The 63,966-nt window shown below is 45.3% G+C and overlaps 1 protein-coding gene across 2 annotated transcripts; it reads right to left on the bottom strand.

Moving 5' to 3' along the window:
• Positions 1-43,311: 43,311 nt before the first annotated feature.
• SLBP (stem-loop histone mRNA binding protein) lies at positions 43,312-58,361 on the bottom strand. Of its 2 annotated transcripts, none has more exons than XM_083150042.1 (9): positions 58,114-58,361; positions 54,136-54,267; positions 52,246-52,377; positions 51,468-51,614; positions 50,833-50,895; positions 49,807-49,941; positions 47,760-47,906; positions 47,386-47,437; positions 43,312-47,170 (listed from the first exon to the last, which is right to left on the bottom strand). In XM_083150042.1, the coding sequence occupies exons 1-9, from the start codon at positions 58,149-58,151 to the stop codon at positions 47,069-47,071; spliced, it is 948 nt and encodes a 315-aa protein (XP_083006168.1). In that variant the 5' UTR covers positions 58,152-58,361; the 3' UTR covers positions 43,312-47,068. The 2 variants fall into 2 exon arrangements, with proteins under 2 accessions (XP_083006168.1, XP_083006195.1); XM_083150069.1 differs by having other exon boundaries at positions 51,468-51,575; positions 58,114-58,348.
• Between the last annotated feature and the right edge of the window lie 5,605 nt (positions 58,362-63,966).

Consider the following 63,966-nt stretch of genomic DNA (forward strand, 5'->3'; position numbering starts at 1 on the left):
TATACTTACTAAAGTGCTGGGAAATGGTGCTGATGATTCAATGTAAATGTATCTGTCTCTCATTCCTTTTTTCCCAAAAAGTGTAACAGTGTAATGTGGGCTAGGTGACATGAGGGAGATTGCTAGACTAATGAGGGAGAGAGGGAGATTGCTGTTATGTCAGGGAGTCTCCTGCAGAATGCAGGAGGGGAGGTAACTATGATGTAACAGTATAATGTGGGCTAGGTGACATGAGGGAGATTTCTAGACTAATGAGGGAGAGAGGGAGATTGCTGCTATGTCAGGGAGTCTCCTGCAGAATGCAGGAGGGGAGGTAACTATGATGTAACAGTGTAATGTGGGCTAGGTGACATGAGGGAGATTGATAGACTAATGAGGGAGAGAGGGAGATTGCTGCTATTTAAGGGAGTCTCCTGCAGAATGCAGGAGGGCAGGTAACTATGATGTAACAGTGTAATGTGGGCTAGGTGACATGAGGGAGATTGATAGACTAATGAGGGAGAGAGGGAGATTGCTGCTATTTCAGGGAGTCTCCTGCAGAATGCAGGAGGGGAGGTAACTATGATGTAACAGTGTAATGTGGGCTAGGTGACATGAGGGAGATTGCTAGACTAATGAGGGAGAGAGGGAGATTGCTGCTATGTCAGGAAGTCTCCTGCAGAATGCAGGAGGGGAGGTAACTATGATGTAACAGTGTAATGTGGGCTAGGTGACATGAGGGAGATTGCTAGACTGTGCAGTGTTTGTATGTGTGCAGTATGTGTGCATTGTGCAGTATGTGTGCAGTATGTGTGTGTGAGGAGAGCAGCAAAATAGTAGGGGGCATTGGCCCTAATTCTAGTTAGCAATCTCACCCATGCGTTCGCACGGGGAGTTCGATGGTGAAGCTCTGCTCATGCGCATATTTGCTTACGAACGGGAGTACCTGCCTTCCGGGGGCGGGCGGATGATGTAACCAGACGCCCACCCTGTTCTGAGATCAAAGTCAGCAGAGACTGTCTTAGATTTGCGAGCACCACAGGAATCATTCGATGGTCAGCAACCATCGAATGATTTCAGGCCCGTATGCAAGCCCGCGAAGGGATGTTTATGAAAAACATCCATTTGCAGTGCGGTGGGGACATTCGGCGTGCAGCGCGGAAGGGGGAGTGGGCATTCGCACACCTGGTGGGTGGGGTTACATGGCTCGAAATACTGCTGCTTTGAGAGCCAACCAGAATCAGGGCCATTGTGCGATGGGTGATGAGGCAGTGAGCTGTGATGTCAGCAATGAAATAGTAATAGAGGGGCAACTGCGAGCTGTGGGAGCAGTAAGATGTGAAAATACACCAAAAACCCTGAAAACTGGTTTTATTGCAGTTTTCCCTTTAGTGCATCTCAGCCAGAGGGAGGTAACAGTAAGGGACATATAAGGGGTAACAGCAAATAATGTTGTGCCTAGGGGCAGCCTGACCTCTAAATCCGCCTCTGAGCACAACCAAATACAGATTATATTTGAAGTGCAAAATAGGAGTAGTCTATGCAAATGTGTCCTGTGCCAGTGATTTCCCTACATGTAGAGATCTGTATGAGGACTGCAGATATCAGCACCTGTAAGCCTCTGGCCTCTGTGCTTTGCATGAGTTTGGCCGTTTAAAGAGACAAAGCACCAGAGAAAACATCCACTTCCTCCTGTGCTACGGCCCATACACACTGGGCGACTTGGAGCTGAAAGCAGATCAGTTTAGTCCTTTGGGCTGCTTTCAACTCAAAAGCCGCCCAGTGTGTACGGGGCAGCGATAAGCGATGATGTGCGCTCCCACATCATCGCTGGCCTCGCCGCTCATCTGCAGGTATTAGGTAAATCATCGAAGCATGGGGAGCATAGCACAGGGGTGCTCAGTCTTGCCATGATGTATGACCTGTGACTTGTCTTCCACAACCTCACCTTTTGGAGTTTGACTGTTCCTCACTCAGTTATAAGCATCCTACACAGCTGTTTCTGTTTCAGTTAATGACTGTGGGCCTGATTCAGACCTGTTCACTAGGATGCGTATGTTCGCAGCCTGGTGAATAGGCAAGTGACACCCAGCCACTATGGAGCCAATGCCCCCTTGAGTGTGAAACTGGCTGAAGGCTATGCGTATTCGCACATGTGCATGGGCAGACCCCCCACCGTCTGCCGGGTCTGAATCACCCTAGACCTGAGCTGTTTGTTAGGCTGCAAGTACACGCAGTCTAGCGAACACGTCTGAATCAGGCCCGTAGCGGGTTGCTAAGTTATACAACGGGCAGTGCGCCACCTAGTTAATAGGAGAAATAGTTTTCCAATTCAAACAACACTCAGGACCCCCCCCCCCCCCCCCCCCCCCCCCCCCCGTGCTGCAGCCAGGTCAGGCTAAAATTAAACAAGCAGAGCTCATGATAGAAATAATGGAACGCTAATCACGGGGACATGAATGGCCAGGAATGCGGCCATGGGAGATTATTACTGCACATTGCTTACCTAGACTGACCCTTCCCTCAGCGCCAGAGCTGCTCGCAGCAGGGTAAAGCTATTCCATCTGCAAAACGTTTCTGCCGCATGGTGTCCTCTATCTGCCTCCTCTCACAGATCTATTCACGGAGCAGACTTGTTTCCTGACATCTGGGTCCCGTCTGTATAGGGCCGCTTGTCTCTAATTGTGGCCACGTACAGTATCATCTGTAATGAGCGGGAAGGGACATTTCAGATTTACTAAAACTCCTGCTAGAGATGAGTGGGTTTGGTGTCTAGAGAACTGACCCCCCCCCCCCCACGAACTTACCTGATCCGAGGTGGCTCGTGAGCTGCTTGATCCTTGGCGCCATTTTATGGATCTGAATCGAGGCCAAAGGTCATCATCCCTCTGTTGGATTCTCGTGAGATCCGGACTCTATATAAGTCCCGGTGATCGGCGCCATCGTCATTCCCGCGGTTGAATTCAGACAGCAAAGACGTGTCTCTGCTGCTATGGGGGCACTATAGTATAATTATTAATAATATATAATAATTCTGCCATATAAGTCCAGCAGTGCTGCCCAGTGCTGCAGTATAAGTCCAGTGGTGGTGTCCTGTGCTGCCGTATAAGTCCAGCGGTGCTTCCCTGTGCTGCAGTATAAGTCCAGCGGTGCTTCCCAGTGCTGCTGTAAAGTCCAGCGGTACTTCCCTGTGCTGCCGTATAAATCCAGCGGTGCTGCCCTGTGCTGTCGTTTAAGTCTTCCGTATAATGGTGGGTTTATTAAAATGGGCATGTCCTGTTTAAACAACATAAGGGTGGGAACGAGGGCCCAAGGACAATTCCATCTTGCACCTCTTTTCTTTATGTGCATTATGTGGAGCATTGGCAGCTTGTTTTGTAGGGTCCAAACAAATCAACAACGCTAAAACGCTAGACCTAATCTCACAACTGCCCGTATCATACTCCAGGATGTCTTCATCAGCTCAGCCTACTGTGAGCATCCATTTTTTTTCTTCAGCTCCTCACCTCAGCTCCTCCTCTTCGTATTTGCCAGCTCCTACAAAGACGCAGTGTCATTATCTCCTGCGTAGCGCCTGCAAGCTCCACCACCAACATCTTTTTTTTTTTTTTTAAAGTCCTTGTACAGTCCCTGATTTTGCTGCTGGGCATGTTTACAGGCAGTACCTCATACTGCGGTATAATAATTCTAAGCCTAACCAAAACCAAACCTAACTGCAGCCTCACCCTAACAACAACCTAAACTTAACCAAAACCTAACTACAGCCTAACCCTAACCGAAACCTAACCCTAACCACAGCCTACATACACCTAACCAAAGCCTAAACCTAACCACAACTTAACTCTAACCAAAACCAAACCCTAACTGCACCCTAATCCCTAACCACAGCCTAGCTCAAATTAGAACCGAACCCTATATACAGCCTAACCCTAACCACGGCCTGCGTATACCTAACCCTACTGTATCTACAGCCTAACCACAGCCTACGTACACCTATCCGAAGCCTAACCCTAACCACAGCCTGTGTATACCTATCCGAAGCCTAACCCTAACCACAGCCTACGTACACCTATCCGAAGCCTAACCCTAACCACAGCCTACATACACCTAACCAAAGCCTAATCCTAACCACAATTTAACTCTAACCAAAACCTGACCCTTACTGCAGTCTAATCCCTAACCACAGCCTAGCTCGAATTAGAAATGAACCCTATATACAGCCTAACTCTAACCACGGCCTGCGTATACCGAATCCTACTATATCTACAGCCTAACCCTAACCACAGCCTACGTACCCCTATCCGAAACCTAACCCTAACCACAGCCTACATACACCTAACCAAAGCCTAATCCTAACTACAATTTAACTCTAACCAAAACCAGACCCTAACTGCAGCCTAGCTGTAATTAGAACAAACCCTGCTCTAATTGAAACCTACCCCTATCACAGCCTAACCCTAAGCACAGCCTACGTAAACCTAACTGAAGCCTAACCCTAACCACAGACTAACCCTAACCATAGCCTTACCCTAAAATGGTCTGTTGATATTCATAATGCAGACATTATGGAAAATGTAACTTACGTGTACTCGATAGCTAACTACTTCACAGGATGGCATTGTCTACTAATGAGCTACTTTCCACAGAATTACTGGTCCCTTGCGCATACACAGACGGATGGCCGCCCATATACATTTGTACCACCGGGACAAAAACCTGCAAGGCAAATCATAACCAGGACAACCGGTTAACACTGTCGCTGTCCTGGTATGGAAATCTTCTTACACGCCGGTGGAGAATGAAAGCTGGTAAGCAGCAGTAATCGCATTCAAGGATACATATCGCCCATAATACATGTATACAGCTACTGTATAGCACAATTACTACTAAGGACTAATAAGAGAAAGCAAGCACACCCCAGAATAGTGCACCTGATGACCCAGACAGACCCTTATATGTTCCCTTACGCTAAAAATTCCCTTAACCCTTTGAGTGCCAAGCAAATTGGTCAAAATGGGTGTGAAAATTTCCAAGCATTTTTATTCATCATAATGACCTGTAATGTTACCTTATATACTGTAGGAAATATAATCTATAATCACAACATTTTTTATTTGAATTTATATAACAAATGTGAGCGATGCTGGCATTTTTAGCGGATATATTGAACATCTCTCACAGAGATAATATGCAGGGAATGGAGCAGATCTACTTGCTAGGCAGATTGGGGCAGTTGGGCCAGAGCCCTTTAAAGTGGACAGCGAGGAGGTATGGGGTTGTAACCACTGGTTGGTCAGAATGGCGCCAGGTGAGTTTACCCCTTTGGCGTGCCAATGTTGGTGAAGGCTCTAGTCTTGCTTTTTGCATTGAGCTTATGCTTCAGGAACCTCCATGATGCTGTTGCCCAGACTTCTTAGTTACTCAAGGTATTCACTTGATCCCTTGATATAGTCTTGGCTTTAGGTGTACATTGATGCTTAAGGATTCATTTGGCGATTAGCTGTAGGCGTCTCCATGGAGGCATTGGCTGTAGGCGTCTCCATGGAGACGTTTTCAGCCAGTCAGGGGAAGCTGCTCAGCCCTGACTGGCTGAAAGTGTCTCCATGGAGACACTTACAACCAATCAGGGCTAGTGGCTTCCCAAGCACTAAGGACAGCGAGATTCTCCACTGTCAGTGTCAAGGGGACCCGGCTCCCCCCCACTGTCAATGCTATTATTAGGAAGGATAAGCAATCAAGCCATGGAAAAGTAAGAAAAACACTAATTGTGGGTTCATGTCGACACAGACACAAAAAAGTGAAAACTCATGTTGAGTTATTCATGTATTGACCTTTTCAACTACAACGTTTTGCTAGTACATGTAGACCTTTTTTGAATGTCGACTTTTGGGATGAACCTATTGATTGTTTACCTAGACATTGTAGACTTTTCAATCCAAAAATATTAGGCTCCCAACTAAATTAACCCTAGAATGTCTGTGTGTGTGTGTGTATGTGGTAGGGAATATAGATTGTAAGCTCCACTGGGGCAGGAATTTGTGTGCGCTATATAATAAACTGTTATAATAACAAATTAGTGATACTTCTGCACACGATTGGTTGGCAGATCTTACTGAAAGTTCTTTGCCCCCATATTAGAAGGGTTCCTAGTCTTGCCAGGAAAGTGGGGAACATTTGCATATGGCATTGAGAAGGAATATAGAGAGATAGCTGTTATTGTGGTAATCTGAATCCCTCCTGAGATCCGCATCTAAACCCTGGGATGAAGGGAGGAAATTCAACTAAAAAATTCATTGACCTTTCCACTAATAATCGTCCGTTCCATCAACCTCCTCGGTGAAAAAATAAATAGTCCGCAAAGACTTTTTCATTGATTGCACTTTGATGTTGTGGTTAGAACTCAGGCAAATATTTTGAAAACTCATAGAAGAAAATAAATGGCTGAAGAGAGATCCGTGTAAGGAGACGGGGACCTCTCCGTAATACAGAGGTCCTATATTGTTTTGTTACTTAGAGGGTTGTACGTAGCGTAGCATGAAACGTCCATTCTCATTCTGTCTGCTCAGACTAAAGAAAACATTGGCTCCCAGCTTTGAATATAGAGAACCTTTAATGTTTAATTATTTATCTTGAACACTCTATAAGCAATGTGTGTATCAGATCTGCACATACTGGGCACACCGGTTATTTCTACGGTAGGCATTCTCATCCGGGTCATCCTGCAGTGAAAGTCCTACCCCTCATATTTATATCAAGAAAAACAAAAAGATGAAGAACAGCGCCTCTTCACTACAATGGAATACACACAACCAATGGTAAAAAATAATGTTTATATTAAAATAAATAGCACATAAATACAATTGTAAATCAAATATAATAAAATTTTAAATTGATTGAGATGCTCACTCCTGGAAGAACTGAATATGTATAACACTGGCTCAGTAATTAAACAAGGGGTGCATGCACATTACCAACGGACTGGATGGTGGGTCACTGTCCATGAATGGGGGGAGGAGGGAATGGTTACACGGGTCCTCTCTGGTGGTGCGGTCTTCAGATGTTAAACCCGCTGGAGGTAACTGTAAACTGGTCTGGAAATTGAATCCCAAGTAGCCCAAGGGTCCTCTCTGGTGATGCGGCGCTCCTCAGGCCGCTGGAGTAAACACCATGGTACCGCAGGTTGATGGTGCAATGTCCTTGCTTATGATGGTAGGTGGTGTCCAATTTCATGTGGGGATATCTGGATGGCAATGAAGGATCAGAGGTTTTCTGTGGGTTTGGTGGTAAATCTCCACAAAAGGTGGCTAGCGTAACCAATAGGTTTAATATGCAGCATGCCAAACCTAGCTTCCAAGTGCGCAATCACCCATACATTGGGCAATATAGCCGATTTGTCATTACAAAATGGCAAATCATCCTGACATTGCTCCAGTGTGTACCCAGCTGAACCACTCACAACCTATCCCTTTCCCGAGTACCTAAAGCTCCGTACACACGAAGTGATTGGTCGGTGAGCACTATATTCGCTGAGCGATATTTATTGCTCAGCAACCAAATTGCTGAGTGTCCCGTTTTCATCAGCGACTGGCGATGGTCACTGATGAAAACGAGACACTCTGCCGGGGAAAGCCGCTGGGGGAAGCCACTGGTTGCCAGGAAGCCACCGGGTGAGAGCCGCTGGTTGCAGGAGCATGCTCCTGTGACTAGCGATCACTTCAGGGGGACCGTCACCCCATACATAATTCATGCTGAAATTGCCCCATGCGTATGGGGCTTTACCCTTCCCTCTCGCAACCTAATCCTCCCCTAGTGCCCACTGCCTAACTCTTCCTTCTAACTGTCTAACTCTCCCCCTAGTGTCTAACATTAACCTACCCTCCTGCAGCCTAACTCCTACCCTTCCCTCTAGCAATCTAACCCTCCACCTAGTGTCTGACCCTAACCTACCCTCCAGCAACCTATCTCTAACCCTACCCTCCTGCAATCTAACCCTGTCCCTAGTGTCTGACCCTAACCTACCTACCCCCCCCCCCCCCACAGCATAACTGTAACCCTTGCCTACCCTCCCACAGCCTAACTGATGTCCGTTGTGCGCGCCAACACTTCACATGCACACATGCACATACACTAATTAATGACTGTGTCCAGCGCATAAAACAAGCGTTATGTTATGACCGTTCTTCAATCCATGGTTCTGATTCCAACGGTTACATCATCGCTATCTTCTCCCAGAGTCACCAGCCTGGCTGCTGCCTGCCATGTGAATGGGGCTACCCATTGTATACCCTCCGCAGCAGTCGCCAGACCCTAGTTTACCACCATCAAACACTAGATGGCATGAACTGCAAAGACCTAGCGCACTTAGACTGCAAGCTGTATATGTAACCTGGAATTGTCCAGAGCCAGAAGTGACATAAATAGCCCATTATTCCTGATGGCTTGTTTTCCTCAGAAACAGAAAGAAGAATCTGTAGCTGACGGTGATGTCCCCACAATCAGTAACATGGACGTTGCAGCCACGTTATGACAAACGTGTCTTTGTGAGCCAGAGAGTGTATAAACAAGATGACAGAGCTGAAGTGCGAAGATAAAAAGTTCAGGCTGAACAATGGTCTCTTCTTATTGCCGAGAGACTTGGACTGTTCTTCAAAGGGAAAGCCATTAGTGAACAGCTCTTATGTCAGCGTATACTACAGAAATGTCTAGGAATTATATCCGTGAGACTAATCACTGCACTGATACCTGTGAGATTCACATGCATTCCTAGAGTGTTTATATATATATATATATATATATATATATATATATATGCAAGGGGAGGTTCAGAGGGCGCTCCTAAATAGAACAACAATTTTATAAAAAGTAATATTTAAGAAAAAATTTATATTTCATAAAAATTGCCCTAAGGCACAACACGATATGGATTAGTAGATTCAATAGAACATCACAGTAGAAATTATTTTTTGATTTCAGGTGTCAATGATCAACAGGTGAACGCATGAGGCCCAACGCGTTTCGTCATTTTCATGACTTCATCAGGGGGCAATATAAACAGCAAATCAGTTACACCTTGGTATTTGAAGGTGCGGCCGATTCTTTTGACCATATGCAAATATATCCAAATATGAAGATTCCCAGATCATGAAGTTAAAAGGAAGTCCACTAATAGTTAGTCCTCTCTGTATGGGCTTAATGAGCTCAAAGATGTTGAATAATAATCAACGACCAGACAAACTCCTTATAGGGAGCGATGTGCACATTCTAGATCCTAATCCAAGAGTCTTGGATTAGGATCTGACCAAGACAGTAGCAATTCTGGAGCCGCGTTTCTCTGTGTACATGAGCACAGCTGAATGACGATACACGACCCATGACACACCTGAGTTTTAGCCGCAACTCCCTGATCACTTCCTGTTAACACCTCCAAAAGGCCACTTCCTGATAATATCTTTTCCATGAAATCTTAATTGCGAGTGGTATCACACCTGCACCCTGGTGCATGCGCATTGCAAATGCCGCACCGGCGCAGTCTGCAGATTATCGCTGCATTGCAAGATAATCGGTCATTGTGTAAAAACAAAAATTAGGCCCTTATTCTAGAACACGGTTATGGATTTCTGCCCATGGTTATTCAATGTTTGTGCACTAGTCTTTAGTCTAACGGTATTACAGTGATTTGAATTTGTCTCAGGCAGAATTGAGACAGCAACGTAAATAATTTTTTAAAATTCTGTTTATTTTATTTAATACACAATTAGGGGTGAAATGTAATAGGATGAGAGATTCAGAGAGATTTCGTAAGAAATATCCAGTTTTTAATGCTGCAATCATTTACACTGCTAAATCAAACTGGTTTTGAAGTGTAAATGATTGCCGCTTTAAAAAAAAAAACAGATATTTCTTACCAAATCTCTCACTTTCTGAATCTCTCATACTATTACATATAACCTTTAGTATCTTTTGATGAAATTCATGATTTACAATAAAATTGGGAACGTCCATGGGCAACTGGTTTGTCCCAAGAGAGTTTTGGGGCAAACCTGGTGCTTTATAGCTGTTATATTGACAACCCATTTATTATTTGTGAAGGGGATTCAGATACTGCATGTGATTTTGTTTTATTTTGGAACACTAAGGAATTTAACTTCAAATTAATCTACACAAAATAAAATTCAAAATAAATTCCTGGGTATGATCCTTACAATAATTATAGATGTTACTTCAGTGCTGATTGGTTGCCATGGGCCACTTCGCCTCTGGCTCACTTCTCCTCCCTTATCACTGCTTCATACATCTACCCCTCAATTCCACATACAGTTAAATGGGTGATATCCATGTGGCAATCTAGTCTGCCCTAAACACTTGTACATACTCACTAGGGTTACATTTGTCAGGAGCCAATGACCTGACCAACTATGTTTTTGGATTTTAGGATGAAAACAGTGTACCTGAAGGAAAGCCATGGAAGCACGGGAGACTGTTCAGGCTCCACACAGTTGGGCCGTGGCGGGTATTGAACCCATGACCTCATCGCTGTGAGGCAGTAACCATTATGCCATCCATACTACCTCAGTTGATGTGTAAGTCATATTGGTACCAGAGGTAGAAGAATATTTCTAAATAGAAGTATACCTGGATATGACTTAATGGAAACAGAATCTCCTATCATGTAATGCAGATATAAGGATCATAGTTACAGCTTAAACTGACTTTGTATGTTGACTGAGCTACAGCATGATAAAAGTTGACCTTAGGATTCATTATCCCAGCTTCATATGCATATATTCTTGGCACACATATTTTTCTACATATCCATCTGTTGTGAGATTTTCCTCCTTCTATCAACTAGGATGACTCTCCCAATTTAGTGTTTATTTTGAATGACAATGAGTGAAAGAACTGCATATTTGAGTAAATAATACAAGCAGCATGGATGGTGTAATGGTTAGCATTACTGCCTCAAAGAACTGAGGTCATGGGTTCGATTCCCACCATGGCCCTAGCTGTGCGGAGTTTGTATATTCGGTACTCTTTACCTAGAAGGGCGCCCGTCGTGGTGATCGCGGGTACATTTATGTCTGGCCGCGACGCGACCGACGCGATGCCCGCGATTTCCCATTGAAACCCATGTTAAACATGGAAATCGCGTCGGTCGCGGCCGGCCATAAATGTACCCGCGATGCGATGCACCCGATTTCCCATAGGAATCAATGTTAAATGGCCCGACCGACGCGATTTTACTGTTAAATGCCTCAATGGACCCGATGTGGCCATAGGAATCAATGTTAAATGGGCTACAGAGCCCAAATAGGCACAATTAACCCTTAAATGTCCCCCCAAATTTTTAACGCCACCCCACGATCCACGCCAACCCGAAGCGTGGCGAGCGCAGCGAGCCCGCGAGGGGTGGCGGTACGCGTCCTCCGACCTTTTCATCCCCTACTATCCACGTCGGCGTGGAGTTGAGAATAGAATAGTGTGGCGAACGCAGCGAGCCACCGAGCCCGAAGCGTGGCGAGCGCAGCGAGCCCCGCGAGGGGACGCGGATACCTTCACAGGTAAACGCGTCCCCTCGCGGGCTTCACAGGTGTCCGTGACCTTCTCTGACCACACTCCATTCCACCCTCTCTGCTCATCCTCTAACCCAGGGGTTCCCAATCTTTTTTTAATCACGGCACCCTAGAGTATAAGAATTTTTTTTCGCGGCACCCCTAGGCCAAATTTATTTTAATTAGATTGGATTTATATGCGATTCTTAGGGTCAGTTATGTGAAAAAGGGCAGGAATTGCTTCTATTTGTACACATTTTATGATTGGCAGCCACCAGCACTGGTTTTGCTTATAAATAATTAACCATTAATAATTTGAGTTGGTCCTGGACTACCAACCCAGGGCACCCCTGCATGTGTCCCGAGGCACCCCAGGGAGCCACGGCGCACAGTTTGGGAACCACTGCTCTAACCAATGCCTCTCCTCAACCCCAGTAACTCCCTCTCACCTCCAAGATTTCATAAGGGGCATCCCCATCCTCTGTATCTCATGTTTTCTCCTGATCAGACACCTTTATCAAGCCTTCCCAGTTTTATCCATACCCTTAAAACATACCTCTATATTAAAATGTAACAGCCCTCCTAGTAAATAACTTTTCCGACCCTTCACAACTTATCTTCCCCAGTTTACCCTGTAACTGTTCTTCCCTTCCCTTACCCTCCCTAAGTGACCTCTGATATGCAGGGCCCTTCTCCCTCTTGTTCTTCCTTTCTATGGGGTAGATGTATGAAGCAGTGATGTGGAAGGAGAAGTGATACAGTGCCTGGTACTTTATCACCGGCCAATCAGCTCCTCACTGTTAAGTTACAGGCTCGTTTTAAAAGGGACAGTCAGGAGCTGATTGGCTGTTGATAGAGTACCAGGCACTTTATCACTTCTCCCTTATCACTGCTACATACATATATCCCACAGTCACATATGATCCAGCTCTGTGTCACCTTTCAGTAACTCTGTTAACCAATATGTTTGGTACAAGGTTAAGAACTTAGTGGGACTCCAGTGGGACTCCAAAATGAGGGTGAGCATAAAGAAGCCCCTCTCTGCACAGACAACCTATTCTATTCTATGGGGGTTGTGGCATTTAACAGTTGGGAATCCAATATTGGTGTAATGACTGTTTGAATCCCAACTGTCGGGAGGCCAACCGGCACCCAACTTTATGTCGAGGCCTGGACCTGCAGCCCCATTATTAATCCTGCCCTACATTCGACTGAATATTGTATTATTATTATTATTTATAATAATAATAATAACATGTGATGAGAATTTTTAATAAGAAGAAATCCTTTAGCATCTCAGTTTAACAAAATATACATTGGCTATACTTAGCTGCCCCAGCGATACTGCCCCCCTTTAGCAGGCCACACTCATCTTCCTCTGTCAGCGAGCACAATAGATAGTAAAACACAGGGCCAGAGAGGTGTAAATGAAGACAACAAATACCACAACTACAAAATACATAACATAAAGGGCCTATTTGTGCCATATGTTTAAGCTTCTTATCTCCGTTCTGTCAGCAGCAGGATAATATAACAGCACTGTGTCCTGTGCTGGAGCAGATATTTCAGAGTGGTGTGTGTCAGCGGAGGTTATGCAATGTCTATGGCTGTCAGCTATGGAGAAGTTCCCATAGTGTTGGTTTGGGGAGGGTAGTAAATACAGAACATTAGAGTCCCACGTATGGTATAGTCGCATTTTACTAGGAAGAAGGAAGGTGAACTATTACATTGGTTGAGTTTTCTTTTAACAGAATGTTAGTTTTTTATTATAGTTATTATATAGCGCACACATATTCCGCAGCGCTGTACAGAGAATATTTGAACATTCACATCAGTCCCTGCCCCAGTGGAGCTTACAATCTATATTCCCTACCACATGTACATGTACATGCACACACAGACGTTCTAGGGTTAATTTGTTGGGAGCCAATTAACCTACCAGTATATTTTTGGATTGTGGGAGGAAACTGGAGTACCCGGAGGAAACCCACACAAGCACAGGTAGAATATACAAATTCCGCACAGTTAGGGCCATGGTGGGTATCAAAGCCATGACCTCAGTGCTGTAAACCAGTAATGCTAACCATTACACCATCCGTGATGCCCGTATGTGCATGAACCTGCATGTGCAGGTCTTCTCTGGGTGCCCTTGGAGGCTTGCATAGTCTCTGAGGTGCTCGCAGCAGGGTGGGCATACAGGAGGTGGGCAGGGGGCTTTTACACCAGCTGGATGCACCCAGGAAAACGCTGGTGTCCCCATGCGTACGGGGGCAGTTACCTGGCTTCCATGGGTGGTCAGCTGCTCACCCTGTTCACGGAGCAGGGCACCACTAATCTAAGTCACCAGCGAATTCAAGGCTGCGAATGGATGTATATGCAAACCATTCATTTGCAGCACTGCCGGGGGGGCTACAAGGCTCACAAAGCAGCGAAATCACGGTGCAATCAGAATGAGGCCAAAGTTCACATTTCCCCTGAAACAATGAGGTTGAGTAGAGCGGCCAGTACTACGAACAACGGAGGTCTCACCAGGCAAGCTGGGGGTTCAAGAAGGGGAAGGGGACCCTACCTATTTTGGCAGTCCCGGGCCACACAATTTCTGATGGCAGCCCTGGTTAATTTTTCAGAGGCCATATATATCAAAGTCTATTCTTGAGTTATCCCAAGAGAACATCCATTTCTGAAACTACCTGCAATCACTGAGGATCCTGTGGGGCAGATGTATTAAACCTGGGGAAGAGATAAGCTGGAGATAAAGTGGGAGGAGATAACACACCAGCCAATCAACTACCAACTGTCATATTTCAAACAGCTGATTGTCTGGTGCGTTATCTCCTTCCACTTTATCTCCAGCTTATCTCTTCCCCAGGCTTAATACATCTGCCTCATTATTTCCTTTAATACCCATGTTAAAATACAGAATCTGCAAAAGTTACTGGGAATCAGTAGGAACCCTCCCCAGCACTCACATATGTAGAGTCAGCAGACTGAACGCAGAAGTAAACTGATTGCATTAATCATGTTACCTCCCACACCAGTGGTTCCCAAACTGTGTGCCGTGTGACCCTGGGGTGCCTCGGGACAATTGCAGGGGTGCCTCAGGTTGGTGGTCCAGGACCAATTCATATTTGTCCAGGACCAATGCAATACTCAAAACCAGTGGTGGTGGCTGACCACAATAACATAAGTTGGCAAACAGAAAAAATCTGGTCCCTCCACAAAAAATGAACCTAAGGATAACATATAAACACAATTTTCTTAATTTAATATTTTTTTCTAAATTTCTCAACAAGCAACTTTTGGCCTAGGGGTGTCGTGAAAAATATTCTGATACTCTAGGGTGCCTTGACTCAAAAAACTTTGGGAACTACTGTCCTACACATTGCAGGTACAGTGTCCTATAGGAACGTCAGTCCCTGCATGTGCAAATTGACAGAAGCTGATTGGCTGGTACATTTCTCTTTACACATTATCCGGTACTTGTTTCCTAGCACGGCGCCACCGATTTTAATTGTATGCAATCGGGTCGCAAAAATCGGGTCAATCGCATCGCATGCAACCAAATCGCATGCGATGCGATCGACCCGACCAACTCGATTTTTTACATTGGAACCAATGTTAAACGGTCCCTGAGACCCGATTTTACATTGGCCCCAATGTTAAATGCCCCCCATTGTTAACGCCACGCCAAGATCAACGTGAACCCGAAGCGTGGCGAGTGCAACAAGCCTGCGAGGGGCGGCGGTACGCGTCCTCCGACCTTTTCATACCCCCACTATCCACATCGGCGTGGAGTTGATTTTATATAGTGTAGCGAGCGTAGCGAGCCACCGAGCCCGAAGCGTGACGAGCGCAGTGAGCTCCGCGAGGGGACGCAGATAGTACGTGTAGTACAGGTAGTACGTGTCCCCTCGCGGGGCTCGCTGCCCTCACCATGCTTCAGGCTCGGTGGCTCGCTGCGCTCGCCACACTATATAGAATCAACTCCACGCCGACGTGGATAGTGGGGGTATGAAAAAGTCGGAGGACGCGTACTGCCGCCCCTCGCGGGCTCGCCACGCTTCAGGTTGCCGTTCATCGTGGGGTGGCGTTAACAATGAGGGGGCATTTCAGATACAAATTACCCATCAGGGTGGGTATACAATCAAAAATCGGGTATGGGGGGCCATTTAACATTGGTTCCTATGTAAAATCGGGTCCATCACATTGGTCGCATCGCATGCCATTATAATGGCATGCGATGGACCCGATTTTACATAGGAATTTAACATTACATACAATGCTTACACTGTAAAATTGGGTCGGTCCCGTCGGTCGCATCGCATGCCATTATAATGGCATGCAATGGACCCGATTTTACATTTGCCGGGAAACCTAAAAAAAAAAGCCCGAAATCAGGTCGATCGGTCCCATCGCATACCTTAAGTTAAGGTATGCGATGGGACCCGATGGGCGCCGTGCTAGGAAACAAGTACCCATTATCTTCCTCCAAGGCTTGATACATCCAGAGCCTGTGCAAGTGTTTTCGACACTCTAGCCAAACATCAGCTTACTGATTTTAGGGGGGAAATATGATTTAGCGCCAAATGTATCAGTTGCCACAATTGGGCAGATGTATTAAGCCTGGTAAAGTGATGAAGTGGAAGGTGATAACAAACCAGCCAATCAGCTCCTAGCACTTTTTTTTCAAACGCAGATTGGCTGGTGTGTTATCACCTCCCACTTTAGCACCGCTTTATTACCAGTCTTTAATAAATCTGCCCCAATGTCTCATGTGTGTGTTACTTAAGTGTAATAGTAGTGGCACTTGCAGCACTGTGACGTTGCACAATTTACGCTACAGATTTACACTACTGCGTTTCGCCGGAAGACAGATTGCTCAGTGTTGCTCCCATGAACCAGATGTATTAGGAAGCTACGTTTTTTCTTCTTTGAGAAGATATCGTATTTATTAGCGGGAGCTACAAATAGCTGTATTATGGAATGCTCTGTTTCTCTGGTGAGACATTACGAACACAAGCCCCAGCAGAAGCCCTTAGAATCCGCTCAGCTCACAGAGATAAGATCAGCTGTCACCACGTATATTTTTAAGCAGAGTTGCAGTGACAACTATACATGTGTCAAGTTCATAGCAGGTTTCCCTAAGTCTTATCTAATCTGCCAGTGAATACTATAAACCTTCAATCTCAAGCATGACGAGGAGAAACACAAATCCATATTGGAGCAATATAATTTGGGGTCGTAAAACTGTCCTAGAGAAAAATACCATTGTAATTGCTGTTCACATCGGTCAGCATTATGGAACTTTAATTACATTATTCCATAATGTCCCGGGCACCGATGGGGGCGGGGCCTGCGTGAGGACTCGCACAACACAGACCGCAAGCCACAGACCATAAGATAGTCTGGCCAATCAAAGTCACAGCAATAAGGCAGAGATATCATGTAAAGGCTGCCATACATCTACAGATCGATTGTCCGATCTGGCTGGTTGGAACAAAATCCTGGTAATGGATGAGAGTAAATGACAGTTGACCATTTGCTTTGAAATGCTGGAAAACTGCCAAAAACTGTCACTCATCCATTACCAGGTTTTTGTTCCAACCAGCCCAATCTAACAATCGATCTGTAGATGTATGGCCACCTTTAGGCCCCCTGACCAAGCATTGCCAAGAGGCCTGTTGCTCCACCACCATGACTGGCTTGGGCCCTCACCGGGTCTCCCAGACAAGCCCGATAAGCTAGGACCAATCCCTGCTCTCGGTATCCCGGCAGTTACACAACAAATGTTGGAGCATGGCTATGCCCCCAGACACTTGTCCATGCACCCATTAGTACTGGGACCAATGTAGTTTATTGATGGCCCTACCCCTGATAACCCCAACTCTCCCGATACAAATAAACAATGGCCGATCTGCTGATTTCTGATGAAGCAGGATATCTTTGCACTGCAGGAACTAGTATAATGTCCTGTTGTAATCTAGCTACCACACCTACCATTCTCTACGACCAAAGGCTGTTGTTGTGGGCTGTGTCCTGTGGATTTACATCCCATGGCACCGGTTCCTGTGATGAATCTGTCAGAGCCAACATGCTGCAAACTGGCACCAGTTTCAGGTGTAATTAACAAGAAGGTATCTCAGGAGCTCAGTGAGTGGCAAGATGTCCCAAAATTCGGTGAAAGCAAATGGATTTTCCTGTTTGCACAGCTTGAAACCCATTCTCAGCCATGCACAAGGGCGAGGATAAACTCTGGCGGGCAGGTGTTTACCTGATTGCTGGGCTCTTTAGATTTACAGCCCAGCAATAAGTTCTGAATCAGGCCCACTGTTTTTATGTCTGCAATCATCACCATTAGTGTCTGACTTTACCAGACCAGGATTGTCATCAACCTTTAATGGTTTAAACCCATCGATGGTTAAGGACCAATGTTACAATTTTTTTATTATAGATGGTGGAGAAACATATGGTTTCCTGCCAGCAATGGTAGCTTAATACACAATGCCATACGCCCACCCTTATTAATCATTTTCAGGGCTGGTGTTGCACAGAATTGCTAGGCTGTCAGTCAGCTGTGGGATGTCCCGCCTCTTTTATAGTCTGAGCTGTCAATCACAGCTTAGCCCCACCCCATGAAGCAGAGTCACTTGCCACTGAGCCCGCAAAGGCCTTGGTAGCGTAGTCAGTCAGAAGTAGCGCAGTGATCCCGCGGCCGCTTAAGTGTCCCTGTTCATGGTGGCAGCCTAAGCTACGTTATCAGCGTAGGCTGCCGCCGTGAAACTACACAAGTAAATACCGTACTGTTCCGGGAACTGCATCTCTGTCCCCGGCGTCCCTGACAAGCCTACTCGGTGCCTCTCTCACACCGCCGGCGCCAGCATGATCCCCTCTCTTTGGCGGAGAGGGGATCATGCTGGCACCGCTCCATCTGTTTGACACGCAGGAGTGTCTCAGAGGCTCCAGCAATGAGACGCTCCTGCCTCTGAGTAGCCATTACGGCAGGGTACAGCAACCCTCCCTACAGGGTTAGGGGTTCTGTAGCGCCTTTTCAAACCCCCACTATCCACGGCAGCCTGAAGCGTGGCGAGCACACCCTGCCGTAATAGCTACATTGCTGGAGCGTCTGCGTGTCAAACAGATGGCGCCTCTCCGCCGGCGCCAGCATGATCCCCTCTCTGTGTAGTTTCACGGCAGCAGCCTACGCTGATAACGTTGCTTAGGCTGCCATCGTGAAACTACACAAGTACCTTTAAACCTGTAGTAATAACTCTAATAACTATATTATTGATATTGAAAGATACTGCAGGTGAAACCCAGAAACTAGATTGCCCAATATAACGTCAACACAGGAAGCCGTACAATGAAATTCATCTGTTAACCGTATAAGGAAGCAAAGTAATATTCAGGGTCTAGTCACAGGTCAGGGGTTGGCAGAAACTGAAAGTAGAGGATGAGGTGGAAGATACTGAGGCCTATTCCAGAGATGCCTTCCCTCTGGATCCAGCAGGAAAGTCCTGTTTGAAGTTCTTATCTCCTGCTGCCATGCATCATAAAGCAGATCTCCCAGATTATTTCTTGCAGCCAAGGTACTATCAAGGAATTTGCAATAGTGGTTTGCGGCAGTCACTATGACTGCTATCTGGGCACAGCAGACCCTAATGTCGGCTTTCAGCAACTTTCTCTTAGTCCGCTTCTGGCAGAAAACACAGACTGTCTAACAGCAGTCTTCTTATCTCAGGGTCTGTTAATGGCATACCTTCCAACTTTTTCAGTTTTCAAATCGGGACCTGCCGCGCTGAAGGCACAGTCATTCCTAAAAAGGAGGCGGAGCTAAGTGGTGGGTGGGCATGGCCTGTAGAGGGGGCATGGCCACAACCTCAGTTTTTGTGTTTTGTCCTTTTCTAGTGCGTGCCTAACAACTGGGAGGCCCCCAGCTCCCTCCCTCCCTGCACTGGAGATGGCATATGTCTAGTGTCTGTGTGCAAGGGTGTAACTACCATAGGTGCAATGGTTTCAGCTGCTATGGGGCCCAGTGCTGAAGGGGGCCCGCCTTTGCTGTCTAACTAATATGTTTTACATACATTTATCACCATCAGTTGCTAAATAGGGGGCCATTACAAAACTTTTGCTATAGGGCCTACGAATATCTAGGTACGCCTCTGTCCGTGTGTAACCAAAACACTGCCATCTGTTGGCAGCAAGTAAATCTACATCTCTTTCTCACACATGCACAAACACAGAGGCACTCACAAGGTAGCAAACTAGCTTTCGAAGCATTTGCTTCCAGCGGGCTTACTAGTCATAATATATGTGGACAAACAGAAGCGAGTTCTGTCCCTCACTACATAACTGAACCTAAAGATGACATTTTAGTTAATTTCTGAAGTCGTAAAAACAATTACGGTACTGTAGGGCACCGTGGTTCAAAAAAGTCTGAAACGCTGACTTAGACCAATGAGCAGTGGAAGAATTTTCTGTGTCATTATATATATACATGGACATGTCACGAATAGTTTCCTACAATAAGTTATTTAAAGTATGTATACATGTGCCTTGGGTTACAACGCCCACCACTAAGAAAAATACTGTATCAATTATAACTTATTGCTCTTGTACTACATCTTGAAGTTAGAAGCATGATCTCCTTTATTTATATACTAAATACTATAGCTGAATATAATGTATGGGGGGGGGATTCAATTGTTGTTCACCCCAGCTGCCACTAGATGGCGCCCATTGGAGCAATTCAATTGTTGCTCCTTGCATATTTCAGCTCACTGCCTCCTGAGCGGCAAACTGAAATGCGGGAAACCTCTGTGGTTTGAACACAGGGCATGTTTACCCAACAGGGGTAACAATTGAATAGCTCCCAGTGGGCATTCGTTACATTATGGGTGCCCACAGAAAATGTAATATGTTTAATACGGGTTGGTTATAAAATGGTCAAACTCCCGACTGATCCCAGTAAGTAATTCAACCCTAAACCACTCCTCCTGCATAACCCAAAAGCAGTGCCACAATTGCCCCACTGCCTGGCACTGAGGCCTATATGAAAGTTCTTTGTCCGAGTAGTAACTATAAGCACCAAGTACATTTGCCTTTCCTGTGGTAAATGTACTAAGATGGGTGTTCTATTGAGGACGGTCTGTTACCCCTAGCAACCAATCTGATTTTACTTCTTATTTATTTATTTAGCCCTTATTAGGCGATAATAGATACAATCTGATTGTTTGGTTGCTATGCACAACATCCGATCTTCAAAAGAACTTAGTAAATTTACCCCACTTAGTGCATACTTTAAAAAAAAAAACACCTGTTACACTATTTACATGTCCAGCTTGACAAACGCCCGTGACCTGTAACATATTTCTGCTAGAGCCAGAGGCACCAACATTTTCCTGGAAAATTCTGACATATTTTTGGTGACAAGTCTGTGTGTTTTTACCCGCTCTGCGCATTTCACAGCTTCACAGAGATACAGAGACTCCCGCGCAGTCCTGTCCCCTGTAGGCCAGGACCGCGTGGCTGTAGGCAGATATATTTATGGCTGCTGTGTTGTCATACAGAAGCATCTCCTGTGTACTACTCTATCACACATGCATAATTTTTCTTTTTTTTGCATAAATGTCACTTTGAGAAGGAATTTGTCTTTGTGAGTGAACCAGAAAAAGGCCCAGAAGCACTAAGCTTCGAAAGTGATAAAATGGAGAGTGATAAACAACCAACCAATCACCTCCTACCTGACATTTTTCAAACACAGTCTGTGACATGGCAGGTAGGAGCTGATTGGCTGGTTGTTTATTACTCTCCATTTTATCACTTTCTAAGCTTAGTGCACTGGATCAGAATGAGGCCCGTTGTCACTCAGAGTCAGTTACCTGGATTTACATACAGTTTATTGGCTGGATATAGCATCACTGGTGAACATTGACCGGTGTGGTTTCAGTACACAGTTGATGTCATTGTATATATATTTAGTAAACACTCTGGTATAGCGATGTCATATAATCATTACGGGGAAGACACTTTGTACCCATTTTACAGCATTTGGATTTACAGTACTTACAGTAAACAGAGTCATGTTTAATAGTTCTAATTAAAATTCCTGAGAATATATATATATATATATATATATATATATATAATGTCACAGTGGTGTCCGGCACTCCTCGCATTCACAGCGGTTGTGCCCGGGTGCCATCCAAGGTGGGGAACCCACCGTATGTAATATGGAAAAGTGAGGCGTCACTCCGGGAGTTTAGTGAAAAAAACTCTTTTAATGTGAGGCGGTCACCGCCGTTTCGGGAGTTACCCCATTGTCAGGACCAAAATCTCAAACAACAAAATTGTTTGAGATTTTGGTCCTAACGACGGGGTAACTCCTGAAACGGCGTTGACCGCCTCACATTAAAAGAGTTTTTTTCACTAAAGTCCCAGAGTGACGCCTCACTTTTCCATATTACATATATATATATATATATATATATATATATATATATATATATATATATATATATAGTGTCTGTGTGGCTCCAAAACACTGCCATCTGTTGGCAGCAAGTAAAACTACATCTCTTTCTCTCTCTTACACATGCACAAGGTAGCGGACTAGCTTTTGAAGCATTGGCTTCCAGAGGGCTTACTAGTATATATATATATATACATATACAGATACATGCGGTTAGCACTCCGATGGTAGCCAAATCTAGCTGCCAACTAGAAACACAAACGTGCAACATATTCCGGTGCCTTCCAAAACATGGGCAGCGTGCAAACACTGCTCAGTAATATATCGGGGTGGGTGTGCGGCGGCACTCAGAAATAACGAGGCAGACAGGCGGCATATGAATCCGACGTTTCAAAACCCTTGGTTTTTTTTATCAAGGTGCAGCAAAGAACAAAGTACAGGTGACATAAAGCTTGCCTAAATAGGGTCTGGCTCCGTTCGTGTCCACACCGGCGTCAGCCGGGGAGGCGCCGCAGGATGACATCATCTCCCGTCAGCACGCTTGCCGGGGGCACGGTGGGAGGTCGGACCTGGTGAACCAATGGAAAAGCAATGCTGTAATAACGAAGTGTAACACGCAAATCATCAAAACATATGTGCATAAAGACAACTAAAAAACAATATATAAAGCGTTAGATAGCATTGCTATGGGTGTAGTAGTGGGTGCCAAATAATATAAATGGTGTGAGTAAAAAATTGGAATAAAGTAGAGAATAAAGATGCTGGAGCGATGGCTGAATAGAAAAATATGGTTCTTAAATGGTAATAGGAAGCCATGCAGTGGATCAAAGAATATATAAGGGATGTCCAGTTAGTCTCAGCTATCTGATATTGGGCTCTTATGTTGGGAATACACCCTGGGGGTATACAATTATGTTAGAAGGATATAGCCAGTATCATCAAATACATGATGTTAATTAAAGAAAACAACTCAGTCCCAGGTTTTCATTCAGCCCTTTAGGGGCTAGGGTGTCAAGTGTAAAAATCCAGCGACTTTCTTTCTGGAGTAACATCAACGATCGGTTGCCGCCTCTAACTAGGGGCGGCACATGATCGATGAGTTTGTATCGCAATGAAGTAAGGGGATGTTTGGCCTCGAGGAAGTGTCGTGCTACTGGCTGTTCACTCTTGCCGGTGGTAATGGCAATTTTAATGGCCGATCTATGGGCGGCTGCCCTTTCCTTGAAGGTGCGATCTGTTTTGCCGACATACTGTCGGCCACACGGGCAGCTGATCAAATAGACGACATATTGGGTCATGCATCCTAAGCGATACCTAATTTTGAATTTTTTGCCTGTGTATGGGTGGTAAAATACATCTCCAGGGATCATGTGGCTGCAGGTGGCACATCCACAACATCGGTAGCAGCCAGGTTTGGGTGTGCCCAAGAAGGTGGCAGGGGGTTTGGTAGGGTATTGTATATTGTTATGCACTAGGAGGTTTTTTAAGCTTTTACCTCTCTTGTAGGCGCTTATTAGTGTTTTGGATTGCAGAGAGGTGAGGGACTGGTCAGTTTGGATAATCGGCCAGTGTTTTTTCGATATCTGGTCGATTTCTCTACTGTGGGTATGGAACGTTTTCACCCAGATAAGTTTGTCTACCTCTGTGCGTTTGGGTTTCTCTGCCAGGGTGACCTCTCGTGGAGTGGCAGCAATCTTATTTCTGGTGCAGAGCAGTTGCTCCCTAGGGTAGCCTCGCTGTATGAATTTGTCTACCATTTTGTCTAGGGCTGGTGGTACCTCCTGATCTTCACTAGTTATTCTGCGAGCTCGCAGCATTTGTGAATGAGGTAATGCTTTTATGAGCGGTAAAGGATGATGACTGGTGGCGAGTAGAACTGTATTTCTGTCAGTGGGCTTTACAAATAGCGAGGTTTTAATGCTGTCGCCCTTAATGACTATTTTGACATCGAGGTAGTTGACCTCAGTTGGATGCAAACAATGTGTAAATTTAACTGGTGAGTCCGAGAGGTTATGCTGTTCAACAAGTTGTGTGAACATCTGCTCACTCCCAGACCATATCACCAGCAAGTCATCTATATATCTGATGTACAGTACTAGATGACTGCTGACTGTGGGGTTACGTGTGAACAGTTGTTGCTCAATGTGCAGCATGAACGTGTTGGCGAACGATGGGGCCACTGAGGACCCCATCGCACACCCACGTTGCTGCAGGTAAAATTTACTGTTAAATATGAAGTAATTTCTTTTGAGCGTGAGCTCAAGCAGCTGTAGAAAAAAACGAATGGAGGGCCCATTATATAGTGGATTGTCTGTCAATAGAATCCGGACTGCTTCTAGTCCAAGGGCTGCCAGTTTGGAGAGTAGGGCCTTAGTGTCTTTCAAGTAGGAATCTTCGTTTTGGACACATGGCTGCAAAAAATGGTCAAGGTATATGGATACCGGCTGGTACAGTGACCCACGTGCAGAAATTATAGGTCTGCCGGGTGGGTGGACCAGGGTTTTATGGATTTTGGGGGTGAGATATAGCACAGGTACAATGGGGAATTCAGTTGTAAGTGCTTCCTTTGTAGCTGTGTTGATTATCTTTTCTGTGAGCGCTGTTTGCAAGATGTTGTCTAGTTCTTTCTTGTATTGCAAGGAAGGGTCATTTGTTAATCTGGTATAGGTGGCTGTGTCAGCCAATTGCCTTTCTGCTTCTTTGACATAATCAGATGTATTTAACACTACAACAGCCCCTCCTTTATCTGCTTGTCTGATACAGATGGTGGGATCTTTACTCAGGCTGTGTACTGCCTGCCATTCTTGTTTGGTAAAGTTGGCATGGGTGGAGTGAGCATTGGGTAACGCTGCTATATCTTGTTCCATCATCCTGCAGTATGTTTTAATGGAGGGATTGTAGGAGATAGGCTCAAATTTAGATTTTTTACGTAGACGTGCTGGAAAAGGTGAGTGTGTCGATGGTACTTGGTGATCTTCATTGGGTTTATTCTGGAAGAACTCCCGCAGTTTTAGTGACCGCTGTAAAGTAAATTGTTCTACCTTGGTGACAAAAGGGTCCATTTAGTTATTGGGGACGAAGCTGAGTCCTTTTTGCAGAACTGATTGTTCAACAGGAGATAGAGGTCTGTCCGATAAATTAAAGATCAATTCTTCGGGTGGCGAGCTGGCTGAAAGCGTACTTTTGTGCCGCGATCTCTGTTTTTGGCCGCCCCGCCTCGTGTGGATCCTGGATCTCTTGGGGGTAGAGATTGGGGTGGCCCTCCTAAAGGGATCGAACCAGGGTTTTGGCTGGTCATTTCATGATCTGAGGCAGATGACCGTTCATCACGAGAGGAGTCGCTGTCATTGAATCTTCTGTAACGTGGTGTAAATCTGCGTCTGGGCATAGGTCGTGGGTTAGGAGCTCCACCAGTGAGCCATGGGTAGATGGCATGCTTGGCATAATCTTCATTAACTTTTTCTTTTTTATGTTTTTTATGTGATAAGCTCTTTTTTATACTTATCAATTTGAGTGTTCAGCTTTTCAAGCCAATTAGTACATATATATACATGTAGCCATTTTTAATAGCCGAGCAAAACTGATCTGTATTGATGCATCCAGGGAAAGAACTCTAGGGCCAAAAGTAAATTTTTAACCTGGATTTTTAAACAAACAATACAATGGTAAATTAACACATTTTCAGAAGAACTTAATCTTTAAAATGGTCCCTCATTTATGGATTTTGGTGATGAAGGGAGAAAAAAAGGATTGTAATGTTCGCAGGGGTCACTTAGTAGGTTTTATTTATTTTTCCTTACATTTTAGACATACCTCAGGAAGAGCCCTTCCCCTCTGATTATAGAAAAGGAGTCTGGGTCACTGGATGACCTGTCTTCAAAGACAGGGACGGACATATCAGGGCCGGTGTATAGAGGCCAATGCTGCAATGCCCACTGCTGGCTCCACCTGAGGTCCAGAAGGTAACCAGCCTTTCTTCCCACTGCCTTTGTATGCCCTAACTCTTAATCCACAGCCGCGGCTATTTAAGCATGGATGTGGCGCGGGCATCCGGTTCTCCGGCTTGTAGTAAGATCTGTGTGTGCTCATCCTGCTACAGCTGCACAGAGCTCCGGGGCTCTGCTGCTGGGCGGGACATGTTGTCATCAGCGGCCAGACTCCAACTGGGGCCGTGCATCGAGTGCGCGCATCCTGCAACGAGGCTGACCTGCAGGAGGTCTAAGTAGCTTAGCGGGCTTTGTTTTAGTAATGTAGCAGTGCTGTTAGTGTTATTAGCACGTGGAATCCATGTTTTTTGTACACTGCTCCTATCTAGGGCAGCGGGAAGGTCACAAACAATACAATTTGCAATTGTAAATTAATGATTCATTAGAAGCGGAAAACTTAAATCTTTAAAATGGTACCGCATTCATCGATTTTGGTTACGTATGAAGGGAGAAAAAGGGATCGTCACCAAAAATCACCTTCTAGAAATAATATATATGATTACTATGGTTCTATTGTTTCCTCATGTTATGCAATGCATGGGGACACGCATAATTCCAGCGGGAATGTATGTGACACCCCAACACAGTAATTAATTCCATTTGTAAACAAACAATACAATGTGCAATTGCAAATTAATAATTAATCAGAAGGGGAGAACATAATCTTGCAAATGGTACCTCATTTATTGATTTTGGTTAAGTATGAAGGGAGAAAAGGGATCATCACAAAAAATCTACTTTTACAAATAATATATTATATATGATCTCTCTCTATCTATTTATTACAATGATAAAAATCTGTTTTTATTCAAGTTGTCAATACATAGAGTTTTGCTTCAATATGCAAAAACATTTTTTCCATAAAATCAAGTAGATCCAATCAATGATCCAACACCAGAAAGTAGTTGTACAGAATCGACCCTACGCGTTTTGTCCATTAGGACTTGCTCAGGGGTGATCTGAATCTAATCTGGTTTAAAAAAGGTGAGCTGTAGCTCTCAGAAAATTCATTTAAAAACACGTTGTGTTATAAAAGGCTGATAACGTCAGGCTCTGAATCGGACACCTTGTCAAACAGAAGTATTAAGCTCCATAGTAACTAGAAGTCAAAACCAATATTGAGCAGAAGAAATGGCTACCCATTGGTGAATATCACTAAAAACAACCGTTTTGAACAAGATAAATCCCAATGGTACGTTTGGTAATCCTGGAAAGATTAGTAACCCCAGTTGAAAGCAGCAGCATCTATCTTTCTTTCTTTGTCTCTCTTTCTCTCTCTCTATATATATATATATATATGTGTATATATATATATATATATATATATTTATATTGGTCAGTGAAGACGGCAGTCAGTTACTATAAATCATGAAGATAAGTCTTTATGTGGTGCACAGTCCATAAAATATTGATATACACACTCACCCTCCTTAGTAGTAGTCAAAATCCAACATAGTTTTATTGAGGGCATGAAGAGTTTACGTGTGTGTGTAAACTCTTCATGCCTTAAATAAAACTATGTTGGACATTTGACTTGGAGTTCTGGTTCTTCTATTACTCTTTCTAAAGTGTGTATCTATTAATATTTGCAGATATCAGGGAAATATTACCACAGCCTGTTATAATTTTATGCAGGCCGCATCTCCGCCAACACAACCATCGCTGCCTGGAATCTGAGCTTGCATTAGCGCCCAGTGGTGCAAGTAGAATTTTTTTCTTGGTGGTACTGATAGCTTCCACCAAAAATGGGCGTGGCCATGTGTCATGAGGGGGCATGGTCACACAAAGCTAGGGGAGTGACTTATACCCACTTTAAACCAAAATCCTTGGTTAGACCTGATCTTTGTACACAGGAGTTTCCAGGGTTGAACCCAGCTTTATACCCCATTTACACAGCACTATGTCCCAGGTCGGACCCAGGTCTGCGCCATTTATACTGAACCTGGGTCAGCCCTGCTTTTCCCTTTGGATGACATTAAAAAATGTCCATTTTAGGACTGATAAACTTCCAGTCAACCTTCCGTCATTGATTAAAAAAATAAAATAAAAAAGACATGAAAAGTTAGCATTGAAAAATGTCGGTTTGTTTATTTTGTTAAATATTTTTTCAAAAAGTTTTATTCAGTGCTCAAGGACACATAGCGGTATAAAAGTACAGCATCAACCATGTGAGCTCCCCTGTGGAACCTGGGTTGGGACCATTTACACCACCCACGACCCAGGTCCAACCAGTGTTTAACTTTGGTCAGGACCTGGGTAGGAAACCAGTGTTACTGGACCAGGGTGGCCCCTTTTACACCAACACTGACCTGTGTCCAACCTGGGTTTCTCACTTGGTGTAAAAGGGGTATTAATGACAATAGTAGCATGGCATTGGGAGACAGGGAATGAGAAACAGGGAATGACTGGGGGTGGGTTGGCTCTTGCTTGGGGAGAGCCGGGCAGCTTGTACTTACAATTGTGGAGCCTGCTCTTCATGCTGTCGGCACCGTGTGACAGGCTAAATCAGCAGTAGCCAGTAGCTGCATACAGCACCAATCATAACACTGGTGGGCGGGCTGCGGATGCATTATATTTAGACTTACAATAAAAATAGAATTGACAGTGGGTCAGGGAATAAGTGGTACTGCGTACCTGTAACCTATTTCTTACAGGTACTCCGTACCACGCCGTACCCCCTTACTTGCAACACTGTTAGCGCCATCCCATCGCTGCCATATCCGGACCATCTTTTGACAACTGCTGTTTGCATTTCGTTTGAATATGTACTTTGTAACTGTGTTTGTACTTAATTATATTTTAAATTAAAAATGTATCTTATTATTTATTGACATTGCAGACATGTTGTTCTCTCTTGTGTAAGTAACACTACATTATTTTATTATATTATGACAGCGTACAAGTCATATCATGTGTATTGCTAATGGTAATCTCTTACATATTTGTCGTCTGTTATTTGTCTGTTTATCCGGTATGCAGTGTGGCTTGATTGAGTCAACATTATGTTCCCATCCACTAAAACCTCAATCCTGACCTAGTGGGGGTCCCGGGGCCCAAAAAGGTACAGCAGCAATAGCAACTCCAACGACTTCTGAATAAGGGGCCCATGCACCTGATTCAGTGTTGGACATTTTGCAAAGCAGCTGCGTCTGTGCAAAAATCTGCAGGAGGAGTCTGAAGGAAAAGGACGCCTCCTGCAAACATTGAATCACCGTCGTGACCATCGGTGACTTTGAGGAACTACAAAATGATCTCATAGAAGGAGACCTGTGCATGTGGAGATCTCTAAACATCTGAGATGTACGGAGACCATCGGGGTTACGTCATCTCTGAATCAGACCCTGTCTTGTGAAAGCACTAAAAAGGCTAAATAAAAATGCTGTATCTGTTTACAGTATGAATCACCTTTATAATATACGGTACTAGCTGCATATCTGGATATCTTTTCAGATATTCCACTGTTACAGAATAACAATAACATCCATCGTCTCACAACTTTAAATGAATAATTGCGATGCAGCTTGCTCATTGCACACATTGGAGGTCATTCTGATCGCTTCACTCCCCCGCATGTTCGCAGCGATGTTTTGTATCTGCGAATGCGCATAAACATTTATGCGCATGTGCAGGCTCTTTGGGCGAACGGACGCAACAAACTGATTATTCGCCAGCCGATTCACACGGAGCAGTGTGGGCTGAGGGAGAGGGGCGGCGGGTATGAGTCACGGCCATGGGAATGCCCATCATTTCATGGGCATCCCCATGGAAACACTGGGCATCCCCATGGAAACACTGGGCATCCCCATGGTAATTTGGACATGACGCGGGGGGAGGGCGGCCCTGTCTTCAGCAAAAAGGCGGAAAATATAAGTCAGTCTCCACTGACTTATATTTGAGTGGCCTGTAGAAATCAGGCGTAAAATCGTGCGGCGTTTAGTTGGCTCACAAAGCTGTGAAATTGGCATCTTAGCGAGTCAACCAGAATGACCCCCATTGTGTGTTGGTGTGCAGCGCCGTGATCTCTGAATACCAGACGCAGCAGGTTTATGTCAGGGGCAGCAGCGTACAGAAAGCGTGGTGACCTGGCAGTGTTAGTATGGCATGCTAAAGATGTGTTATATAATTATAATGCACTGCTATATTGTATACACAACAGAGAATCAGGACTTGTTTAAACCTTGTGTGGGCCTCACCAATAATACAGAAATACAGATAGAGCGGCGCTCATCTAGCCTGGTTCCATCGCAAACGTTCACTCTCCACAAGCGCGCCTATTCTCAGAGATCGATGCCCAGGCTGGAAGTTGCGGCGGAGAAAGAGCCACAATCAGCATGGCTCCATCTGCAAACAGAAGGCAGGTGGCATGTGTGGGGTACATTGGGGGCAGTGGGGCAAGGGAGCATAGCCAAATGAAGGGGTGTTGCAGAGCATAGTGTACTCCCCCACCACACCACCTGGAGTTTCTTCTTAGTTATGATTGCTTAATCCAGCCTTGCCAGGTGGGTGTTCTATGAGCAGCCAGGGGGCATCTTGTAGGGATGGTCATCATTGCCATTGCCATTGATGGTTGCCATCGATGGCAATTCTGCAACTGGCCATCAATAGTGCTTAACTATGCAATGGACGACCATTGATATTTTTACATATCGATGGTCATCCATTGTATTTGATTGATTGGCCTGTGGGCCAATCAAAACACAGGGGGCGGGGCTTCGCGGGTGTCAGGGGGGCGGAGCTATGCTACATGTCCCGACACTGAAAAAAAAAAGCAAAACATTGTTTTGCTATTCCATCGATGGAGGTAAACCATCGGGTTCTCCCCCATCGATGACAAAAGTATTCGACATCGGCCATGAACCATCGATAATTTTGAATAATCGATGGTCGATGGCCATCCATAGCATCTTGCAGTGGCAGGTTGCTGGCTAGAGCAATCCATCACAGCCACTGTCATTGCAATGGGGGAAGGGGTGCTAAGTGTGCGCACACAAACGCAGTAGAGGGTGAGAAACTGGGGACCAGTGCATTACATGTCAGTACCCCGACAGGTATTTGGTTAATGTGATTGGGAAGGAAAATGCCCTCGGCCACCACCCCACCTTCTGCCGGAGCTGCTCTCTGTTGCTGGATGTTCCCCAAGCAGCAATCTGCAAGAGCTGGGAAAGTGGGGAGCCAGGCATGTGAGTCAAGTACCGAACCCATCCATCTGTGCGATGCACATGATGCCAGCCTGGGAAACTACATTGTGGGCAAGGTTGGGGCAATGTTAGCCCATAGCAATCAATCAGCTTCTACCTTTTATGGAATGTACTTAATAATAATACTAGGCTTTAAGGCTACCTAGAAGATTCTACCTAGAAGTTCATTGGTTGCTAAGGGCAACTCTTTTCACTGCTTGGTACATCTCCACTAGAATCTGATTGGTTGCTATGGGCACTAGAACTAACATTTTAGTACATTTACCCCCATGAATCTGGTAATCTAGTTGTATGGGCTGAGAACTACACACTCCTCGCATCTTATTGCATGGGAATCCCCTGGAACAATACTGAGAAGCTCTGTGTGAGTATGTTTATGGGCCGATTTACAGAATGGCACATAGGACTCTGCTGCTATTGTCTGCCTGGAATCCCGGCATGCTTGCTGGAACACGCAACAACCCTGTTAGAAACTCTCATCAATCCACAGTGTTGTATCTGGCCTAATAGTTCTGCAAATCTTCTCTTTAATCATACAGGCGCTTGTTACATTGTAATCCCTCTCCCCTCACCTACACCATTGATGTATGTGCGTTTTTATTACATTTGTTTCTGCCAGATTATGGAAACACCTTAACAGGCTTACCACAGGGGCCCAGCAGCCCAATATAGGGTGTCATTTTAATTCCACCCATCACAGGCATTAAATCTAATCACAAAGAAAAACACTGACTTGACACACTGCAACTCTACCGGAGAGTCCCCCCCATGTGGTTGTAACATGCAGGTCTACGTGTGCTGTACGTGTCACTGGGCCCGCAGGCGATAAGGACCATCTGCTCTGGAGAAAGGTGATAAGCCGGCCGAGCCTAGCAAATCTCCCCGAACACTGCAGGCTCTCTCACGGACAGGCGTCTCTGTGCATCACTAAATGACTGTGTAAATTCAACATTCTGGCATGTGGAAGCTACCAGCAGGAGATATCTGATAGGTGTGGCTTCATACAGACATCTACTAAAGGGGCATACACACGTAACGATCTGTGCTAAGCTATTTTGCTAAGCAATTTTGGTGGTGTCAAGATCTCCCATGGGGAGCACATACACATGCAGAGATTTGTGATAAGTGATTTTGCTAAGCAATTTTGCTTAAGCAAAAAAAAGTCCGGGTAATGGTTCAGAATAAGAGATTGTGATAAGTATCTCTCATTCTGTACACACAGAGAGATTTGCAGTCATTTGCTAAGCAATCTGACTAGATTGTGACTGCATGCACTGACTTAGTTAGCAAGAGATATTAAATCTCTCGGAGCATACACACAGAGAGATCTGTGCTTACTTTCTAAGCAATCTAGTCAGATTGCTTAGAAAATAGCACAAATTTGCTCCCTGTGTACACCCCTTTACGTCTAAAGTGTTTCATACTGTATGTCACTGAGCGCAGGCCCACATGGGGAGATTTTGCTGAGCGATCTGAGCAAGTTAGATCACTCAGCACGGTCAGAGAACACAGGCCTGACCGGCGATCTAACTAGATTTATCCAGCATGTCTGGAGCTGATGTCACAAACCCTCCCCTAAGCCGGCCTTTTCCATGACACTCGCAGCTTTTTCCGGGACATGCCTGGCGTGCAAGCATATTTCCAGGCACGCCTGCATTTTTCTTAACACTCCTATGAAAGGAGTTCATTGCAGCCAGGCATCCTGCAAGCGGATTGCGGCCAATACGCATGAGCAGTTCATCGATAATCAGCCGTCATACAAATTCACAGCCATGCGATCAGGTGGGATTCGGTCCTTAGTGCTTATACGTGTTAATTATAATTGTTGCTCACTGAATGCTACCATATTTCAGTATGATCAGTATGGAGAGGAGTGAGGGTAGGCTGCGGGAGCTGAGGGCTTACTCACCTCCGGAACCGCTCCATGACAGACAGAAGTCACCACTGCCAAACACAGAAGCCACTGCTCAGACGCAGACCCATTGGAGATCCGCGAGCAGGTAAATGAGGGCTGCACCAACGGGACACACTCTTTTGGGTACTTATGTAGTATCTGGGCGTCCGATTTAGAAATCGGATCGCATCGCATGCGACCAAATTGTATGCGATGCGATGGTCAAGATTTTTCCATAGGATTCAATGTTAAAATGGTCCGAGTCCATTTTAACATAGAATTCAATGGGAAAAGGGGGTCCTTTTCCTTTCCCCACTATCCAAGTGGGCATGGAGCTGGATATAAACCTGTGGCGAGCGTAGCGAGCCACCGAGCCCCGCGAGGGGACACAGAATACTTTTTAAGAAATATGCGTTCGCTCGCCACGCTTCGGGCTCGCTGCGCTCACCACACTATATAAAATCAACTCTATGCCCACTTGGATAGTGGGGAAATGAACAGGACCTTCTTAACATTGAATCCTATGCAAAATCGCATCGCATCTGATGGTATGCCTTAAGGTAAGGCATACAATCACAAAATCGGACGCCCAGATACTACATAACTCTTTTGTTGGGTTACAGTCATTAGGTCAAACCTATTTAGGTCAACATGCATTGGGTTGACCACTGAAAGTCGACATGGCTAAGGTCGACAGGGTTGGAAGTTTGACACAAGCATTAGGTCGACAAAGCAAAGGTCCCGTGAAAGGTCAACATGCCGACATAGACACCCAAAAAAACACCATGTCAACCTTTTTGCATGCGCCAATCTTTTCACCATGTTGACCTAATGCATGTCAACAGTTTTGTGTCGACCAATAGTAATTGACCTTTTGGCTGTCAACCCAGAGACTGCCGACCTAACCATGTCTCTGTTGATGCAAAACTATTGCACTGTTACCGCTGTTATCCAGAATAAACCTCCAAACCTGCTTAGGGATAAGCCGCCTGGCCTAAACTCCATCTCCCATTCCGCAGGTGGGGGGGGGGGGGGGGGGCAGTATCCACCATTATCAGTGATAATGTCTGACAAATCAATGACTCATGCAGCGTTTCGGGTTTAAGCCCCGATCTTAAAATGCTCCTTTGAAATTGCTGAAGTTCCAATGCCTTCCATAGGGATGGCCATCGACCATCGATGATTTTAAATCCTCGATGGTCTATGGCCGATGTCAAATACTTTTAACATTGAAGGGAGAGAACCAGATGGTCCATCCACGGCACAGCAGAAATGATGATTTTTTTTTCCCCAAGGTGCCAGGGACACAGCATAGTTCCGCCCCCAACAACCCTAAATGGCCTCGCCCCCACGATCTGATTGGCCCACGGGCCAGTCAGTCAAAGAAATCAGATGACCATCAATATCTAAAACCAATGGTCATCCATCACATAATTTGTTACTATCGATGGCAACCATCGATGGTCAATGCCAGATGGCCATCACTAGTCTTTCCAGCTAAGATTATGGAATCCAAGCACTGCTCACTCCGCCCCATCTACCAAGAGGTCCAGTTCAGCGGAGGGTCAGCAGCCAGTCCGCGGGAAGGACCGACCCTTCGCTGTACGACATGAGGAACGTGCAGGCTGTATAAATAAATGATGTCTACAATTACAGTCCTGACACAAGAGAATCTCTGCTACAAGACAGAACCCCGGCCAATATTTGCTCTTGCAACAGCAGGACATTAAAGGATCTGGTTTCACGTCTGGGGAGAGGATCCTAATCTCGCCTTAGAAACGGGAATGCATTTGCCGAGGACGACCTTTCACATATGCAAAAATGATTTGTTCTCACACAGCTCCAGAGACATTAATATTAAAATCATTTTATTAAGTGCTATTGATTTCATGCCATTCAAAGTCAAATAAGAATGTGGGCTTAAATAAGCATGCAAATATTCCAGAGACGGCATTCCTGTGCAGATAACACATAGGGGGAGATGGACCAAAGCTTGGAGAGAGATACTAAGTACTAACCAATCAGCTTCTGTCAAGCTGCAGGCTGTGTTAAAAAAAAATGACAGTTAATTCCCTTTATCTCTCCAAGGTTTGAAACCTCTCCCCCCCCCCCAATAGTGTCTAATCAACAGTCAATAAGTCAACACCGCAAGATAAACATGGAAAAGGTGCCCATTGAGAAATGGTCAACATGAAAAAGGTCGATGCATGGTCAAGTCCACATGAGTTACTGAAGGTTTTTTGGTGTCCATGTTGACATCTGTGACATGAATACCCAATTACAGTAACATCACCTTCATCAATCTCCAAGACTTGTACTTATCCCCAGGATACAAACATATGACCGGCGGTCAGAATCCAAAGGCTGGCATCCCGAAGGAGGGAATCCCAACAGGTTTAGCTAAGTATACACGCACCCCTCTCCACTAGTGCCAAACCCTAACCCCTACCCCCCAGCATAACCCTAATCCCCCCTCCCCTGCCTTCTAATTGCCTAAACCTACCCCCCCCCCCCCTCCCTCCTTACCACAGCCTAATCCTAACCTTCCCCTCCCTGCAGCCTAACCATAAGTCCCCCAACTAGTGACTAAACCTAAACTCCTCACTGCCGGCTGGACCCTAACCCACCCTGCATAATTACTGGTTGGGATGCCGGCTGTTGGTATTCCGCCACCAGCATCCTGCCCTGTTCGATGAAACCTCCCTGTGCAGGAAGCGGACAGGCAGCCGACATCTACTCTCGCACCTCGCAGGTGCTTCATGGACCCATTAGCATGGTAATACCCAATGTTTCCATATTTCCCATAGGCGCAGCCCGTTGCCATCCCACGCCCGCACTGCTAGTTACGTACGGGACGGCGAACAAGCAGCTCGTTGTGCCCCCTCACACCAAGCATCTGCACATGCGCATAAATGTGCATGCGCAGATGCTAAACATCAGTCCCCTGTGCGAACGCCCGGGGGACCGATCCAATCAGAATAACCCCCATAGAGCACCTGCTAACATTCCCACTATCTAAATGCATGTCACGCCCAGACTGCAGCATTTGCAGCCCGGATTTGTGATGGGGCACTTTAATACAAGATTCCTCCCTAACCTCTCAGAGCAGCGTCCAGGAGGCAGTGCCGTAACAATCAGTGTGCGACCGTTATCGAGTCTAGATCAGGTATGGGGAACCTTCGGTCCTCTAGCTGTTGTTGAACTACACATCCCAGCATGCCCTGCAACAGATTTAGCATGGGCAAACCGCAAAACTGTAGCAGGGCATGCTGGGATGTGTAGTTTAACAACAGCTGGAGGGCCGAAGGTTCCCCATTCCTGGTCTAGAGTCATGTGGGAATCATCCTGGTAGCCCCATCTATGCCAAGTTGGAGAAGGGTGCGAGGCAGGGTGTCGTTCCATTCACGCAGAATTGAATTCTCCCTAATGTAGGGCACACACACCAGAACGATTTGGCCTCAATTCCCCCAATTTCAATACAATCTTAACATTTTGTATATAAATTGGGCATGTTTTAGATCCGATTTCGATCCGATGCAAGTCCCTGCTGGTCGTTTGGTAGATCCTACCTGCTGCAGTCAGGATTTGAAAACGATCCCTTCAATTGGGTACAGATCGTGATTGGATCGTATGCAGATCGTGTGTCCATTGTATGATCGTCTCACGATCGGTCTGGTGTATACCCTACATAAATCTCTACACATACAGGAATGCCAACACTGAGATGAATGGTTAGAAAAAGGGATTAACCTTAAGCAGGCGCTGCCAGGGGTGCGGTGTCAATCCCACCAAGAAACCAAGAGAAGAAACAGAAAAAGTGGCGCTTAGATGATGAAATAAAAACAAGAATATTTATTAACAACACAATAACTATATAGCACAGATTTAAATTACAAGATGTAAATAAAACAGAAAAATAATTAAAAACAAAATGTATCAAATGGACCCAGACCAAGGTCTGCAGTGAAAATCGAGGGCAAAGTCCCATTGCTGGTGTGCTGCTGTGTTGGATGTGTATAGTTTACGATGATGACAAGTGAGGTATGGAATGCCTGCAACAGATATATTGATATTTACCCGGTGCCGCTAGAGGATTTCAATCCTTTTTGGATAGCATTGCAGCAAGTGTCCTCAAAAAGATACGGCAGAGTACATTTATAATCCAGAGTAAAGAAGCAGGTGATGTTAGTTTTTCTCATGAGCATCCCTGGCGTTGTGTGGACACCAGGATAAACAGTGCCGGCTATTTCTACTTGTTGTGGCCGCTGCTTGTTCCGTCAACTAGGTTGTGGTCTTGAGTGTTTTTTCAGATTCACGCATTTTAATGGGTTCTACTGTACCTGCATTTCAGATACACTAATAATATAACAATGTAATGTCTGTCTGTTCCTGGTTGCCACGAAAATGACTGAACCGATGGTCATGAAAATGTAATCATTCTGTAGTAGAAACGGGTAGAAATAACCGGTTACACCTCAGTCCGTCAGGCTAAAGCTGAGCAATGGGAACCGAACCACTGGAAACTAGTCTCGGACTGGGCACTAATGTACCAGGTTAATTAAATATGGATTTATTAGACCAAATATGTAGAAAAGATAATGAATAAAAGCAGCAGTCCTCTATAAGTACAAGTGTATGTGCAAATGAACGGTCTTATATCTGAATCCCAAAAAATTGGAATCGGGATATAGACAGAGAAAAATGCACTTACTTAATAGGTGGAGGAACTGCGCTAACTATAGGTAACTGAACACCCTGGATGAACACCCACACACAGTGTGATTGAATGGAAACTATAATAAATTGTAAATATTTGAAATGCATTATCAATTGAAATAGTTTCCCTTCGATCACTGTGTGTGGGTGTCCATCCAGGGTGTTTTCAATTACCTATAATTAGCGCAGTACCTCCAACTTTTGGGTTAAAGCTGAGCAACAGCAAAAAAAATTAAATCTAGATAAGCATGTGACTTGTGGGGGGGACCCGCATTCAGCTGAAGCAGAGTAAATAGGTGGTGCCACAGTTGTGTATAGATGGGGCAAGAGTTTTTGCAGGTGGCACGAGATCTTTCACACCACGTGGCACAAATGGTCAGATACAAGTAATTTTGGTGTCATGATTTGCGCCGTTGTGTATCTTGGCATTATAGTATTTCTCACTATTATTAGTAGAATTATTTATTACAATTAGTCCTTTTTATGTATGCCGCAATGTGAAACTACAAATTTTGTAGTTGCGCGAACTGCATTAAATACCCACGAGTGAAGCCGCTGGTAGAAGCTGGTTTCAAATAGATGTATTTGCAACTTATGCCTTAGTTTTGCATCAGATTTTCCCTAGAGAAGTACTTCTGAGAAAGAAGGAGTTGCTCAGTTCAGTTTTGCATCACCTACTTGTTCAGATAAGCTGGGGTCACTAGTGTATACAGACGGTTTCACAAGCATTCTTGTGCTATTTCATAATATTGCACTAGGTGGCACCCTTACTGTTATTATGGTTGATAGATAGATCTTACCATACTATCCTTTAAAACCAGGACACTTATGAATCATACAGGTTCAGTGGCTAACAGGCATGCTGGTAATTTTAGTTCCAGAACAACTTAGTTCTAAGCCTAACCCCTAATTTACCTTATTATTTTGTGTCTTAAAGGACATAAGAAGGCGCATCACTGATAGTCAGTGACAGCAGATGTGCCCCTATTCCAGTCACTGAATGAACTATGAGAACACATCACACATACAGATCTCGGGTACAATCTGACAGTATAACCATAACTTCTGGTTTATAAGGTACTGGAGTTAGAACATCTTTTGAAGGACACAAAAGGTGGAATGTTCTACTCTCAGACATGTAGGGGAAACTCCTGAGTAAATCCAACATGTGAAGATCTCTTACTGCCCCCTGCAGTTGGTATTTATCTATGTCAGGAGTCATGTCACAAAAATGGTTTATAACTTTATAGAGATGGTGCTTTCCATGGCTATAACTTATGGGTGCCGCTCAGGCAGTTGGGATTCTGACGGTCATTAATCAGACATTAAAATCGTGACTCACAGGGGATATTCTCCCTTGTGGAAGTCTACTACCCCTATAGAGGGAGAATAGAACTTGTGGCAAGCACGGGAACCGCAGCGAGCCACAGAGCCCGCAGTGTGGGGACCGCAGCGAGCCACAGAGCCCGCAGTGTGGGGACCGCAGCGAGCCACAGAGCCCGCAAGGAGCTTTATAGCACTTGCCCCTTCAGAGTCCCGGCCATTGGAATTCCGATGTCGGACTAATGACCGTTGGAATCCAGACTGTCTGAGCAACATACCGAAACCCATAGCTTACAGGCTTGCTCAGTAACTGGAGGCTGCGTCCTCAGTGGGCCTGATTCTGGTTGTCTCTAAGCAGTAAGACGCCACCCCCTCTCCCTGAATTCCTTCGGCACCATTAAACCCAGGGCCCTTAGCACTCTCTGGGAGATAGACAGGAGCCTAGGTTTCCTAAGGAATGATCCAGCTACGACAGAGCGCGACGCCAAAGCACAAGAGTGGGCACACATCTACTCCAAGCTGGTGGATAGCCACAAGTATGCCGAACAAAGGCGTAGGGCGGCCTTCTCCAGAACAAGACGGTTGATCTAAATGGTGCAGTACCATCATGGCTGCCGGCAGTGGACTATCTTATCACTTCTGTGGTTGTAGCTGTAATATTGGTAGTTAGTTCTGCTTTTGCCATATGTTGAGTACTGCACAGACATATTAGGCAAGTGTCCGATTTGGTACGCCTACACACTCACCCAGCAGTTGTGTAACATGACAGTATATATTCCACAACTGTGATATCACTTCCTGCAGCCAGTACAGGGCAGTTGGCATGTTGCCTGTACTCTCAGCCAGACAAGGCTATAATCATCAGTAAGATACGGTATACTGGCAGTGACTGTGCTGCAGAGCTAATGAGAGATCTGCAAGAAATCCGCACATATCGGGTGTACACGCCAGCCAGTTTGCTCACACTATATTTTTAGCAGCTTAAACAAATGATAAATAATTCTAGTGTGGACCGAGCCTTATGGGCTCCCATTCACTATTGTGATTTAAGCACTTTTCTTCCGATAGATCGGGTCAAGAAATCGAATGAAAAGTGTCAAATTGCATGTGTTTCAGCTCAGAGTCTGTGGCGATGGGCAGTTCTGTGTACTTCGGAACGGAGATCACAACGCCTGCACTATAGCTGTATCATACCTGCAGACCTTGCCAAGACTGAATGAGATATATTGTATTGCAAAAAAAAAACACCACGATATAGATCATGTGATCCAGCTGTCAGGACCTGCTGGGTCACTTGCCGAGGTCTTGCATGCAATGCTAGCATGTGGAACCCCGACCTAGTGTATTGGGGCCTTTACAGTAGGAATACAGCTCCTTACCAGCATTCTACCACCTAATGAGCTTAGCTATAGGATGTCATGGTAGATCAGGGTAATTCTGGCATTTGTAGAAGATAATCACATTTGTCATCATAAGTGCTATGACAACGACTCAAACCAACCAGGATTACTATAGCACATTTTGCTTTAGTAACATCTGCAACTATTTGCTAGTGTTAACCTTTTCCCTGATCTATAGCTGGGTATGGTATAACTCAGACAATCAGTATTCTTAGTCGTTTCACCGACATCGAAATCCTGGCAGGAGCCCAACAGTTTTTCCTATTGTACTAACCGCACACCTAAGATGCGCTAGGGACAACCCGCCGAGCAACATTCAGCAGGGCTATCCCTTGTAGTATATAGCGGCAGAGGCAATGTATTAACAGCTGCCTTGGCATTAAATCACCACAACGGCAGCTCAGGCCTAGCATTGTTGTATCCTCCCTAGCTGCTAGCTCTTGGATTCGCTGGAGATCTCTCGGTAACAGCGAGATCTCGCGCATGCCATTACAGCCAGCTGGGGGTAAAGTAGGTTTGCACATGCACAAAAATCCTTAGCAACTTTCCTGTATATTTCTTATACCACTAAAAACAAATTAGTGGTGTAAGAAATACACAGGCATCTAGCAAAACCACATTGCAAACACCACAGGAATGTAGAGAACACTAGCGAATTGCACAAGACTGTCCTTTGCTTTCAGGGAGAGGCCGGTGCTGTAGAGGCTCTGGTGTCTAACAGGCCAAATGTAGCAAGTCATAATCAGCGATAGAAGACCAGCCAATCAGGAACAGCCTCCTTCCTAGCAAGCTGGATGGCACCCTAGTAGATCAAAGGCATAGAACTCACCTCCAATCCAAGTCTGCCTGCATCCATCAGTATTGTGCGCTCTAGGAGAACCGCATGGCATAGTCTGTTTGCATGCAGTAATACTGTGCTCCTACTGAGGGGGGGGGGTACACACAAGCTAGCAACCACCACATTGCTGGTCAGCAGTCATTATTACCCTCTGACTGGGTAGGCTTGCCAGACGGTGGTCTACATCATTGGTTCTCAACCTCAGTCCTCAAGTACCCCCAATAGTTCACATTTCTAGGTCACCCAGCAGGTGCACTAATTACTCACTGACATTTTCAAAGATCCACAGGTGGAGCTAATTATTTAACTTGTGATTCTTCTGGAAAACGTGCACTGTTGGGGGTACTGGAAGAGGTTGAGAACAACTGGTCTACATAACAGATCAAAATATGAGAATGCTAGGCATGGAAGAGTTCAACTGCCCACCAGGCTGACCGCAGCACTTACTACAATGCTGGACTTCCAGATTGGCAGTACTCATTTTTTTCGCTCTCCTAGTTTCAGGGTGCCCTATGGCTTGTAACCACATTTAGATTGAAATTGCAGGAGCTCTGCACTCACTAAATTAACCGATATTAATAAACAGTGAACATTTTCTTCATCTATAGAAGAATGCATTTAAGCCTGCAGCCCCCTTCACGGAACCTAACTTTTCTGCAGGTCCTAACACTATTGCTCAAAATTCTTGCAGTAAACAGTTATCACATTAATGTTTGGCCCAGACAGCATGCCTGGAATCAAAGCTCACAGCAGACTATGCTTTTAAAAAGGTGAGCAGTTATCAACAAACCTGACGGTAACCAAGCCTCCTAGCACAGAACCCTCCATTTGGTAACAAGTCCCAGCAGGAAGCAGAGAAGGTTGGAATGGCAGTACATTCACTCACACAGGACCGCTGACCAAGGTCGCAGATGTCCCCAATATATCAGGCATATCAGGGTGGGCTACCTGTGGTTCCAGGAACCTCGAAGAAAGGGAGTTAACTGAAGGTAGGTTTACTACAACTCATGTCTTCAGGGTTCCTGGTCCCACAGGGATGACATCAGGGATGTCCTTCTGTTAAGGGACGGATATCGCCTGAGGGGCAAAAAAACATCTAGCGATCAAAAGTGGCATCTTGGGAAGTATGTGTGTCAAAGGTATAGAACCTCAGAAACATATGGATCAAAGACTACACTGCTGCCTTTCACAACTGCTCAGCAGAACCGCCACATCATGCAGCCCACAAGGGACCCACCCAGCATTCCAGATAGCCTTTTCAGCATGCAGAAGACGTCCACCAGGATTTCAACACAGAAGAGGGCTCAGTGATGCAATGTTTAGGTGGGAGCACTGGAGTGAACGGGTGCCTAAAGCTGGAGGGGGGACAGCAAGCAAGTGCCACCTCCCCCTTGCTGGGCTTCCCCCACTGGTATGTGAGCCTGTGAAAATAAAGACCAATTCCCTGCCTTATGGGGATTGATCTGCAGGGGCGGGGGGGGGGGGGGGGTACAGAGTGCAGGCGTAGCTCTGGACTACTTCCTGAGTACCACAACCTCCAGACAGTGATTTCCCCCTCGCTCTATGGGGGCAACACTTACCTCCCCAATCTCTGGCCACACTGTCCTGGAGGAGCTGCACTCTGGCAGTGCTAGGCACTGTATGACTTCGGTCCACTGCCTGGTAAACACCGGAGCTGCAGTAGGTGATCAACGCCGGCAGCGGTGTCAAAACTGCAGCTGCATGCGTAGTGTAAAAACAATGCTAAAAATAAAAGCTTGGGAGAACAAACAGGAGCACCAACAAAAACCTGAGGGTCCTGTGCTAGGAGGCGGGGTTATAGGGGAGAGGAGCCAGCAGATCTAGATATGTCCACACTAGTTTACAGCCACAACCACTAGTTCATCTGTTATTTACCGGTCTCTTGTTTATGTGTGAGGGCCAGTGTATTAAGTTACTGGGCACTAAACATTTCTTGAAGGATGGTAGACCGAAACGGCAGTTTATTGTGATAATTGTAACAAAGTAAGGAACTATACAGCATGTACAACAGAAACATTTACAGTAATTGTACATCAAGCATTAACATTTGTTTAAAAAAAAAGTCTTAAATATATGAAGTATCAAATCATAGCAGATATATACACTAAAGCAAATACACAAGTCCGTACCTGCTCACATTCTGTCCAGGCAGCTTACATGAACTAATGTTGTTACAGAACTGGCAAAGCAGTGTCAACGTCATCATGAATAAAGTTTGACACAAGCACTGATGTTACAGGAGCGGTGGCAGATGATCACAGCATACTGCAGGTCTACCTTAAAAGGCTATGGACTAAAATCAGAAATGCTCTGAAAGTGGCTAAAAAGGTACCTGTCATAGTCAGGTTATGGCTGTAGTGGCATTGAGCCCAGTATTGCACATGCTTGTAGATTTAAATCCATTGAATGGATGCACTGACCGTACAAATCAAACAGTGTTGCATTGTCTGGTTCAAGACAGACCAGCTGCTGTTCACTGGGTCAATACATTGTGTGGATTTATGCACAGTGCAAAGGTGCATAACTTAAATAACTGGGCAGAAATTACACACTTGCCATTAGAACATATTACAGGTAAGCATGGCATACCCTTGGAAAGGTACCATATTACAACTTACTGGAGTATACTAGCTTTCAGACATGCCTTGGGAATTGCACGTACCTAGCAAGCGCCATGGCCCTGGTTGGAAGCAAGGTCATGGACCAATGAGTGGGTCCCGGGTCATTTCCTTTATCAAATTTCTAGGGTTGTGCATGTGGTAATAGGAAGAACGCCAATTTAGATTCCTTGTGATTAAGTGGATTTTTATTTTGCGCAATGGGCTATTCCAGGCCCATCGACCAGTGTTTCTCCAGCTGCTGTGAAACTACACATCCCAGCATGCCCTTCCACAGTTTTAGCATTCCCTAATAGCAATACTGTGGCAGAGTATGCTGGGATGTGTTATTTCTAAACAGCCGGTGAGCCCACAAGCTGACCAGGCCTGGGCTATGTGCACACAGGATTTTATTTTACATCTACCCAGTGTGATCACCGTACTAAATCATACAACCAAAAACCAGCAGTTGTAGATCCAGAGACCAGCTCTATGACCGGGCCAACAAGCATGCTGGTATAACACAAACCAATCAATGCTTGGGGTCAGTTGCAACACTTCCACGTGGAGGGAGTAATAATGTTGGGGTGCCCAACAGAGGAATTGAGTGGTTCGCCCCATGGGCGTGAGTGCAGTGTGCATGCTGTTTAAGTGTCTAAATAGCCAAGAAGAGCAGGTAAACACATCTAAATACTGCTGAGATTGTGCGCTAAAATGTGCGCTAAAATGGGTCAACTACTGAATTGCTCTATGTCGCACCACCTGGTAGCAGCTGCAGATATTTTATTGATAATTTGTTTTCTGAGAAATCCAAGTCTGACATCCCCCAAAAATAATGTCACTTTTAAAAACACAGGTTGTGTAACCCGTGCACTTTCAGCAGCTGCAGACCAGTTTTCTGACTTCAGGGACCATTGATCAGTCACAGCGCCTACAAGCTTATCAGCGCTAAGCATCAGACAAGCCTTTTACCTGCCATCAGTGATCCCATGTAATAGGATACTGCCCCGAGGCTGGTATTGCAGTTGCTGGCATTAATTTACAGCATGGCAAAAATGGCCTAAGCCATATTATATGGAACAATCAAATCCTCTACCCTTTTTAGGGGTGAGAACACATGGGATCCAGGATAAGTTCCTTGACCTATGTGCTCTCAAAAATGGGTTTCCAGCAGCTGACCACCACTTGCAGCACAATACCAATAAATGGCTTGTCAGGGCTTAAGGTGCGTACACACGGGCATTTATCACTAGCAATATGGTCTCTGAGCGACCATATTGCCAGCGATTGGAGTGTGCACCGGCGATAAACGCTCCTGTTTTTTTAGCCCCCTTATGATCAATAAGCTGATTCGTTCTGCGGCTCCCCTGGCTGAGGTTCCCTTTCATCAGCAACCATCTCTGGTCGCTGATGAAAAGGAGACACTGAGCAATATATTGCTCAGCAATATATCGCCCCCGTCTGTACACAGCTTAAGGGATACCCCTGCTGAATCCATTATCTGCAGTAGATTACTGCAGTGTATTGGGTAACAGGTTAAGCGAGAAATTATGGGCAGCTTTGCTAAAAGCTTTACACTATGGTATAAAATAATGCAGCAAGTCCCAGTGACTTGCAGCATGCAATGGGGCATTTTTATTAATGGTGCAGCCGTAATGTGCTGTTCTAGGACAGCACAGACAGTAACTTTCCTTTTCGCTAAGAACAGCCCATTACAGCAGGTTTGGATTATGGGAAGGATCCTTTTTTATGTACTAAAGAGCAATGAAGGATTGCAAGAGGAAACTTTTGTAACAAGGCAACCTATGGTTTAGGTTTACATTTAGAATTTCTCAATCAAGCCATCATACACACTGTTGTAAGAAATTCCCTTTATACAATCTTATGATTAGAGCAGCTACTCAGCCTGTCATGTGCAAATTCCTTCCATTCCCAGAGAATCTACTTTAAGGCGCCCATACACTATGCGACTCCTCCCCTAAGAGATGTTTCATCCAATCCCCATTAGCTGCCTGGGACCCTCCCACACAGGATTGCATGCGATACATCGCTTGCAGTACTTCTGCGTGCAATGTATTGCATGTGATCCGATTTCCAAACAGTCGGCAAGGGTCCAACTCAGATCTTAAGGTCCATATACTCACTGGGCGTTTTTGCCTGCTTGTATGGCCAACTATGGGGAAAACCGCAGTTAACACCAGCAGATGAGCCTGGGTTGACGCAGATGAGCCTGGGTTGACGCATGAGTGTGGCCAGGCCGCACACACTGGGCAGCTTTCGGGCTGAAAGCAGCTCAAACAAGTAAACTGACCTGCTTTTAACTCAAAGTCACCCAGTGATCTCCAGCCTAGATCCGATGCGCATGGGACCACAGATCAGATGTCACATTCAATTTGGGCCGATTTCACCCATATCGCATAGGGTATGGGGTCTTTACAGGTTTCATCTAATAAGCCAGAGCAGGAAGGTGTTGAGACCCAAAGTGTCAAGGACAGCATCCTGCTACAAACGTCATGTCCAACAGTTCCTGGGTTTTAAAACCAAACCTTTAATAGTTGAACTCTTACCTGCCCATTATCAGTTACGTGACCTCAAACAATGAGTGACTGAAATAGCATAAAGGTCACATCTCTTAAAAACAGGAGCTATACACCAAAAGGCAAAACAGATGAAAGCAGGCATAGTCTTTGGGGTTCCTCGTCCGGGGGGAAAAGAAAAAAGTCTCAAAATGCAAACAGAAAAAGGTATGAATGCTTGCAGATCAAGTAGTGAGCCTATAGGAAGCCAAATAATGTTTTGAGATTACCTGAGACAAACCGCTTTAGTGACAAAGCATAACCAGATCCACAGTTGTCCTTTAAGGCCAGAAAAAAAGGACGCATCCACTCAGTGTTACTAATCCAGCATTGGCATCCAGTGACAGATACACGCCGCTGCTGTGCCATTATCAAGTGCTTTAAGATATAGCTGCCAGCACAAATATCTTTGATCGGAGTCCAGCAAGACTGCAGAATGGGAAGCCAGTAAGAGCTCCGTCCTCTGGGAGCTTTCAGGAAAACTTATGTACAGTGCATAGGAACATTGGAGGAACTGGAACACTTATTTCATCCATTGGGCATCGCCGGCATCTTGTAAACAAGCTTCCAGATCAAAGTCTCCATCAGCGTCCACTTTTCTAATCTTGGTCGGAGTGCCTGTAAACTGGACAGAAAGAATGATACTGTTAAGCGGGAGATTGTCAAATGGTAGGAATACCGGCTACAGCGGTCAATATATAGAAGCCACCCTCCCCAAACCAAAAAGCTGCAGGCAGAAGACTTATGACAGACCAGCAGAATACTACTGTACCAGGCAGAGGACAAGTGCATCTGGCATACGCCAGGGGCCCCACTAAAATGCTTTATTATTCCACTTACAAGGATATCGTCAGCTGTGGTTTCCTCAGTTGTGCAGACCATGTCTTCAGTACTGTAAATGGAAAGTAAGAGTGTAAGATTGACTTCACAGCATACAGGCCACAAACCTGTCTGTGCTAGGATTTTATGGGTGTCCACTGACAGCCCTTTCTCAGACATCTGAATCCCGACTTACGCAGGCTATTTTCCTTCATGGGGGTATACGATCCCCATAGAGGGAGAACAGAGTAGGTGGTGGGATAGCTCACCACTAAGCCTGGAGCGTGGCTTGAATGCACTCGCCTTGTTTGGCTCCCGACAGTCAGGATTCCGATGTCTGAGAAACGACCATCGAAATCCCGACAGTAAATTATACCATACCAGTTAGTACTTACAATGGCTGCAGGTCATCCCCATCCTCAACGGGGTCCCAGGCATGTAGTGCAATACGCCAAAGCTTAATCTGTTGGTCCCAAGACCTGCGGCTGTATTTCTTAAATTTATTAGGTGTTCGGGGATGAATGCCTGGCTGTCTCGTGTGCCTACAATGTGGGGAGAGAGTAGTTACATTAGCAGTCGTTTCATAACATGTTCCCAACATTTATCCAAACATCTCCTGGTTCTAACATATGTTCAATGTACTAGAAGGCATTTATTCCGGTTCATACCCAAGCCAATTAGTGTGCTTTAACATAAGGATAACAGAACCCTCTATGTTGTATTCTGCCTTAATTCATTTATTCTCTATTAAATAGTCTGCCTTAAAGTACAACATTTTATTTATAATTATTTCAGGTTAGACTGATTACATGGAAGCAATTCTATTGACTAAATTGTAGGTTAAAAAAAAAAAGGTACTTGTGCAATATTACGTTTTCAGCGTAGGCTAAGCTATGTTGTCAGCGTAGCCCAACAGCTACCTAGCATAGTCAGCGTAGCGCCCCTCAGCTCTCCCCAGGGGGTAGTTTGTGCTGCCTGTGGCCTCGGGAGTCCTCTGGCGCCGCAGCCTCTGGCGCAGGCCGCCTGCTGCTGTTCCCCGCGCGGCATGCCAATTTATACAAAGTTTTGTGTACTTATTCCCAATAAGCAGAAGGGATTACAGGAAATTATACCTGGTGTATTTAAGTACTGAGAGGATACCACATTTTCACTTATTGTCCATCGATTTGGGATTAATTTGACAAATGCCTCCATCTCAAAATCTCACTATCCATGTCAGCCCGAAGCAAGGCGAGCCCAACGTTACGCGTCCTCCCAACCTGTTCATACACCCACTATCCACATCAGTGTGGAGTTGGTTTCATAAAGTGTGTCAAGCGCAGCGAGCCCTGCAAGGGGACGCAGATTACTTTCCATGTATTCCACACACCATGCGTGCCACACTTTATAAAATAAACTCCACACCGACATGAATAGTAGGAGTATGAACAGGTCAGGAGGATGCATAACACATCCACTCGCCACGTTTTGGCCTGGCATGGATAGTGGGGGTGTTTTAGGAACACATTCACACATCTGAGACCGTAATGACTACATGTGTTAACTGGATTTATTTAAGAAAAAAGCAACTTAAAGTACACGCCTATACGCTGACCGCGGGAACATTATACAGAATCTGACAGATAGGCTGACTACGCTGGCCGCGGGAACACTATACTCATTCTGACAGGGACACTACGATAACCATGTAACAGGCGCAGTAATATCACACAAGAACCCTGGAACTGGCCTTTTGAGCCAAAGCTTTCTCCACTTCGTGTTCTACCGAGACATTTTCAGACTGTCCCCTCTGAATAAAAGCCAGGGCATACTTTTCAGGTTGGAACAGTCGCCTGACTGAGCACATTGTAAGTGTATTATACTCTGGGAACAGTTACAAAAAAAAAATGTAAAACCCTGGAGCCATAAAGTTAGGGCAGGATCTGAAAACTGCTTAGCATTCAAATCTCAAGTTAAAATCAATATAAGCTCAGGATTTTAACACATTGCAAAGACCTTCAACCCTGACACTTCGATGCCACCCAGCTGGAAAATTGTCCTCGTGAGCAAGCTACAGTACATGCCAATACATATGCACAAATGGCTGTTTACAACAAATCTACTGCAGTGCCTGTTCTCAGACAATGCAGGCCGGCAAGGGGGGGTTTGTACAGCAATGGCTTTTTATTGCCAAAAACAAGCCATAACCATCAAACCCCCTTGCCATACTCAACGTAAGGGAGAAGACCTCACTGGAGGATCCCCTTATACGGCAAGGTTTTGTGGTGTGGTGTTTTGTGGCCACCTTTTAATGGCCACTCACCATTTACACCTCGACAAATGGTAGCCAGCAAGGGGGAAACAGCAAGCTAATACTCCGACGGCACTTTGCAGTCATATCTCACCGCCAGGGCATTGAATACCCCCTCAAAGTTACACAAGCTTCAGGTGCACAGATCATACCTTGGTACAGCTTTTAGGTATAAGTCATATGCATTTGTGTTTTTGCCATAATTGATCTGCTTCTGTCTTCTAGCCAGAACATCCTGGTCTGTTTCCATTTCTCCATGAGTAGAGGAGGAGTCCTTTGAATCAGAGCTGCAAACAGTAAAAACCTCTTTAAACAACCAGATAAAAAGCCTAAACCAGCCACGTTGAAATGGTTGAATCCTATAGTGCACACCCTAAACGCTGCCCATGTAGTACTTCAGCAAAAAGAATGCTAAATATAAGCCTAGAAACACAACCTCAGATGCACGAAGCATCTACCAGGAACTGGTTTACTATCTTGCCCACTACAGCTTTAATGTGTACACTGCAGTCTACTGAAACTGTATTGATCGGTACAGCACTGGCTAGGAGAGACTGCAGAAGAGGACGATATGGCAGCCAGTAATGATTGGTAGTTAGACCAGAGTGACTACAGCAATCCCTGCAGTGCAAACCAGTGTAGGCAACAGTAGAAAAGGGCATTTGTAGTGTTCCCGCTAGGCTGTTTTAGCGGGGCGCTGCGCCCTGCCCGTTTTGTAAAGGGCAAAATGCTCCCCGTCCCGCTAAAACAGACTGGTGCCTGCCCGACTCCTTACACGGGGAAGCCCAGCACCGCGCCTTAGATGGCGATGCCCGGAGCTTCCCTGGCATCAAGGCACCTTCCCCCTGTGGTGACAGCATCTTCGGCGTGGCCGGGCCCGCCCAGTTAGTGACACCGGCGGCCCGCCCACTTTAGTGATGCCGGCGGCACCGGACCACCCCCCGGCGCCCTGCCCGGCACAATTTCTAGAGTGAACACTACATTTGTTAAACACCATGCGGTCGATATTCGCAGTGGCCAGAATTGGCTTGTTTACATGCATTAGTCTGATCTGCTCTAGCAAAGAGCAGCGGTTACCTGTTGTGGAAATACCAGATTTAGGAACACACCCCTTACAACCAATATGAAGTAAAGCCTGTACAGCATTATCGCTAAACATTAATACTTAACAGACTTACCTAGCAGAGGACGCTCTTCTTTCTCTTGAACCAAAGTCATTAATAAGCAGTTTTCGCTTGTACCTGAAACACAGGAAATATAATCTGTCAATATAAGCCTCCCCCAGGATGCTGTATTACATCACACAAGTTGGGCCCAGACTTTGCATCAAGGCCCACATGTACATCTTTAAAAATGTGTCCACTACACCTTTGCACAGACATGATTGTTAGGGGCCTTTTAGGACAGCATTTAGTCACCCCACCATAATCTGCTATGATGCCATAATTCATGAGAGTCATTTCCCCAGTTGAGCCCTCAGGGAACACCAACACTATGTATCCTAAATGAACTGTCCTGTTGCAGATTACTGGCTCACATGTTCAAAGATCCAGAGGTTGTAGTCATTTCTCTTGTTTGAGAATACCCAGCAAGCAGGCACTAAAACTTGAGTACTACATATCAGCGATGACCATGAATAAATCTGAGACTTGTGCTAAAGAATTTCTAACAAGATTTAGTCATGTGTAGGTAAGAATTTATATTAAGCTTCATTAAAGAGGTGCCTGACTGTACAGCAGTGTAAAATATGAGGTACATTCTACCAACAAGCATCGTGACTGAGCAGCATTATGTCTACTGTGCTCCGTCATACCTGGCCAGATCCTTTTCCACTGTTTCCTTCAGTGACTCTTCCTCTTCCACTGCAGTACCCCAGTCTTTGCATCTTGACACCGGCTTGTGGCCTTCAGGGGTGGTAAAGCTGGTAGGAAAGGAATGCCGAGATGTCAGCCTGGTAGAGCTAGCACAAAATATGCACAAACCTCAGTCAGTCTTTCCAGCAAAGACCATTTTAGCTTCAGCTTTAAACTTCATGCATGCGATAAATAACTAAAAGCTGCACGATCATGAAAATAAATCAAATTAACATACATGAAGTCCTATGTCTGAGGGTACTGCAGAGCAGGCTGGAGCATTATGTCATTACAGATCAGTGGACAGCAGAGGAGTAGTGCCCTGGTATTACATGTAATGTCAGATGGTACCATGTCTCTAGACAGTGGTGGAGTGATCATATATGGTGCAATGGGTTTGGAATGTCAGTGTGTGTGAATCCAGAATAGTATACAGCTGCAACAAGCTGTTCCACTGAATCCCATATATTCACCACAGCATTTACAGATTTCCTTTGTTACACAAGATTACCATCAGCAATTCTGCAGATTTGCCACATGGCAACCATAGCCACGCAATGGAAACGGGTAGCCAGTGCTGCAACTGGTGGAAAATAGAGGGGACAAATGCACTGGGTGCGGAATGCAATATCCATACATACATATATGAGGGTGTGAAGACTGCTACAAAAAAAAAAACTTAAATACTTAACATTAATAGAAAATGAGCCTATGTGGGATTGCTGGAGTCTGTAGTACCTGTCAGGACGTGAGTTTGACTCTGCTGCATGCTTTTCATCAAAGATAGTGGCTTCTTCATCGTCCTGACGTCTAAAGTTACCATCTGAATGCCGCTTACGTCCCTGAGACCAACGGGATGGTGGTGGAACCCTAAGAAGAGATAATAAATTAATGCATTGCGCCGCACTGCATGCACACATGGCACGTAACCTGGAAAGCTGTAATTAAATGCCAAGAGAGGATGGGGGCACGCCTACATCACAGGTGAAGTGAGTATAATTGCAGATTAGAAATCACAAGACTTAATGGGGTATGCTCTAAAAATAGAGAAATTCCTACCATTTAAAATTGATTAAACGCTGCAAAAATATTTATGGATATAAGGCAAAAATCTTGCCCTTTGTATAAGGGAGACCTGCATTGGTTCGATATTGAGTGGTCCTCATTTTTCCTATAATGTAACCAAATATAGGTATTGTGTGATAGGAATTAAATCATAGGAGCTTTCTTTTCTAAAACCAGTAGTCTCCAAAAATGGCAGGTGCTGCAAGAAAATTTGTGATTAGTTTTAATTGTAATTGAAGCAGCTATTCGCTGGGGGGCAGTAGAGAGCTAATACAAGCAAGAGTGCCGAAGATGCGGCTGACAATTTAGTGCAATCATAGCAGAGTAAAGGGACTGACCCATTGGCTGTCCCACACACTGGCACTCGATGACCGACTAAGGTCCTGTGCTCTGGGACATACATAACTGATACCCTAAGGTCCAAGTCAGTCTTCACAGGTACACTATCAACACACATCACCATATAGACTCACCAGTGCGGTAATACTCTATCTTTCCCTCTCCCCACCATACCACTTTTCCCACTCACGTATTATCAAAAAGCTGTATTCTTGCAGAGAACAGAACTAAATTGTATGGTCCTGAATCTCTCTATTCACTAATGTTCTGAATCAATTGCTCCAGTGTGTACCTGGCTTAAGGATACATCTACATCCCTCAAGGCATATGCTCAATATGAATGCTCCCATACAACTTAACAAGGTGTTGAGGTTCTGTACATCAAACCTAGCAGTATTGCTAGAGTCGGTGCCTATTGTGCAGTTTGTACTCCATAACCGATTACAATGCCGACCCAATTTGGAGCCACCTTTATGTTATGACCTAGAGCACATGAAGCAGTGATCCATGAGCCTGGGGAGGAGTGTATCTTGCACTGATCAACCTGGCTACCAATTTGCATCTGAGCCCTTTAATTTGCCAGCTGAACCTGTTATGATAGATTTATTTTTTGTTGTTGACATTTTCTTTGTACATTTGGCCAGATAGCATTTCCCATAACAAGTATTAGTTAATTCAAGTTAAAGGGTTTTTGTGAATTGCTCCAATAGCCCTTTAATGACAAAAGGCTGACTAGTAACCAGACAACGATTACCATTTAACCAACATTAAGCCGGGCTTTGCAATGAATAATCATGCAAGTCAAATTAAATTAATACCCTAATCATTCTGTATTAAAACTTTAGTCACAGCCTGAAAGCGGATAAACCGAATTCACCGCCACCAAGCCTGCCTAATCCTCCTAACCACTTGACACCAGGCTTCAAACAGGTCTCCGATATCTAAAGCTTGCTGTAGGCCTCGCAGTTTATGGTTGACCAGCTACACCAGCCACAAACTCCATTTCCAACAGCTCATTCATGGAAAATAAACACTGACTGGAGCTTCCAGACATGAAGGCCTATACATAACATAGTATTTACCAACACTCAGTTACCAGCCATGGATCTATACACGGTCAAAACAAAATGGCCGCCATTAAAAGCTAACCATTTTAGAGGCACAAGGCCCCACTATAAGACCGTTGTTCTGCTCACAAAACAAGCATCAGGGAGTATTTGTTACCTGTCTTGACGTCTGTTTGGCTCTCTAACATGCTTAACCTCCGCTGCTGCTGGGATATGCTCATCCTCACGCCGCTTAAAGTAAAAATCCTCCTGACTACCTCCCTGGGACCAAGTGGAGGGGGCCGGAGACCTGAAGGTAAGAAAAAACAATTAAGTGTTATGACATACACATAAATTTAAAATTTAAAATGTAAGCTCAATTAGCAGTGCCCTTGTGTGATTTTCCAGTACTCGTTACCTAGAACGGCGCCCGCGATTAGAATCGCGGGCGTCGGGGGTAAAAAATCGCGGGCATCGCGGGTACATTAAAAACGGGTGCGACGCCCGCGATTTTCCCATAGGGATCAATGTTAAAAGTCAGATTGGACGCGATTTTAGTGTTAAATGCCTCAATGCCCGCGATTTTTACATAGGAAACAATGTTAAATGGGCCACAGAGCCCTAATAGTCCCCCTGAAGTCTTAAATGGCCCCCACAATTTTTAACGCCACCCCACGATCAATGTGAACCCGAAGCGTGGCGAGCGCAGCGAGCCCGCGAGGGGCGGCGGTACGCGTCCTCCGACCTTTTCATACCCCCACTATCCACGTCGGCGTGGAGTTGAGAATAGAATAGTGTGGCGAGCGCAGCGAGCCACCGAGCCCGAAGCGTGGCGAGCCCCGCGAGGGGACGCGGATACCTTCAGTTATACGCGTCCCCTCGCGGGCTTCACAGGTGTCCGTGGCGACGCGGACACCTGTGAAGCCCGCGAGGGGACGCGTTTACCTGTGAAGGTATCCGCGTCCCCTCGCGGGGCTCGCTGCGCTCGCCACACTATTCTAAACTCCACGCCGACGTGGACAGTGGGGGTATGAAAAGGTCGGAGGACGCGTACCGCCGCCCCTCGCGTACCGCCGCCGCTCGCCACGCTTCGGGTTGACGTTGATCGTGGGGTGCCGTTAAAAATTGTGGGGGCCATTTCAGACTTCAGGGGGACTATTAGGGCTCTGTGGCCCATTTAACATTGTTTCCTATGGAAAAATCGCGGGCATTGAACACTAAAATCGCGTCCAATCTGACTTAACATTGGTCCCTATGGGAAATCGCGGCCATCGCATCGCACCCGTTTTTTAGTGCATTCGATGGTCGCGATGGGCGCCGTTCTAGGTAAAGAGTACCGATTTTCCTTCTTAGGGGGTATTCATGCCAATTTTTGCACATTTTGGAGGAATAGGCATGGGTGAAAACTGACCCAGAATTAACTGGTCAAAGACATATGGATTGGCAGCAAATTCGACGATCGACGTGGTTCAACTGTGCCGGATTTATCCAAATGAAACAAGGGGTACAGGCATTGCCTAGAGGAAATCCATTTCACAATAAACGTGGCCTAAGATAAACTGGTCGAAAATTCTGTAGTCAATGAAAACCCCCTAATACCCCTTCCACAACACACAAATAACCAGATTCCAATTGTTGCCAGGTTACTGCAAAGTGAAAGCACCTTTTGAAAAGTCCTGGGTTAAAAGTGTACCCGGATTGCTGGACAGTGTAGGAACCCGGGTCCCGTTCACATTACAGGGAGGTGGCAAATGCAAGCCCTGCCGCCTGCTTCCCTCCGAGGATGCATCACGCCAGCCCCCAGTGACATTAGCGACTTGGCTTATTGCCGTGTAATTGTGGGGTGCTTCACCTCACAAATGCCAGGTACCGTCCCAGACAGACCAGTGTCTGCATCCCTGGTGCGACCCAGCATTTGCGATGTGAAAGGGGTGGACGACCATTTTCTACTTCCTACATTAGCACTTAACCCTCAGTTTCTGACATGAGGAATATAATTCAGTGTCCTGTCCCTTGTTGCTACAATGTTTATATACCACTAGTTGAAAGTCCATCAAAATGACTGCTTCTGCAATGTACTTTCGCTTTTGAGCTGTGACAGTTTATCCCATAAATTCTCCCCGGTCCCTATCTGCTCCTAACTCCAAGTTCTATCTTCACAGCTCCTACCAGTTATATATAGCACACATACTCTGCAGCACTTCAGAGCATACTTGACCATGCACACATCAGTCCACACCCCAGTGCAGCTTACACCATATTCCCTACCACATGTACTCCTATTCATTTTAGGAGTCATTTTTGTTTGGAAACAATTAACCTACAACTATATTTGGATTGTGGGCTGAAAATCACATGAGCATTGAGAGAATATACAAACTGTGCAGTTAGGGCTATGGTGGGAATCAGCATGACCTTAAGACCCCCACCCCCCATACACTATGCGATTTGGATGGATTGGGCTGTGAAATCGTCCTAAAGTCGCATGTGCAGACATCCCAGCTGCACATAAGATTTTCTAAAAATTATGTGCAGGGGAACGCAAAGAAGCAGCGGGCAGAGGACGCTGTGAGACGACCAGAGGCGGGCAGGAGTAGCAGGCCACACTGGTGAGGGGGAACAAAGAGCTGGGCAGGAGGAGCCAGGAGCTGAAAAAAAAAATGAACGGACAGCCAGTGATTGGCTGAGAGCTCGTAGCCAATCAGTGGCTTCCTATTCATTTGTATGGGCTTTTTTTCCTGCAGCTCCCCCTACCCCCTATCAGTGTACCCCACCTGCAGCCCCCCAGGAGTTGCATGCAATTGCTCATATACAAAACTTGGCACATCGAGTGCCTAATCATGTGTGACCCCCTCCCAGGGAAAGCAGGTCCGACTTGTCCTAAGGACAAGTCGGACTAATGTATGGGGGCCATAAGTACTGTGAAGCAGTAATGCTAACACCATCCATGTAACCCTAACCCAGCAAGTTTGAAGCAGGATGGCTAGCTCTGCAAAAATTGCTTTCACTTTGCTGAGTCAATAAGGCTGTCCAGAGGCCTCTAGTGGTCATCTGTGGTATTTGACCTCATAGGGGTGAGTAGTTAGCCTTATAAATAAAGATGTACTTGTCCAATAATTATTTTCTTATTTGACTAGTTTTTGTACATGACAATATGAGTACAGTGACCTCGTTCGCTAAGGTTATCTGGCATGGTGTGTCTTAGCGCACCCCATACACATTAAATTGCATGATTTCATGCAACTCTGACCATTTGGAAAGAAATGGGTTGCAAAGTGGCAAATCATACAATTTTTCCATCCAATTTATGTTCCTATGAGTCAGATTGGAGCCCCCAGGTCTTAAGTGCGGCATTATTGATCATAAGTGCATGGAAATAGTGTTTTTTGTGCATAGGACATCACAGAAAGTTTAGCATTTCAAGCCCATGGCAGTTGTATACCACAAGATAACGCATGCGATATAGCCAACAAAGTAAAAAATTGGTATGAAACCAGTCCTGGGAAGGTCCAGGGTGAGTTCAGGGGGAATCCTATCCAACTTCAGGGTTGGACATTAAGTGTATGGGTCCTTTACCATACCAGGTGTGATGTGGGGGAGGGGTGAGCAAGGGCCATGCTGCAATACCCTCCCTAGTAATATCCTTTATCGTGTACATACCAAGCACATTTCTAACGACCCGCAGGAGCATGCACCATTAATGGTATAATACATAATATCATTATACGCTCAAACATAATAATGGAAGTCATGTTGTACTTCTGTAGTGTTTACACAGAACACATCATTATCACCACCTGCAAGTCACATGTGACAGACTGGGTCAACATACCCATAGTACTCAGAGCACATTACACATGTATAATGCCATACAAAGTGGCGCCATATAAATATTATAATAGAGTAAACTAAGGACCGGGCGGGAAGCCCAACTCCCTACTGGGAGCCACTCACCCTACTTGTGGCAGTGTCGCTGGCAGGACCGGGGACCCAGTGAAGGCCTGCTGGCCAGCAGCTACCCACCAACCTCACAGTTAGGGCCACCCTTACCTATGACACCCGCAGGACCATGCTCACCCGTCCCGGTTACATGGACGCCAAAAGACCGGTAACAATACAGTACGGCTCAGAGGCCGCCACCCAACGCACTACTTACCGGCGCTCACCCAGGCGGCTTCTCAGGGGCTTATACATGACGGTCTACTGGTATCCAACAGCTACCACCACACACAAACACGGTCCCCCGGTTAGTAAACGAAGCGCGCCAGGAACCGGGCCTTATACCGCCTCCGGAATATACCAATCGAAAGTTGTAGGGGGGTCAAATCCTTAAGCGGCCTTCCTGTCACGTCACCGACGGACTATAACTCTCCCCGAACGTTACCGCCTGTGTAATCACTCCACCCGTTACCGCACCTATAGCGTATAAAGAACCTCGTCGTAACTGACACGCGTGCGATGTTATGTGTACTTGTAAATCTCCCCTGCCCCGTCAGCTGCTTTTGGAACATTCCATGAGCTGCCAGCGATTGGTCGGCGGGACAGAGCAGCTGTCAGGCGACTGGCCGGGCGCAGCTGTCAGTCACTGTATGGGAGGGGGCCCGCGCGGCGGCTGAGTGATCTGATTGGCTTCCCCGAGTACTGCTACGGTAGTAAGAGAGGGCTCAGATGTGTTTTGAATGGAGGGATGAGGGATTCCCATTTCCCCGCCAAATCCTGACCACACACATTTTTGGCGCAAAAAAAAAAAAAAAAAAGGGAAACCTTACAATTTTTTTTTAATAAATAATAATAATGACTAACAGGATATAATTTAAACGAGTGTAAACTTGAATCATTATTTATTTATTTATTTGTTTATTTACAGCTTCAAATGTATAATAATGAACATAAAACGGTACTTGTTTCCTAGCACAGCGCCCGTCGTTACAGGTCGTGTACCTTAAGTTAAGATACACGACGAACGCGATGGACCCGATTTCCTTTGAAATCTGGTCCATTTTGCCGGCAAAGGCAAAATCGCGTTGATCGCGTCGGTCGCGTGCATTAACATGCGACCAACGTGATCAACACAATTTTGCCATAGGGTTCAATGTTAAAATATTTTTAACCTTGCTATCGCGTTGATCGCGTCGGTCTTGTGCCATTATAATGGCACAAGCTGCGATGGATGCGATTAACCCCTTCACGACAATTGACGTATATATACGTCATGGCCGGGAAGTACTTCCCGACCGTTGACGTATATATACGTCATGGCTTAAAACTGTCACTGCGTCTAGAGACGCAGTGACAGAGGGACGATGTCTGCTGTCCCTGACAGCAGACATGTCCCTGCATGCCCAGGGGGGGCTGCGATGCCGCCCCCCCGTCGCCGATCGCTGTGATTGGCTGTTCAGTGTGAACAGCCATTCACAGCGTTTTCCTGTGTCACCGGCGAATAACGTTCGCCGGTGACACGGGATCGGAGGTGATTGGTGCTGTAAAGTACAGCACCAATCACCGCGGGGTGTAAGGGTGACACTGGTGTCACCCCACCTCACCCCGCCCGCCCCCAAAGGCCGTGATTGGTCCGTCGGACCGACGGACCAATCACAGCCGTGGAGGGGGGTTTAAACTAACGGTGACTGCACTGCAGACGCCATTCCGGTCTGGAAAAGCGTGCAGTGCGGTCACCGTGCCCCACCTGCCGCCTATACTGACCAGAACCCTTACCTGATCATTGATCATTGATTTTGTGACATCCTGTGCTGCATCTTGTGCTGCATCTTGTGCTGCTGCGATTTATTAGATAGATAGTTAGAGAGAGTTAGAGAGAGAGAGATAGAGAGAGATAGAGAGAGATAGAGAGGCCTAGTGCTATATTTTGTGCTGCTGCAGTGTGATAGAGCTATAGATAGAGAGATAGAGAGAGATAGAGAGAGAGAGATAGAGAGAGAGATAGTGACAGATTGTGCTATATATTTTTTATATAACTGAAAGAGATAGAGAGAGATAGAGAGAGATAGAGAGGCCTAGTGCTATATTTTGTGCTGCTGCAGTGTGATAGAGAGAGATAGAGAGAGAGAGATAGAGAGAGAGATAGTGACAGATTGTGCTATATATTTTTTATATAACTGAAAGAGATAGAGAGAGATAGAGAGAGATAGAGAGGCCTAGTGCTATATTTTGTGCTGCTGCAGTGTGATAGAGCTATAGATAGATAGAGAGAGATAGAGAGAGAGAGATAGAGAGATAGTGACAGATTGTGCTATATATTTTTTATATAACTGCTGCAGTGTCATAGAGTGATAGATAGTGAGAGATAGAGAGAGATAGTGATAGAGTGCTAAATTTTGTGTCGGCTGCCCCCGCCTTTTTGTGCTGATCACTATATCTGAGGTGATCAGCAACTTTTTGGGGGTACAGAGGTTTTTTTTTTTTATATATACCTGTCAGTACCACCAAAGGTTGTGCACCTGCTGCCCCTCACTGGTAATCAGTGTCGCATCACTGATCACCTTTTTTTATTTTTTGTGAGTGCTGTGGGGTCTTTTTTACATTTTTTTTTTACACACACTGTGATTTTGTGTGTGTCCTGTGGCCACTGTGCACTGATCAGTGACGTACATCACTGATCAGCTTTTTCGGCATAGGGTTGATCTATTTTTTTTTTTTTTTGATCAAATTCCTGTTGCCTTTGAGCGCTGTTCAGTGACGGACGTTACTGACCAACATCTGTGCTCAATTTTTGGCGCAGGACCTTTTTTTTTTTTTTTAACCCCTTCCATTTTTTTTTTTTTTAACCCCTTCCATTTTTTTTTTTTTTAACCCCTTCCATTTTTTTTTTTTTGAACCCTTCAATTTTTTTTTTTTTGTATTTTTTTTTTCTGCACTACATACACAATACACACTACATACCCCCTGGGTTGAAATAAAGTTTGTACCCCCCCCTACACTATACACGTGTTGAAACATTTCACTACCAGTAACACAAAAATATAAATGGCATCCCAAATGTCATCCCAAATGTCGTCCCAGTCATCCAGGAGAATGTATTCGGTGGAGGAGGCATATGCCATGCTTGCATCTGACTCTGACACAGCCAGTGAGGCAAGCGGGGAATTTGAAGGATTTGTCTTAAGCTCCTCTTCCTCCTCTGATGATGAGGGACCCCCTCAAAGACGCCCCCGTAGAGCAGCTGAGACCCCCCCCCCAATAATTGATCTCGTATGGACCCCACCACCAGACAATTTTGAGCCCCAGGTTCCTGAGTTTTTGGCCATCCCAGGAATCCAATTTGATTCAACAGGTCTCAGAGAAATTGACTTTTTCAAATTATTTTTCTCTGATGATTTTATAAATTTAATGGTGGACCAAACTAATTTATATGCCCAGCAGTTTATTGCTCAAAACCCCACGTCATCATTTGCTAGGTGGACCCCTGTAGATGCAGTAGAGATGATGACGTTTTGGGGTCTGGTGTTACATATGGGCATAGTAAAAAAGCCACAAATTAGGCAATATTGGAGTACAGATGTTCTGTACAGCACCCCATTTCACCGTATGGCCATGCCCCGGGCTCGTTTTGAGGCAATCCATAAATTTATACATTACACCGATAATGCACAGTGCCCACCCAGAGATGATCCCACCTTTGACAGGCTATTCAAAGTCAGGCCGGTCATTGATCATTTCAGTGCCAAATTTGCAGAGCTATACATCCCTGATAAATGTATTAGTATCGACGAGTCCCTTATACATTTTAAAGGAAGGGTTAAATTCCGCCAGTACCTTCCCAGTAAGAGGGCAAGGTATGGCATAAAAATGTATAAGCTGTGTGAAAGCACCACAGGGTACACCCACAAGTTTAGGGTATATGAAGGGAAGGATTCAAGAATTGAACCACCAGAATGCCCCCCCTCCCTCGTAGGTGTTAGTGGAAAAATTGTCTGGGATTTAATGCACCCCTTCCTGGATAAGGGTTATCACCTCTATGTGGATAACTTTTACACCAGCATCCCCCTGTTTAAGGCCCTTGGTTCAAGAGGTACAGCAGCTTGCGGTACTGTGCGCAAGAACCAAAGAGGCCTCCCCAAAACGCACATTGCCCAAGTAATGAGAAGGGGTGAAAGCAGGGGAATATGCACCGAAAATATGTTGTTGGTCAAATATAAGGACAAGAGGGATGTCCTTATACTGACAACAATTCATGGAGACAGTACCACCTCCATCCCTGTACGAGGTACCAGTACCCACACCTCCAAACCAAATTGTATCCTAGATTACAATAAGTACATGGGCGGAGTGGATCTTTCAGATCAGGTACTAAAGCCGTACAGTGCCCTGCGGAAAACAAATATCTGGTACAAGAAGCTGGCCGTGTATATCATCCAGATGGCACTGTATAACGCTTACGTGCTATTCCGTTCTACCGGCCAGAGGGGGACATTTATGCACTTTCAAGAGGAAGTCATAAAGAGCCTAACATTTGGGAATCAGCAGGCAGAGGGCCCCAGTACTTCTAGTACTGGCCCCCGTATTGTACCAGGGCAGCATTTTCCCAACGAAATCCCCTCCACTGCAAGAAAGGGCAGGACACAAAAAAGGTGCAAAGTTTGTTATAAAAAGGGAATAAGAAAGGAAACTATTTTCCACTGTGAAACTTGCCCCGACAAACCCGGCCTATGTATAAAGGAGTGCTTTAAAATATACCACACATCTATGGATTATTAGGTTCATCATTTCACCGTGCTTCGGGGGTCTTGCTAATGCCACATAGCACCCACCATTCATTCCACCAGAATCTGAGCTGCAAAATCCAAAAATCACTCCTTCCCTTCTGAGTCCTGCCATGCACCCAACTGGTATTTTTTGGTCACATGTGAGGCATTGCCGTACTCTGGAGAAATGGGGGCACAGATTTTGGGGTGCTTTGTCTCCTTCATTCCTTGTGAAAATGAAAAATTTTGAGCCAGAAGTACATTTTTGTGTAAAAAAATGTATTTTTTTCATTTTCACTGCCCAGTTGTACCAAAATTGATGAAACCCCTGGGGGTTTGAAATGTACACTATACCCCTAGATGAATTCCCTGAGGGGTGTAGTTTGCAAAATGGGGTGACTTGTGGGGGGGTTCCACTGTATTGGTAATGCAACATAGCACCCACCATTCATTCCACCAAAATCTTTGCTGCAAAATCCAAAAATCACTCCTTCCCTTCTGAGTCCTGCCATGCACCCAACTGGTATTTTTTGGTCACATGTGAGGCATTGCCGTACTCTGGAGAAATGGGGGCACAGATTTTGGGGTGCTTTGTCTCCTTCATTCCTTGTGAAAATGAAAAATTTTGAGCCAGAAGTACATTTTTGTGTAAAAAAATGTATTTTTTTCATTTTCACTGCCCAGTTGTACCAAAATTGATGAAACCCCTGGGGGTTTGAAATGTACACTATACCCCTAGATGAATTCCCTGAGGGGTGTACTTTGCAAAATGGGGTGACTTGTGGGGGGGTTCCACTGTATTGGTAATGCAACATAGCACCCACCATTCATTCCACCAAAATCTGTGCTCCAAAATCCAAAAATCACTCCTTTCCTTTCTGAGTCCTGCCATGCACCCAACTGGTATTTTTTGGTCACATGTGAGGCATTGCCGTACTCGGGAGAAATTGGGGCACAGATTTTGGGGTGCTTTGTCTCCTTCATTCCTTGTGAAAATGATAAATTTTGAGCCAGAACTGCATGTTTGTGTAAAAAAATGTAATTTTCCATTTTCACATCCCAGTTATACCAAAATTGGTGAAACCCCTGGGGGTTTGAAATGTACACTATACCCCTAGATGAATTCCCTGAGGGGTGTAGTTTGCAAAATGGGGTCACTTGTGGGGGGGTTCCACTGTATTGGTGCTTGGGGGGTCTTGCTAATGCGACATAGCACCCACCAAAATTCCACCAGAATCTGAGCTGCAAAATCCAAAAATCACTCCTTCCCTTCTAAGTCCTGCCATGCACCCAACTGGTATTTTTTG

Source organism: Crinia signifera, chromosome 1 (genome assembly GCF_055691185.1).
Source record: "Crinia signifera chromosome 1, ASM5569118v1, whole genome shotgun sequence".
Taxonomy (NCBI): Eukaryota; Metazoa; Chordata; class Amphibia; order Anura; family Myobatrachidae; genus Crinia; species Crinia signifera.

Coding starts and splice junctions, on each gene's coding strand:
- SLBP (XM_083150042.1), bottom strand. CDS start 58,151: ATGTATAAGCCCCTGAGAAGCCGCCTGGGTGAGCGCCG. Junction 51,615..52,245: donor TCAAACTCACGTCCTGACAG/GTACTACAGACT, acceptor ATTTTGTGCTAG/CTCTACCAGGCTGACATCTC. Junction 47,907..49,806: donor TACCTAAAAGCTGTACCAAG/GTATGATCTGTG, acceptor CCCACATTGTAG/GCACACGAGACAGCCAGGCA.